Genomic DNA, 72,089 nt, shown 5'->3' with positions numbered 1-72,089 from the left:
AACAAGGCAATCTGACAGATAAATGGATTTTGGAGCTGGAATTAATTCAAAATTTATATTTATTTTGTTAGTGTGATTAACAAAACAGAGCTGCCAGGCTTATTTATATCAATAATTATTCAAGTTTATTGATTTGTTAATCAATTGCTATTGTCAATGTATCTTCAAAACCCTGTTTGACTGAAGAAATTTACCAAAATTTGGAATTTCAACACGGCAATCTGCCAGATAAAGGATTTCGGAGCTGGAATTAATACAAAATTTTCATTTATTTTCTTAGTGTGATTAACAAAACAGAGCTGCAAGGCTTATTTATATCAATAATTATTCAAGTTTATTGATTTGTTAATCAATTGCTATTGTCAATATTTCTTCAAAACCAAGTTTGACTGAAGAAATTTACCAAAATTTGGCATTTCAACACGGCAATCTGCCAGATAAATGGATTTTGGAGCTGGAAATATTCATAATTCTTAAAAATTAATTCTAAATTTATATTTATTTTCTTAGTGTGGTTAACAAAACAGAGCTGTCAAGCTTATTTATATCAATAATTAATCAAGTTTATTGATTTGTTAATCAATTGCTAGTTTCAATGTATCTTCAAAACCCTGTTTGATTGAAGAAATTTACCAAAATTTGGCATTTCAACACGGCAATCTGCCAGATAAATGGATTTTGGAGCTGGAATTAATTCAAAATTTATATTTATTTTCTTAGTGTGGTTAACAAAACAGAGCTGCCAGGCTTATTTATATCAATAAGTATTCAAGTTTATTGATTTGTTAATCATTTGCTAGTGTCAATGTATTTTCAAAACCCTGTTTGACTGAAGAAATTTACCAAAATTTGGCATTTCAACACGGCAATCTGCCAGATAAATGGATTTTGGAGCTGGAATTAATTCAAAATTTATATTTATTTTCTTAGTGTGGGTAACAAAACAGAGCTGCCAGGCTTATTTATTTCAATAATTATTCAAGTTTATTGATTTGTTAATCAATTGCTAGTTTCAATGTATCTTCAAAACCCTGTTTGACTGAAGAAATTTACCAAAATTTGGCATTTCAACACGGCAATCTGCCAGATAAATGAATTTTGGAGCTGGAATTAATACAAAATTTATATTTATTTTCTTAGTGTGGTTAACAAAACAGAGCTGCCAGGTTTATTTATATCAATAATTATTCAAGTTTATTGATTTGTTAATCAATTGCTAGTGTCAATGTATCTTCAAAACCCTGTTTGACTGAAGAAATTTACCAAAATTTGGCATTTCAACACGGCAATCTGCAAGATAAATGGATTTTGGAGCTGGAATTAATTCAAAAATTTATATTTATTTTCTTAGTGTAGTTAACAAAACAGAGCTGCCAGACTTATTTATATCAATAATTAATCAAGTTTATTGATTTGTTAATCAATTGCTAGTGTCAATGTATCTTCAAAACCCTGTTTGACTGAAGAAATTTACCAAAATTTGGCATTTCAACACGGCAATCTGCCAGATAAATGGATTTTGGAGCTGGAATTAATTCAAAATTTCTATTTATTTTCTTAGTGTGATTAACAAAACAGAGCTGCCAGGTTTATTTATATCAATAATTATTCAAGTTTATTGATTTGTTAATCAATTGCTTGTGTCAATGTTTCTTCAAAACCCTGTTTGACTGAAGAAATATACCAAAATTTGGCATTTCAACACGGCAATCTGCCAGATAAATGGATTTTGAAGCTGGAAATATTCATAATTCTTAAAAATTAATTCTAAATTTATATTTATTTTCTTATTGTAGTTAACAAAACAGAGCTGTCAAGCTTATTTATAACAATAATTATTCAAGTTTATTGATTTGTTAATCAATTGCTATTGTCAATGTATCTTCAAAACCCTGTTTGACTGAAGAAATTTACCAAAATTTGGAATTTCAACACGGCAATCTGCCAGATAAAGGATTTCGGAGCTGGAATTAATTCAAAATTTATATTTATTTTCTTAGTGTGTGGTTAACAAAACAGAGCTGCAAGGCTTATTTATATCAATAATTATTCAAGTTTATTGATTTGTTAATCAATTGCTATTGTCAATATTTCTTCAAAACCAAGTTTGACTGAAGAAATTTACCAAAATTTGGCATTTCAACACGGCAATCTGCCAGATAAATGGATTTTGGAGCTGGAAATATTCATAATTCTTAAAAATTAATTCTAAATTTATATTTATTTTCTTAGTGTGGTTAACAAAACAGAGCTGTCAAGCTTATTTATATCAATAATTATTCAAGTTTATTGATTTGTTAATCAATTGCTATTGTCAATATTTCTTCAAAACCAAGTTTGACTGAAGAAATTTACCAAAATTTGGCATTTCAACACGGCAATCTGCCAGATAAATGGATTTTGGAGCTGGAATTAATTCAAAATTTATATTTATTTTCTTAGTGTGGTTAACAAAACAGAGCTGCCAGGCTTATTTATATGAATAATTATTCAAGTTTATTGATTTGTTAATCAATTGCTAGTGTCAATGCATCTTCAAAACCCTGTTTGATTGAAGAAATTTACCAAAATTTGGCATTTCAACACGGCAATCTGCCAGATAAATGAATTTTGGAGCTGGAATTAATACAAAATTTTCATTTATTTTCTTAGTGTGATTAACAAAACAGAGCTGCAAGGCTTATTTATATCAATAATTATTCAAGTTTATTGATTTGTTAATCAATTGCTATTGTCAATATTTCTTCAAAACCAAGTTTGACTGAAGAAATTTACCAAAATTTGGCATTTCAACACGGCAATCTGCCAGATAAATGGATTTTGGAGCTGGAAATATTCATAATTCTTAAAAATTAATTCTAAATTTATATTTATTTTCTTAGTGTGGTTAACAAAACAGAGCTGTCAAGCTTATTTATATCAATAATTATTCAAGTTTATTGATTTGTTAATCAATTGCTATTGTCAATATTTCTTCAAAACCAAGTTTGACTGAAGAAATTTACCAAAATTTGGCATTTCAACATGGCAATCTGCCAGATAAATGGATTTTGGAGCTGGAATTAATTCAAAATTTATATTTATTTTCTTAGTGTGGTTAACAAAACAGAGCTGCCAGGCTTATTTATATGAATAATTATTCAAGTTTATTGATTTGTTAATCAATTGCTAGTGTCAATGCATCTTCAAAACCCTGTTTGATTGAAGAAATTTACCAAAATTTGGCATTTCAACACGGCAATCTGCCAGATAAATGAATTTTGGAGCTGGAATTAATACAAAATTTTCATTTATTTTCTTAGTGTGATTAACAAAACAGAGCTGCAAGGCTTATTTATATCAATAATTATTCAAGTTTATTGATTTGTTAATCAATTGCTATTGTCAATATTTCTTCAAAACCAAGTTTGACTGAAGAAATTTACCAAAATTTGGCATTTCAACACGGCAATCTGCCAGATAAATGGATTTTGGAGCTGGAAATATTCATAATTCTTAAAAATTAATTCTAAATTTATATTTATTTTCTTAGTGTGGTTAACAAAACAGAGCTGTCAAGCTTATTTATATCAATAATTATTCAAGTTTATTGATTTGTTAATTAATTGCTAGTGTCAATGTTTCTTCAAAACCCTGTTTGACTGAAGAAATTTACCAAAATTTGGCATTTCAACAAGGCAATCTGACAGATAAATGGATTTTGGAGCTGGAATTAATTCAAAATTTATATTTATTTTGTTAGTGTGATTAACAAAACAGAGCTGCCAGGCTTATTTATATCAATAATTATTCAAGTTTATTGATTTGTTAATCAATTGCTATTGTCAATGTATCTTCAAAACCCTGTTTGACTGAAGAAATTTACCAAAATTTGGAATTTCAACACGGCAATCTGCCAGATAAAGGATTTCGGAGCTGGAATTAATTCAAAATTTATATTTATTTTCTTAGTGTGTGGTTAACAAAACAGAGCTGCCAGGTTTATTTATATCAATAATTATTCAAGTTTATTGATTTGTTAATCAATTGCTTGTGTCAATGTTTCTTCAAAACCCTGTTTGACTGAAGAAATTTACCAAAATTTGGCATTTCAACAAGGCAATCTGACAGATAAATGGATTTTGGAGCTGGAATTAATTCAAAATTTATATTTATTTTCTTAGTGTGGTTAACAAAACAGAGCTGCCAGGCTTAGTTATATCAATAATTATTCAAGTTTATTGATTTGTTAATCAATTGCAAGTGTCAATGCATCTTCAAAACCCTGTTTGATTGAAGAAATTTACCAAAATTTGGCATTTCAACAAGGCAATCTGCCAGATAAATGGATTTTGGAGCTGGAATTAATTCAAAATTTATATTTATTTTCTTAGTGTGGTTAACAAAACAGAGCTGCCAGGCTTATTTATATCAATAATTATTCAAGTTTATTGATTTGTTAATCAATTGCTATTGTCAATATTTCTTCAAAACCAAGTTTGACTGAAGAAATTTACAAAAATTTGGCATTTCAACACGGCAATCTGCCAGATAAATGGATTTTGGAGCTGGAATTAATTCAAAATTTATATTTATTTTCTTAGTGTGGTTAACAAAACAGAGCTGCCAGGCTTATTTATATGAATAATTATTCAAGTTTATTGATTTGTTAATCAATTGCTAGTGTCAATGCATCTTCAAAACCCTGTTTGATTGAAGAAATTTACCAAAATTTGGCATTTCAACACGGCAATCTGCCAGATAAATGAATTTTGGAGCTGGAATTAATACAAAATTTTCATTTATTTTCTTAGTGTGATTAACAAAACAGAGCTGCAAGGCTTATTTATATCAATAATTATTCAAGTTTATTGATTTGTTAATCAATTGCTATTGTCAATATTTCTTCAAAACCAAGTTTGACTGAAGAAATTTACCAAAATTTGGCATTTCAACACGGCAATCTGCCAGATAAATGGATTTTGGAGCTGGAAATATTCATAATTCTTAAAAATTAATTCTAAATTTATATTTATTTTCTTAGTGTGGTTAACAAAACAGAGCTGTCAAGCTTATTTATATCAATAATTATTCAAGTTTATTGATTTGTTAATCAATTGCTATTGTCAATATTTCTTCAAAACCAGTTTGACTGAAGAAATTTACCAAAATTTGGCATTTCAACACGGCAATCTGCCAGATAAATGGATTTTGGAGCTGGAATTAATTCAAAATTTATATTTATTTTCTTAGTGTGGTTAACAAAACAGAGCTGCCAGGCTTATTTATATGAATAATTATTCAAGTTTATTGATTTGTTAATCAATTGCTAGTGTCAATGCATCTTCAAAACCCTGTTTGATTGAAGAAATTTACCAAAATTTGGCATTTCAACACGGCAATCTGCCAGATAAATGAATTTTGGAGCTGGAATTAATACAAAATTTTCATTTATTTTCTTAGTGTGATTAACAAAACAGAGCTGCAAGGCTTATTTATATCAATAATTATTCAAGTTTATTGATTTGTTAATCAATTGCTATTGTCAATATTTCTTCAAAACCAAGTTTGACTGAAGAAATTTACCAAAATTTGGCATTTCAACACGGCAATCTGCCAGATAAATGGATTTTGGAGCTGGAAATATTCATAATTCTTAAGAATTAATTCTAAATTTATATTTATTTTCTTAATGTGGTTAACAAAACAGAGCTGTCAAGCTTATTTATATCAATAATTATTCAAGTTTATTGATTTGTTAATTAATTGCTAGTGTCAATGTTTCTTCAAAACCCTGTTTGACTGAAGAAATTTACCAAAATTTGGCATTTCAACACGGCAATCTGCCAGATAAATGAATTTTGGAGCTGGAATTAATACAAAATTTTCATTTATTTTCTTAGTGTGGTTAACAAAACAGAGCTGCCAGGCTTAGTTATATCAATAATTATTCAAGTTTATTGATTTGTTAATCAATTGCAAGTGTCAATGCATCTTCAAAACCCTGTTTGATTGAAGAAATTTACCAAAATTTGGCATTTCAACAAGGCAATCTGCCAGATAAATGGATTTTGGAGCTGGAATTAATTCAAAATTTATATTTATTTTCTTAGTGTGGTTAACAAAACAGAGCTGCCAGGCTTATTTATATCAATAATTATTCAAGTTTATTGATTTGTTAATCAATTGCTAGTGTCAATGTATCTTCAAAACCCTGTTTGACTGAAGAAATTTACCAAAATTTGGCATTTCAACACGGCAATCTGCCAGATAAAGGATTTTGGAGCTGGAATTAATTCAAAATTTATATTTATTTTCTTAGTGTGTGGTTAACAAAACAGAGCTGCCAGGCTTATTTATTTCCATAATTATTCAAGTTTATTGATTTGTTAATCAATTGCTAGTGTCAGTGTATCTTCAAAACCCTGTTTGACTGAAGAAATTTACCAAAATTTGGCATTTCAACACGGCAATCTGCCAGATAAATGAATTTTGGAGCTGGAATTAATACAAAATTTTCATTTATTTTCTTAGTGTGATTAACAAAACAGAGCTGCAAGGCTTATTTATATCAATAATTATTCAAGTTTATTGATTTGTTAATCAATTGCTATTGTCAATATTTCTTCAAAACCAAGTTTGACTGAAGAAATTTACCAAAATTTGGCATTTCAACACGGCAATCTGCCAGATAAATGGATTTTGGAGCTGGAAATATTCATAATTCTTAAGAATTAATTCTAAATTTATATTTATTTTCTTAGTGTGGTTAACGAAACAGAGCTGTCAAGCTTATTTATATCAATAATTATTCAAGTTTATTGATTTGTTAATTAATTGCTAGTGTCAATGTTTCTTCAAAACCCTGTTTGACTGAAGAAATTTACCAAAATTTGGCATTTCAACAAGGCAATCTGACAGATAAATGGATTTTGGAGCTGGAATTAATTCAAAATTTATATTTATTTTCTTAGTGTGATTAACAAAACAGAGCTGCCAGGCTTATTTATATCAATAATTATTCAAGTTTATTGATTTGTTAATCAATTGCTATTGTCAATGTATCTTCAAAACCCTGTTTGACTGAAGAAATTTACCAAAATTTGGAATTTCAACACGGCAATCTGCCAGATAAAGGATTTCGGAGCTGGAATTAATTCAAAATTTATATTTATTATCTTAGTGTGTGGTTAACAAAACAGAGCTGCCAGGTTTATTTATATCAATAATTATTCAAGTTTATTGATTTGTTAATCAATTGCTTGTGTCAATGTTTCTTCAAAACCCTGTTTGACTGAAGAAATTTACCAAAATTTGGCATTTCAACACGGCAATCTGACAGATAAATGGATTTTGGAGCTGGAATTAATTCAAAATTTATATTTATTTTCTTAGTGTGGTTAACAAAACAGAGCTGCCAGGCTTAGTTATATCAATAATTATTCAAGTTTATTGATTTGTTAATCAATTGCAAGTGTCAATGCATCTTCAAAACCCTGTTTGATTGAAGAAATTTACCAAAATTTGGCATTTCAACACGGCAATCTGCCAGATAAATGGATTTTGGAGCTGGAATTAATTCAAAATTTATATTTATTTTCTTAGTGTGGTTAACAAAACAGAGCTGCCAGGCTTATTTATATCAATAATTATTCAAGTTTATTGATTTGTTAATCAATTGCTAGTGTCAATGTATCTTCAAAACCCTGTTTGACTGAAGAAATTTACCAAAATTTGGCATTTCAACACGGCAATCTGCCAGATAAATGGATTTTGGAGCTGGAATTAATTCAAAATTTATATTTATTTTCTTAGTGTGGTTAACAAAACAGAGCTGCCAGGCTTATTTATATCAATAATTATTCAAGTTTATTGATTTGTTAATCAATTGCTATTGTCAATGTTTCTTCAAAACCCTGTTTGACTGAAGAAATTTACCAAAATTTGGAATTTCAACACGGCAATCTGAAAGATAAATGGATTTTGGAGCTGGAATTAATTCAAAATTTATATTTATTTTCTTAGTGTGATTAACAAAACAGAGCTGCCAGGCTTATTTATATCAATAATTATTCAAGTTTATTGATTTGTTAATCAATTGCTATTGTCAATGTATCTTCAAAACCCTGTTTGACTGAAGAAATTTACCAAAATTTGGAATTTCAACACGGCAATCTGCCAGATAAAGGATTTCGGAGCTGGAATTAATTCAAAATTTATATTTATTTTCTTAGTGTGTGGTTAACAAAACAGAGCTGCCAGGTTTATTTATATCAATAATTATTCAAGTTTATTGATTTGTTAATCAATTGCTTGTGTCAATGTTTCTTCAAAACCCTGTTTGACTGAAGAAATTTACCAAAATTTGGCATTTCAACAAGGCAATCTGACAGATAAATGGATTTTGGAGCTGGAATTAATTCAAAATTTATATTTATTTTCTTAGTGTGGTTAACAAAACAGAGCTGCCAGGCTTAGTTATATCAATAATTATTCAAGTTTATTGATTTGTTAATCAATTGCAAGTGTCAATGCATCTTCAAAACCCTTTTTGATTGAAGAAATTTACCAAAATTTGGCATTTCAACAAGGCAATCTGCCAGATAAATGGATTTTGGAGCTGGAATTAATTCAAAATTTATATTTATTTTCTTAGTGTGGTTAACAAAACAGAGCTGCCAGGCTTATTTATATCAATAATTATTCAAGTTTATTGATTTGTTAATCAATTGCTAGTGTCAATGTATCTTCAAAACCCTGTTTGACTGAAGAAATTTACCAAAATTTGGCATTTCAACACGGCAATCTGCCAGATAAAGGATTTTGGAGCTGGAATTAATTCAAAATTTATATTTATTTTCTTAGTGTGTGGTTAACAAAACAGAGCTGCCAGGCTTATTTATTTCAATAATTATTCAAGTTTATTGATTTGTTAATCAATTGCTAGTGTCAATGTATCTTCAAAACCCTGTTTGACTGAAGAAATTTACCAAAATTTGGCATATCAACACGGCAATCTGCCAGATAAATGAATTTTGGAGCTGGAATTAATACAAAATTTTCATTTATTTTCTTAGTGTGATTAACAAAACAGAGCTGCAAGGCTTATTTATATCAATAATTATTCAAGTTTATTGATTTGTTAATCAATTGCTATTGTCAATATTTCTTCAAAACCAAGTTTGACTGAAGAAATTTACCAAAATTTGGCATTTCAACACGGCAATCTGCCAGATAAATGGATTTTGGAGCTGGAAATATTCATAATTCTTAAGAATTAATTCTAAATTTATATTTATTTTCTTAGTGTGGTTAACAAAACAGAGCTGTCAAGCTTATTTATATCAATAATTATTCAAGTTTATTGATTTGTTAATTAATTGCTAGTGTCAATGTTTCTTCAAAACCCTGTTTGACTGAAGAAATTTACCAAAATTTGGCATTTCAACAAGGCAATCTGACAGATAAATGGATTTTGGAGCTGGAATTAATTCAAAATTTATATTTATTTCTTAGTGTGATTAACAAAACAGAGCTGCCAGGCTTATTTATATCAATAATTATTCAAGTTTATTGATTTGTTAATCAATTGCTATTGTCAATGTATCTTCAAAACCCTGTTTGACTGAAGAAATTTACCAAAATTTGGCATTTCAACACGGCAATCTGCCAGATAAATGGATTTTGGAGCTGGAATTAATTCAAAATTTATATTTATTTTCTTAGTGTGGTTAACAAAACAGAGCTGCCAGGCTTATTTATATCAATAAGTATTCAAGTTTATTGATTTGTTAATCATTTGCTAGTGTCAATGTATTTTCAAAACCCTGTTTGACTGAAGAAATTTACCAAAATTTGGCATTTCAACACGGCAATCTGCCAGATAAATGGATTTTGGAGCTGGAATTAATTCAAAATTTATATTTATTTTCTTAGTGTGGTTAACAAAACAGAGCTGCCAGGCTTATTTATTTCAATAATTATTCAAGTTTATTGATTTGTTAATCAATTGCTAGTGTCAATGTATCTTCAAAACCCTGTTTGACTGAAGAAATTTACCAAAATTTGGCATTTCAACACGGCAATCTGCCAGATAAATGAATTTTGGAGCTGGAATTAATACAAAATTTTCATTTATTTTCTTAGTGTGATTAACAAAACAGAGCTGCAAGGCTTATTTATATCAATAATTATTCAAGTTTATTGATTTGTTAATCAATTGCTATTGTCAATATTTCTTCAAAACCAAGTTTGACTGAAGAAATTTACCAAAATTTGGCATTTCAACACGGCAATCTGCCAGATAAATGGATTTTGGAGCTGGAAATATTCATAATTCTTAAGAATTAATTCTAAATTTATATTTATTTTCTTAGTGTGGTTAACAAAACAGAGCTGTCAAGCTTATTTATATCAATAATTATTCAAATTTATTGATTTGTTAATTAATTGCTAGTGTCAATGTTTCTTCAAAACCCTGTTTGACTGAAGAAATTTACCAAAATTTGGCATTTCAACAAGGCAATCTGACAGATAAATGGATTTTGGAGCTGGAATTAATTCAAAATTTATATTTATTTTCTTAGTGTGGTTAACAAAACAGAGCTGCCAGGCTTATTTATATCAATAATTATTCAAGTTTATTGATTTGTTAATCAATTGCTAGTGTCAATGTATCTTCAAAACCCTGTTTGACTGAAGAAATTTACCAAAATTTGGCATTTCAACAAGGCAATCTGACAGATAAATGGATTTTGGAGCTGGAATTAATTCAAAATTTATATTTATTTTCTTAGTGTGATTAACAAAACAGAGCTGCCAGGCTTATTTATATCAATAATTATTCAAGTTTATTGATTTGTTAATCAATTGCTATTGTCAATGTATCTTCAAAACCCTGTTTGACTGAAGAAATTTACCAAAATTTGGAATTTCAACACGGCAATCTGCCAGATAAAGGATTTCGGAGCTGGAATTAATTCAAAATTTATATTTATTATCTTAGTGTGTGGTTAACAAAACAGAGCTGCCAGGTTTATTTATATCAATAATTATTCAAGTTTATTGATTTGTTAATCAATTGCTTGTGTCAATGTTTCTTCAAAACCCTGTTTGACTGAAGAAATTTACCAAAATTTGGCATTTCAACACGGCAATCTGACAGATAAATGGATTTTGGAGCTGGAATTAATTCAAAATTTATATTTATTTTCTTAGTGTGGTTAACAAAACAGAGCTGCCAGGCTTAGTTATATCAATAATTATTCAAGTTTATTGATTTGTTAATCAATTGCAAGTGTCAATGCATCTTCAAAACCCTGTTTGATTGAAGAAATTTACCAAAATTTGGCATTTCAACACGGCAATCTGCCAGATAAATGGATTTTGGAGCTGGAATTAATTCAAAATTTATATTTATTTTCTTAGTGTGGTTAACAAAACAGAGCTGCCAGGCTTATTTATATCAATAATTATTCAAGTTTATTGATTTGTTAATCAATTGCTAGTGTCAATGTATCTTCAAAACCCTGTTTGACTGAAGAAATTTACCAAAATTTGGAATTTCAACACGGCAATCTGCCAGATAAAGGATTTCGGAGCTGGAATTAATTCAAAATTTATATTTATTTTCTTAGTGTGTGGTTAACAAAACAGAGCTGCCAGGTTTATTTATATCAATAATTATTCAAGTTTATTGATTTGTTAATCAATTGCTTGTGTCAATGTTTCTTCAAAACCCTGTTTGACTGAAGAAATTTACCAAAATTTGGCATTTCAACAAGGCAATCTGACAGATAAATGGATTTTGGAGCTGGAATTAATTCAAAATTTATATTTATTTTCTTAGTGTGGTTAACAAAACAGAGCTGCCAGGCTTAGTTATATCAATAATTATTCAAGTTTATTGATTTGTTAATCAATTGCAAGTGTCATTGCATCTTCAAAACCCTGTTTGATTGAAGAAATTTACCAAAATTTGGCATTTCAACAAGGCAATCTGCCAGATAAATGGATTTTGGAGCTGGAATTAATTCAAAATTTATATTTATTTTCTTAGTGTGGTTAACAAAACAGAGCTGCCAGGCTTATTTATATCAATAATTATTCAAGTTTATTGATTTGTTAATCAATTGCTAAAGTCAATGTATCTTCAAAACCCTGTTTGACTGAAGAAATTTACCAAAATTTGGCATTTCAACACGGCAATCTGCCAGATAAAGGATTTTGGAGCTGGAATTAATTCAAAATTTATATTTATTTTCTTAGTGTGTGGTTAACAAAACAGAGCTGCCAGGCTTATTTATTTCAATAATTATTCAAGTTTATTGATTTGTTAATTAATTGCTAGTGTCAATGTATCTTCAAAACCCTGTTTGACTGAAGAAATTTACCAAAATTTGGCATATCAACACGGCAATCTGCCAGATAAATGAATTTTGGAGCTGGAATTAATACAAAATTTTCATTTATTTTCTTAGTGTGATTAACAAAACAGAGCTGCAAGGCTTATTTATATCAATAATTATTCAAGTTTATTGATTTGTTAATCAATTGCTATTGTCAATATTTCTTCAAAACCAAGTTTGACTGAAGAAATTTACCAAAATTTGGCATTTCAACACGGCAATCTGCCAGATAAATGGATTTTGGAGCTGGAAATATTCATAATTCTTAAGAATTAATTCTAAATTTATATTTATTTTCTTAGTGTGGTTAACAAAACAGAGCTGTCAAGCTTATTTATATCAATAATTATTCAAATTTATTGATTTGTTAATTAATTGCTAGTGTCAATGTTTCTTCAAAACCCTGTTTGACTGAAGAAATTTACCAAAATTTGGCATTTCAACAAGGCAATCTGACAGATAAATGGATTTTGGAGCTGGAATTAATTCAAAATTTATATTTATTTTCTTAGTGTGGTTAACAAAACAGAGCTGCCAGGCTTATTTATATCAATAATTATTCAAGTTTATTGATTTGTTAATCAATTGCTAGTGTCAATGTATCTTCAAAACCCTGTTTGACTGAAGAAATTTACCAAAATTTGGCATTTCAACAAGGCAATCTGACAGATAAATGGATTTTGGAGCTGGAATTAATTCAAAATTTATATTTATTTTCTTAGTGTGATTAACAAAACAGAGCTGCCAGGCTTATTTATATCAATAATTATTCAAGTTTATTGATTTGTTAATCAATTGCTATTGTCAATGTATCTTCAAAACCCTGTTTGACTGAAGAAATTTACCAAAATTTGGAATTTCAACACGGCAATCTGCCAGATAAAGGATTTCGGAGCTGGAATTAATTCAAAATTTATATTTATTATCTTAGTGTGTGGTTAACAAAACAGAGCTGCCAGGTTTATTTATATCAATAATTATTCAAGTTTATTGATTTGTTAATCAATTGCTTGTGTCAATGTTTCTTCAAAACCCTGTTTGACTGAAGAAATTTACCAAAATTTGGCATTTCAACACGGCAATCTGACAGATAAATGGATTTTGGAGCTGGAATTAATTCAAAATTTATATTTATTTTCTTAGTGTGGTTAACAAAACAGAGCTGCCAGGCTTAGTTATATCAATAATTATTCAAGTTTATTGATTTGTTAATCAATTGCAAGTGTCAATGCATCTTCAAAACCCTGTTTGATTGAAGAAATTTACCAAAATTTGGCATTTCAACACGGCAATCTGCCAGATAAATGGATTTTGGAGCTGGAATTAATTCAAAATTTATATTTATTTTCTTAGTGTGGTTAACAAAACAGAGCTGCCAGGCTTATTTATATCAATAATTATTCAAGTTTATTGATTTGTTAATCAATTGCTAGTGTCAATGTATCTTCAAAACCCTGTTTGACTGAAGAAATTTACCAAAATTTGGAATTTCAACACGGCAATCTGCCAGATAAAGGATTTCGGAGCTGGAATTAATTCAAAATTTATATTTATTTTCTTAGTGTGTGGTTAACAAAACAGAGCTGCCAGGTTTATTTATATCAATAATTATTCAAGTTTATTGATTTGTTAATCAATTGCTTGTGTCAATGTTTCTTCAAAACCCTGTTTGACTGAAGAAATTTACCAAAATTTGGCATTTCAACAAGGCAATCTGACAGATAAATGGATTTTGGAGCTGGAATTAATTCAAAATTTATATTTATTTTCTTAGTGTGGTTAACAAAACAGAGCTGCCAGGCTTAGTTATATCAATAATTATTCAAGTTTATTGATTTGTTAATCAATTGCAAGTGTCATTGCATCTTCAAAACCCTGTTTGATTGAAGAAATTTACCAAAATTTGGCATTTCAACAAGGCAATCTGCCAGATAAATGGATTTTGGAGCTGGAATTAATTCAAAATTTATATTTATTTTCTTAGTGTGGTTAACAAAACAGAGCTGCCAGGCTTATTTATATCAATAATTATTCAAGTTTATTGATTTGTTAATCAATTGCTAAAGTCAATGTATCTTCAAAACCCTGTTTGACTGAAGAAATTTACCAAAATTTGGCATTTCAACACGGCAATCTGCCAGATAAAGGATTTTGGAGCTGGAATTAATTCAAAATTTATATTTATTTTCTTAGTGTGTGGTTAACAAAACAGAGCTGCCAGGCTTATTTATTTCAATAATTATTCAAGTTTATTGATTTGTTAATTAATTGCTAGTGTCAATGTATCTTCAAAACCCTGTTTGACTGAAGAAATTTACCAAAATTTGGCATATCAACACGGCAATCTGCCAGATAAATGAATTTTGGAGCTGGAATTAATACAAAATTTTCATTTATTTTCTTAGTGTGATTAACAAAACAGAGCTGCAAGGCTTATTTATATCAATAATTATTCAAGTTTATTGATTTGTTAATCAATTGCTATTGTCAATATTTCTTCAAAACCAAGTTTGACTGAAGAAATTTACCAAAATTTGGCATTTCAACACGGCAATCTGCCAGATAAATGGATTTTGGAGCTGGAAATATTCATAATTCTTAAGAATTAATTCTAAATTTATATTTATTTTCTTAGTGTGGTTAACAAAACAGAGCTGTCAAGCTTATTTATATCAATAATTATTCAAGTTTATTGATTTGTTAATTAATTGCTAGTGTCAATGTTTCTTCAAAACCCTGTTTGACTGAAGAAATTTACCAAAATTTGGCATTTCAACAAGGCAATCTGACAGATAAATGGATTTTGGAGCTGGAATTAATTCAAAATTTATATTTATTATCTTAGTGTGTGGTTAACAAAACAGAGCTGCCAGGTTTATTTATATCAATAATTATTCAAGTTTATTGATTTGTTAATCAATTGCTTGTGTCAATGTTTCTTCAAAACCCTGTTTGACTGAAGAAATTTACCAAAATTTGGCATTTCAACACGGCAATCTGACAGATAAATGGATTTTGGAGCTGGAATTAATTCAAAATTTATATTTATTTTCTTAGTGTGATTAACAAAACAGAGCTGCCAGGCTTATTTATATCAATAATTATTCAAGTTTATTGATTTGTTAATCAATTGCTATTGTCAATGTATCTTCAAAACCCTGTTTGACTGAAGAAATTTACCAAAATTTGGAATTTCAACACGGCAATCTGCCAGATAAAGGATTTCGGAGCTGGAATTAATTCAAAATTTATATTTATTATCTTAGTGTGTGGTTAACAAAACAGAGCTGCCAGGTTTATTTATATCAATAATTATTCAAGTTTATTGATTTGTTAATCAATTGCTTGTGTCAATGTTTCTTCAAAACCCTGTTTGACTGAAGAAATTTACCAAAATTTGGCATTTCAACAAGGCAATCTGACAGATAAATGGATTTTGGAGCTGGAATTAATTCAAAATTTATATTTATTTGCTTAGTGTGGTTAACAAAACAGAGCTGCCAGGCTTATTTATATCAATAAGTATTCAAGTTTATTGATTTGTTAATCATTTGCTAGTGTCAATGTATTTTCAAAACCCTGTTTGACTGAAGAAATTTACCAAAATTTGGCATTTCAACACGGCAATCTGCCAGATAAATGGATTTTGGAGCTGGAATTAATTCAAAATTTATATTTATTTTCTTAGTGTGGTTAACAAAACAGAGCTGCCAGGCTTATTTATTTCAATAATTATTCAAGTTTATTGATTTGTTAATCAATTGCTAGTGTCAATGTATCTTCAAAACCCTGTTTGACTGAAGAAATTTACCAAAATTTGGCATTTCAACACGGCAATCTGCCAGATAAATGAATTTTGGAGCTGGAATTAATACAAAATTTTCATTTATTTTCTTAGTGTGATTAACAAAACAGAGCTGCAAGGCTTATTTATATCAATAATTATTCAAGTTTATTGATTTGTTAATCAATTGCTATTGTCAATATTTCTTCAAAACCAAGTTTGACTGAAGAAATTTACCAAAATTTGGCATTTCAACACGGCAATCTGCCAGATAAATGGATTTTGGAGCTGGAAATATTCATAATTCTTAAGAATTAATTCTAAATTTATATTTATTTTCTTAGTGTGGTTAACAAAACAGAGCTGTCAAGCTTATTTATATCAATAATTATTCAAATTTATTGATTTGTTAATTAATTGCTAGTGTCAATGTTTCTTCAAAACCCTGTTTGACTGAAGAAATTTACCAAAATTTGGCATTTCAACAAGGCAATCTGACAGATAAATGGATTTTGGAGCTGGAATTAATTCAAAATTTATATTTATTTTCTTAGTGTGGTTAACAAAACAGAGCTGCCAGGCTTATTTATATCAATAATTATTCAAGTTTATTGATTTGTTAATCAATTGCTAGTGTCAATGTATCTTTAAAACCCTGTTTGACTGAAGAAATTTACCAAAATTTGGCATTTCAACACGGCAATCTGCCAGATAAATGGATTTTGGAGCTGGAATTAATTCAAAATTCTTAAGAATTAATTCTAAATTTATATTTATTTTCTTAGTGTGGTTAACAAAACAGAGCTTCCAAGCTTATTTATATCAATAATTATTCAAGTTTATTGATTTGTTAATTAATTGCTAGTGTCAATGTTTCTTCAAAACCCTGTTTGACTGAAGAAATTTACCAAAATTTGGCATTTCAACAAGGCAATCTGACAGATAAATGGATTTTGGAGCTGGAATTAATTCAAAATTTATATTTATTTTCTTAGTGTGATTAACAAAACAGAGCTGCCAGGCTTATTTATATCAATAATTATTCAAGTTTATTGATTTGTTAATCAATTGCTAGTGTCAATGTATCTTCAAAACCCTGTTTGACTGAAGAAATTTACCAAAATTTGGTATTTCAACACGGCAATCTGCCAGATAAAGGATTTTGGAGCTGGAATTAATTCAAAATTTATATTTATTTGCTTAGTGTGGTTAACAAAACAGAGCTGCCAGGCTTATTTATATCAATAAGTATTCAAGTTTATTGATTTGTTAATCATTTGCTAGTGTCAATGTATTTTCAAAACCCTGTTTGACTGAAGAAATTTACCAAAATTTGGCATTTCAACACGGCAATCTGCCAGATAAATGGATTTTGGAGCTGGAATTAATTCAAAATTTATATTTATTTTCTTAGTGTGGTTAACAAAACAGAGCTGCCAGGCTTATTTATTTCAATAATTATTCAAGTTTATTGATTTGTTAATTAATTGCTATTGTCAATATTTCTTCAAAACCAAGTTTGACTGAAGAAATTTACCAAAATTTGGCATTTCAACACGGCAATCTGCCAGATAAATGGATTTTGGAGCTGGAAATATTCATAATTCTTAAGAATTAATTCAAAATTTATATTTATTTTCTTAGTGTGGTTAACAAAACAGAGCTGCCAGGCTTATTTATATCAATAATTATTCAAGTTTATTGATTTGTTAATCAATTGCTAGTGTCAATGTATCTTCAAAACCCTGTTTGACTGAAGAAATTTACCAAAATTTGGCATTTCAACACGGCAATCTGCCAGATAAATGAATTTTGGAGCTGGAATTAATACAAAATTTTCATTTATTTTCTTAGTGTGATTAACAAAACAGAGCTGCAAGGCTTATTTATATCAATAATTATTCAAGTTTATTGATTTGTTAATCAATTGCTATTGTCAATATTTCTTCAAAACCAAGTTTGACTGAAGAAATTTACCAAAATTTGGCATTTCAACACGGCAATCTGCCAGATAAATGGATTTTGGAGCTGGAAATATTCATAATTCTTAAGAATTAATTCTAAATTTATATTTATTTTCTTAGTGTGGTTAACAAAACAGAGCTGTCAAGCTTATTTATATCAATAATTATTCAAATTTATTGATTTGTTAATTAATTGCTAGTGTCAATGTTTCTTCAAAACCCTGTTTGACTGAAGAAATTTACCAAAATTTGGCATTTCAACAAGGCAATCTGACAGATAAATGGATTTTGGAGCTGGAATTAATTCAAAATTTATATTTATTTTCTTAGTGTGGTTAACAAAACAGAGCTGCCAGGCTTATTTATATCAATAATTATTCAAGTTTATTGATTTGTTAATCAATTGCTAGTGTCAATGTATCTTTAAAACCCTGTTTGACTGAAGAAATTTACCAAAATTTGGCATTTCAACACGGCAATCTGCCAGATAAATGGATTTTGGAGCTGGAATTAATTCAAAATTCTTAAGAATTAATTCTAAATTTATATTTATTTTCTTAGTGTGGTTAACAAAACAGAGCTTCCAAGCTTATTTATATCAATAATTATTCAAGTTTATTGATTTGTTAATTAATTGCTAGTGTCAATGTTTCTTCAAAACCCTGTTTGACTGAAGAAATTTACCAAAATTTGGCATTTCAACAAGGCAATCTGACAGATAAATGGATTTTGGAGCTGGAATTAATTCAAAATTTATATTTATTTTCTTAGTGTGATTAACAAAACAGAGCTGCCAGGCTTATTTATATCAATAATTATTCAAGTTTATTGATTTGTTAATCAATTGCTAGTGTCAATGTATCTTCAAAACCCTGTTTGACTGAAGAAATTTACCAAAATTTGGAATTTCAACACGGCAATCTGCCAGATAAAGGATTTTGGAGCTGCAATTAATTCAAAATTTATATTTATTTTCTTAGTGTGGTTAACAAAACAGAGCTGCCAGGTTTATTTATATCAATAATTATTCAAGTTTATTGATTTGTTAATCAATTGCTAGTGTCAATGTATCTTCAAAACCCTGTTTGACTGAAGAAATTTACCAAAATTGGCATTTCAACACGGCAATCTGCCAGATAAATGAATTTTGGAGCTGGAATTAATAAAAAATTTTCATTTATTTTCTTAGTGTGATTAACAAAACAGAGCTGCAAGGCTTATTTATATCAATAATTATTCAAGTTTATTGATTTGTTAATCAATTGCTATTGTCAATATTTCTTCAAAACCAAGTTTGACTGAAGAAATTTACCAAAATTTGGAATTTCAACACGGCAATCTGCCAGATAAAGGATTTCGGAGCTGGAATTAATTCAAAATTTATATTTATTTTCTTAGTGTGTGGTTAACAAAACAGAGCTGCCAGGTTTATTTATATCAATAATTATTCAAGTTTATTGATTTGTTAATCAATTGCTTGTGTCAATGTTTCTTCAAAACCCTGTTTGACTGAAGAAATTTACCAAAATTTGGCATTTCAACACGGCAATCTGACAGATAAATGGATTTTGGAGCTGGAATTAATTCAAAATTTATATTTATTTTCTTAGTGTGGTTAACAAAACAGAGCTGCCAGGCTTAGTTATATCAATAATTATTCAAGTTTATTGATTTGTTAATCAATTGCAAGTGTCAATGCATCTTCAAAACCCTGTTTGATTGAAGAAATTTACCAAAATTTGGCATTTCAACACGGCAATCTGCCAGATAAATGGATTTTGGAGCTGGAATTAATTCAAAATTTATATTTATTTTCTTAGTGTGGTTAACAAAACAGAGCTGCCAGGCTTATTTATATCAATAATTATTCAAGTTTATTGATTTGTTAATCAATTGCGATTGTCAATATTTCTTCAAAACCAAGTTTGACTGAAGAAATTTACCAAAATTTGGCATTTCAACACGGCAATCTGCCAGATAAATTGATTTTGGAGCTGGAAATATTCATAATTCTTAAGAATTAATTCTAAATTTATATTTATTTTCTTAGTGTGGTTAACAAAACAGAGCTGCCAAGCTTATTTATATCAATAATTATTCAAGTTTATTGATTTGTTAATCAATTGCTATTGTCAATATTTCTTCAAAACCAAGTTTGACTGAAGAAATTTACCAAAATTTGGCATTTCAACACGGCAATCTGCCAGATAAATGGATTTTGGAGCTGGAAATATTCATAATTCTTAAGAATTAATTCTAAATTTATATTTTATTTCTTAGTGTGGTTAACAAAACAGAGCTTCCAAGCTTATTTATATCAATAATTATTCAAGTTTATTGATTTGTTAATCAATTGCTAGTGTCAATGTATCTTCAAAACCCTGTTTGATTGAAGAAATTTACCAAAATTTGGCATTTCAACACGGCAATCTGCCAGATAAATGGATTTTGGAGCTGGAATTAATTCAAAATTTATATTTATTTTCTTAGTGTGGTTAACAAAACAGAGCTGCCAGGCTTATTTATATCAATAATTATTCAAGTTTATTGATTTGTTAATCAATTGCTAGTGTCAATGTATCTTCAAAACCCTGTTTGACTGAAGAAATTTACCAAAATTTGGCATTTCAACACGGCAATCTGCCAGATAAATGAGAGAGGGGGATGTCCATCCGGTGATTGAGAATTTCATTCTCAATCACCGGAAGGACACAAAGAGCTTGGCTCCCGCCGTTCACCCGCGCCTCTCCCGCTCCTCCCCCACCCGCGCCCCCATCTCAATCACCAGAATTTCTAATCACCAGAATTTCTAATCACCAGATTCTCCCGTTCATGGGTTGCTTTCCCCCCCAACCCCCATTCACTGGATACTTTATCTCTCGTTCACCAGCTCCTTTCCCCCATTGCTTTCACCCCTTCTAATCACCAGTTGCTTTCCCCCATCCCCATTCTCCAAAATTAGTTTTCCTCGCGCAGATATCTGGAGATTAGATTTTTTCCCCATTCGCTATAAATCGCAGCAGTTTGCCAGAATTAGTTTTATCTCTCCGAAATAATTAATGTACCCAAAATTGGACCGCCAGTTTATTATTCTTTTTAGGGGAATCTCTATGGGAGTTTAACATTACAATAAAGCTAAAAGGTCCAGTTTGGGGTACATTTGGTCCGAAATGGGGTGCATAGGGCCGAAAATGGTGACTTTGGTCGTTTTTGGGGTACATTTGGTCCATTTTGGTCCATTTTTGGGTACATCCCTGCTTTCCCCCATCCCCATTCTCCAAAATTAGTTTTCCTCGCGCAGATATCTGGAGATTAGATTTTTACCCGTTTGCTTATCGCTTTCGAACCCCTTAATTTCTAATCTCTAGGCAATAAAAACAAGTTATTTACATTTAATTTTTTATTTTAGAACTTTGTTTTACATGTTAGTAGGTACTATCAGATATTCCATTAGATGGTTATCTTGTACATTACACAATTAAAACAAATTAAAGTAGTTAAGTTTACAGGCATTTAAATGGGGTGAAACGATCTCCTGTAACTTAATTTAATTAAAAGTTCTAACTCACGTATTTGTAGTGTTTAGCAACAGTATCGTCTGACATCCGAGGGACAGTCACAAACGTCTTCTTCTGGTACAGGTGAGAAGCTTTTGTCAGAGACCGTAGTTGCTTTTGGCGTCGGGGGAATGTCCCATTCTAGCGAAAGGTACTTTTTTTCCGATGGTGAATTATCCCTAGCCGGACAGTTTGGAAAGAATCTAGCATGTTCAAGTTCTGGTACGTCTCCTGATTTCCATCCTTCTAATACGCCATGGCATTTGTAACATCGTACTTCATCGCCCTGCTGAATATAGTAGAATCCAGCCTTTGCTAGTTGCTCCTTAGTGACGTGCGGATTTTTCCAGTGACGAAACGTTTCAAGTCGATACACTTCAATGTCCATAGCTGATCTAGACCAAATACGTTCTATAGTTTCAAATGATACATTCTCTAAGCCTACATTTACCCCTAAGTCTACTAAACCTAATTTTATCAATATGGTTAAATTTCTACGCTAAAATTATCAATATAAATGCTTTTTTCAATATGCAAATTGTTTTAAATATGTCTAAAAATATAGTCTATTACCAAGAAAAAATAGTTACTTACTTTACGGGTAGAAATCCTTTGTCAAGCTGTAGAAAAGACTGAGCGATCCGTCAGCAGGTCTTTACTCGTCAATGCGCCGTAGAGAAATGACGCACGGAAGATTAATTTATTCCTATCTTGTTGAGAATAATTCATCACGTGATCTAAACTTCAAATAACCCTCAAATTCTATTGGCTGTCTCTCTCTGACAGTTTAAACTGCCTCTAATGATTGACGGCACATATTAACCCACTTGAGTATTTGGAAAAAACCCTTTGCTACTCGAAGGATAGTTTTGGAAATACCACGTTGATGATATCAAAATCGAGCTCTCACTTGAAAATGTTTACGGAAAACAATCCTCTTGGAAAATTGAGTTACGTAGAAGATTGCTAAAAAATGGCTAAGTGTTAAGTTTTTTACATTTTAAAGTATTTATTAAGAGTGAAAAATCCTATGACTACACTGACGGCATATCTTAAGTACCGGTGGAAAAAATCCAGTGCTCAAAGTTCAGTTATCTTATTAAACGTGCGCGTGCACAGAAAAATGAACGAGTCACGTGATAGTAACTTAATTTCTACGCTAATCTTACCCCTACTAGACCTAATTTCTGTCTAATAGATTTTCAATATATATATATAAAAGAATGCCTAAAAATTTCATTTTAAATATAATAAAATAGCCTAGCTGATTATTATTATTATAACTTACTTTTCAGCGTGACCTTCAATGACTATTCCCAATGCTAAGACTCTTTATTGAGATAACTAAGAATTGATTCCCATGACTACCCTGACGGCATATCTTAAGTACCAGTGGAAAAAAAAATCCATTGCTCAAAGTTCAGTTATCTTATTAATCGGGTGCGCGCGCACAGAAAATGAAAGTCACGTGAGAATCGGTACGTCACTGAAAATAGTGGAAGTGTCATCACTAGAGTTCTTTTATCAATATATTTAATTAAGGATTATTTCAAAGTTTAGATGGCGCCATGGTTCTCAAAGCAGTGATATTAAAAGATCTCAACGGGTGGAATTGGAGAAACGCTAAAAATATTATCGACATATTCATTCTCCCTGAGTATAAATAAATAAATAAATAAATAAATAAATACATTCTTGGCATAGTAGTAGGATTTTAAGAAAAAAATTAAATACGGAAAATCAATTATTTTATTTTAAAGGTTTTGTGATTTCTCACCAAACAATTTCAACATCTTCAATGTAGGCTATCACATCAGGGGCATCTCAAAAATCTTTTTCCTCTGATCTCCTAGTTTCTGCCTCTGTCTTTAGTATTTATAAATATTTTCCTATCCATAAACCATTTCCTAACTGGTGGACATTGATAACACTAAAAGTTTACTTATAATAATATGCTGAAATACATTTTCCAATACGCAAAAAATTAAAGCTAGACCTAAAAACCTGTAAAGTGTAAATAGTTAAGACTAAATTTCTAAGCCTAGCCCATGAAAGTACATTTTCCGTAAATCATATCCTAACATGAATGCATTTGTTTTTTTTAAAAAATATGCTAATTAATTTCGTAAACAAGCATAAATTTTAGTTCGCCCTTCCTCCAAAATATCTAATAGAGCTAGTACATTCTCGATAAATATACATGTTCTTGGGGAATAAGAGACGTTTTTTATCAAAGTAAGCCAAGTTTAAAGCTTATTGTCATTGGTTCCATAACAAAAACCACATTCGGATCAAAATAAATTTATTTATTTTATTTTTATACAGATTTTTTTTCATTTTTTTTGCCTTAATTTCAATTTTGGGAGTCGGTACCCGTTTCACCGAAGATGAAGATGCTTCGTTTTATTCAGCGTTGGGTAAATCGCCGTGTAAAAAAAACATCTAGCATTGCATTAACTTTTTCCTCGTCCTCGTCCTCGTCCCCTACAATACGTCTCTCGATCTATAAAGTAAAGAAATCAAAATAATAAGCTAAACGATAATCCATACCTTCTATTCACTAGTTCAATTTATCACTGTCTCATATATCCACTATCGTACATACATACATACATACACTAACTTACTAACGCTTTAGTCTCCGCAAGTTTTTATGTTGTATAATCAAAGTTTTGAATCGAATAATAATAATAATAATAATAATTAGATCAAAACAAATTTCAAGCTTACGTTAATGTATTCCCTTGAGTGAGGGCCCAATCTTTGAAAAATCTTCTCAATGACGACATGGGTAGCTAGATGGACGTCGATGTAACCTTCGTCCTCTTGCAGGTTCAATTCACGTAAATACCAGTTTTTATATTTTCTTAACATTATTTCTAACGTTCTAAACGAAAATTGTTTTTCGTTTGGCATATCAGGCTTAAAAGAAAACCTAAGAACTGCTTTAGTTACACGCATATCCACGTTATTTTCCATAGCTAATATTTAGCCCTTAAACTTGCTCGTAATTACGAAGAATGTAAAAATGTAGAATGCTCGCTCCTATATTTATGCCAAATCAGAAATCACTTGAAATAATAACTTCATTTGGTACTTAAAAACGGTGAGAGGTGGGAGGAGGGGTTTGGTAATTTATAAATTTTTATAATCAAATGTACCATATCAAAAGTATATAAATAAATAATACAAGAAGTGCACTAATTATTATTTTCGCTCGCCAGGTAATTTCGTTTGATTTCCGTTTCGCACGGACGCAGATAACATGGTAACGCGACTACAGCGAACCGATAAAGCTAATTAATAAAATATTGTCAACCATTTGATATTAGAAATGTTAAAATAAAACTTTTACAGATAAATCTAATTTATAAAATATTGCCAATTGAGGGTTTGCAAGTTAGTTTGATTATAGGTTTTGAGTGTTAGAATAGAAATAACGCTAAATACAGGGTTAAATTCAATTCAAAATAAAAGACCATGACAATAAAAAATAACCTTTAAAATATAAATCGCGAAGAAAATGAAGTAACGCGACTTTTAAAATTAGTATAAAATGTTTAATCCCTCTGAAAACGTGAAAATTCATATAGGACAAAACCCAAATACATGTTTACTGAGCTTAGCACTCTACTTTTTCAATCCTCTATTCTCAATGATGGCCTCTATTTTTACCATCGTCTGCTTCGTAAACTTTATGGATGCATTGGAAGGGCTCAAATTAAGCTAAGTGGGTACACTTCTTGTTTAATTTATATACTTCTAACCATATTAAAGTATCAATTTTAATAAAAGGAATTCAACTTAAGTGTTGTTTTGCTATCTGAAATTCGAAAACAAAGAAGGTAGTACAGGGGTACTTAAGTTGATTTTAATATTTTTTTTAGAAATAACTTAAGTATACAGCGAAATAATCATTAGTAGTATCTAATTTTTTAAGTGCCCACATACTTCTCATCTCGTATAAAAGAGGGTCATTTTTGTACTATAAAACCATTCCATTCCTGAAATCCGCTACAGGAAAAAAGTTGATTAAGCTAAGCAATTTACGAGCGACGTCCTAGCGTACTTGTTATTAAGAAAGTAAGTACTTAGTTTTACGATTTTGCTTAAAACTATGATTTTAAATCGATAAAGTGAAACACGTAAAGTGTCCCTGACCAAAATTGTTTCACAAACATCTGTACCGTTTAATAAGATACGAGTATGATAACGATTTCTAGAGCCCTATGTTCGATAATGATTCATTAGGAAAATTTGAATATAGTTTAAATTTTTAATTACTTATTTTTTGGTTTGACTACCAATTTGGAGGACTACTGTTTTGATTTTGATATAACTAAATTTGATTGGTTTTCGAAAAGTTTTCTCTTCTACCCCCGCCCCCCAGTTTATAATTATGATGTCAGTTGTAAATTGTTTTTTTCGAGTATAAAAAGGGTAAACAGAAAAATTGAGAGATAGTATTAAGAAAACAGCCAATTCGAATTGTTTCGGAATCGGCTCGAGGGACTAAGTACGTAGATATACGTCAATTGTAAATTCTAAACTTTGTATATATATTATATTCAATCATTCATTCTTACTAATTTTATAGTAATGGATCCTATTTCCATAACTTTGGCCTCGGGAAATGAGTACGTCGGTACGACAACCGAATCTATGATTTGCTTTCACTGCGGCGAATGTACGGAAGAATTGGCAGTAAGAGGCGGAGGACTCTTCTTTTGCTGGGGTCGAGAGTGCGCGCATTATCAAATGGGAGTAATTTTTCGACATGGTAATGTCTATACCAAACACATCCCAGGGCATCTTATAAAGGAGTTCCCGCCCCATCTCCGCTGTACGTACTGTGGAAGAAGAGGGTCGAAGAGAAGCCGTCGACGGGAGGAGTGCTCAGCGTTCGATTTCATGGGATGCTGTCATTACCCTAAGCCTCCCAGAGACCGAACTGTAGTTCGTTTTATAAATAGATAAATAAATAAATAAAATTGCGAATAATTTACAAATAAATGTCTATTGACTTTTCTTCATCCTATAATATAAGTTTATTCCTAAATTTTTAAGCTTATTACAATAAGATTTCTTTAAGAGAGAGAGAGAGAGAGAAAAGAATTGCTTAAATTATTAAGTTAGGGTTATAAGTCAACATGATAACTTATATCCTGGGTATAATTTACTAAACTTTGACTTGATAAAGTAGGTAATATATGATTCCATCTAAGTATACAAAAAAAAATGCTTCAATCTTTCAATAACTTTATTTAAATTACATTGATTGTGGAAAGGCATAATTTAAGTATGCGAAGGATATAATTTACTAAACTTCAATAACTTTTCGAAAACCAATCAAATTTAGTTATATCAAAATCAAAACAGTAGTCCTCCAAATTGGTAGTCAAACCAAAAAATAAGTAATTAAAAATTTAAACTATATTCAAATTTTCCTAATGAATCATTATCGAACATAGGGCTCTAGAAATCGTTATCATACTCGTATCTTATTAAACGGTACAGATGTTTGCGAAACAATTTTGGTCAGGGACACTTTACGTGTTTCACTTTATCGATTTAAAATCATAGTTTTAAGCAAAATCGTAAAACTAAGTACTTACTTTCTTAATTACAAGTACGCTAGGGCGTCGCTCATAAATTGCTTAGCTTAATCAACTAATCTTCACTATAACAAGATCTGTTTACAAGAATACTTCATAGATTATCTTAAGTAGCGTATCTAAAGAATTTTAAATCGAGTTAAACGCTATAAAAGGAATTTTTTCGTAAAACTTGTCATTTGTGTTTGAAACTTCTTTACTCGTTATAATATTTTTTTAATATTTGTCTTTAATATTTATCCATAATGGAAATTCCTCAGCAAATTCTGAAATTCGTAAGATTAACGAAATATGCATGCGCGCCTACTCGAGAAACACCTGGCTCTGCAGGTCTTGATTTATGTAGTGCATATAACTATGTTGTAGCCCCCATGGCAAGAGAGCTAATAAATACTGATTTAAGTGTAGTTATACCTGATTTCTGCTACGGCCGTATTGGTAATATTATATATATATATTTATTTATTTAACGAATACCATGTTTTATTTTTATTTATTTCTAGCCCCTCGTTCGGGTCTTTCCGTAAAACATGGTATTGATGTTTTAGCAGGTGTGATAGATAAAGATTACACTGGTACAATAGGGGTTGACTTGATTAATCACGGGAAAAACGCATTTAAATTCTTCAGAGGCGATCGAATAGCTCAACTTATCTGCGAATGTATTTCGATGCCAGTTCCTATGGAATGCCTTGTGAGTTAAATTGATATGTTCCACCCTCCAAAATTATTATTATTATTTCAATTTTCCTGTTTTGGTTTGTATTAGCAAATTGAAGAAGATACAGAAAGAGGTTCGAGAGGTTTCGGTTCTACAGATATTTGAAATAAATATTTAATGTGTGTTTTTTTTTTCATCCATATTCCTAATAATAATAAAACATGAAAATGGTTCGTATTTTTGTTTATTGTTTAGAAAATTACAGTATGTCTCCCAACAGTAATTGTAAATGTTTTATATCGTTCAAACAATAATTCATTAGAGAATATATTTCAAAGGGGGAATTCCCACAGAATTTTTCTAAAAAGAGGTTTTCCAAAGGCTTAGAATAGTCGTTTGAGAGACGGAATCCACGGGAGGCTTAGGGTAATGACAGCATCCCATGAAATCGAACGCTGAGCACTACTCCCGTCGACGGCTTCTCTTCGACCCTCTTCTTCCACAGTACGTACAACGGAGATGGGGGCTGGAACTCCTTTATAAGATGCCCGGGGAACTTTAAGTATTTTTTTTTAATCCGTTCGGTCTAATAGTAGATTACGCACCTATAATCCATGATGTTTTCATTTAAATTCAAATTATAACGAATTGAAAGTTTGAAGAAAATATGAATTTAGTTTGTAAATAAAAGGGACAAAGAGAGCAGCCAGTTCGTCATTGCGAAGTAACTGGTGGATGTTGTGTATTTCCAAAAATTAAAAAAAATAATAGTATGCGTGTTTTTCTAGTATTTTTTCACCTATATTTACGTATTGTAATCTATTTTAACGTATTGAACGTAGAGTCAGAGGTTTTTGCAGCATTTTACTACCTATATTTATTATAAAATAAATTAGTTTCATTTTGTAATAACAATCGTACAATCTCTGGATACTATCGAAGCTATGTAAAAATATTATTAAAATGTTTAATTAATTGATAGTTTTTTTAAATCAATATACCTACTTTCTAATGTTGTCCTACAACCATATGTATCAACGCTATTCTAAAATAAATCATTTAACATATAGTTATTCTAAAATAAACCATTAACTTAATATTTAAACTTCTAAATAAAACAATACTTTACCTGGACGTATACTATTTTGCTATTAGATCCACCTATAATCTATAATATAAATTAATCATTTATAAAACCTTTAATTATTTTCATATAAAATATATTATAAGTAAATTACCGCATTGTTGATGTTTAATGATTCACCTTTTTTCGAAGATATACAAATATTATATCTTGATGCACCGTAATCAGTCGGTTTTTGTTTATGATTTTTAATTAACTGAATACTGCTTACTGGTGAATCATCTTTTGGATTTTCCAAGTTAATATCTTGATGCATTTTCTTTACATTGGATTCAATAGATTCATTATTACTTCCTAATTTAAGCAATTCTTTTCTCTCTCTCTCTCTTAAAGAAATCTTATTGTAATACGAACGAACTACAGTTCGGTCTCTGGGAGGCTTAGGGTAATGACAGCATCCCATGAAATCGAACGCTGAGCACTCCTCCCGTCGACGGCTTCTCTTCGACCCTCTTCTTCCACAGTACGTACAGCGGATATGGGGCGGGAACTCCTTTATAAGATGCCCTGGGATGTGTTTGGTATAGACATTACCATGTCGAAAAATTACTCCCATTTGATAATGCGCGCACTCTCGACCCCAGCAAAAGAAGAGTCCTCAGCCTCTTACTGCCAATTCTTCCGTACATTCGCCGCAGTGAAAGCAAATCATAGATTCGGTTGTCGTACCGACGTACTCATTTCCCGAAGCCAAAGTTATGGAAATAGGATCCATTACTATAAAATTAGTAAGAATGAATGATTGAATATAATATATATACAAAGTTTAGAATTTACAATTGACGTATATCTACGTACTTAGTCCCTCGAGCCGATTCCGAAACAATTCGAATTGGCTGTTTTCTTAATACTATCTCTCAATTTTTCTGTTTACCCTTTTTATACTCGAAAAAAACAATTTACAACTGACATCATAATTATAAACTGGGGGGGCGGGGGTAGAAGAGAAAACTTTTCGAAAACCAATCAAATTTAGTTATATCAAAATCAAAACAGTAGTCCTCCAAATTGGTAGTCAAACCAAAAAATAAGTAATTAAAAATTTAAACTATATTCAAATTTTCCTAATGAATCATTATCGAACATAGGGCTCTAGAAATCGTTATCATACTCGTATCTTATTAAACGGTACAGATGTTTGTGAAACAATTTTGGTCAGGGACACTTTACGTGCTTCACTTTATCGATTTAAAATCATACTTTTAAGCAAAATCGTAAAACTAAGTACTTACTTTCTTAATTACAAGTACGCTAGGACGTCGCTCGTAAATTGCTTAGCTTAATCAACTTTTTTCCTGTAGCGGATTTCAGGAATGGAATGGTTTTATAGTACAAAAATGACCCTCTTTTATACGAGATGAGAAGTATGTGGGCACTTAAAAAATTAGATACTACTAATGATTATTTCGCTGTATACTTAAGTTATTTCTAAAAAATATATTAAAATCAACTTAAGTACCCCTGTACTACCTTCTTTGTTTTCGAATTTCAGATAGCAAAACAACACTTAAGTTGAATTCCTTTTATTAAAATTGATACTTTAATATGGTTAGAAGTATATAAATTAAACAAGAAGTGTACCCACTTAGCTTAATTTGAGCCCTTCCAATGCATCCATAAAGTTTACGAAGCAGACGATGGTAGAAATAGAGGCCACCATTGAGAATAGAGGATTGAAAAAGTAGAGTGCTAAGCTCAGTAAACATGTATTTGGGTTTTGTCCTATATGAATTTTCCCGTTTTCAGAGGGATTAAACATTTTATACTAATTTTAAAAGTCGCGTTACTTCATTTTCTTCGCGATTTATATTTTAAGGGTTATTTTTTATTGTCATGGTCTTTTATTTTGAATTGAATTTAACCCTGTATTTAGCGTTATTTCTATTCTAACACTCAAAACCTATAATCAAACTAACTTGCAAACCCTCAATTGGCAATATTTTATAAATTAGATTTATCTGTAAAAGTTTTATTTTAACATTTCTAATATCAAATGGTTGACAATATTTTATTAATTAGCTTTATCGGTTCGCTGTAGTCGCGTTACCATGTTATCTGCGTCCGTGCGAAACGGAAATCAAACGAAATTACCTGGCGAGCGAAAATAATAATTAGTGCACTTCTTGTATTATTTATTTATATACTTTTGATATGGTACATTTGATTATAAAAATTTATAAATTACCAAACCCCTCCTCCTACCTCTCACCGTTTTTAAGTACCAAATGAAGTTATTATTTCAAGTGATTTCTGATTTGGCATAAATATAGGAGCGAGCATTCTACATTTTTACATTCTTCGTAATTACGAGCAAGTTTAAGGGCTAAATATTAGCTATGGAAAATAACGTGGATATGCGTGTAACTAAAGCAGTTCTTAGGTTTTCTTTTAAGCCTGATATGCCAAACGAAAAACAATTTTCGTTTAGAACGTTAGAAATAATGTTAAGAAAATATAAAAACTGGTATTTACGTGAATTGAACCTGCAAGAGGACGAAGGTTACATCGACGTCCATCTAGATTTTTCAAAGATTGGGCCCTCACTCAAGGGAATACATTAACGTAAGCTTGAAATTTGTTTTGATCTAATTATTATTATTATTATTATTATTCGATTCAAAACTTTGATTATACAACATAAAAACTTGCGGAGACTAAAGCGTTAGTAAGTTAGTGTATGTATGTATGTATGTACGATAGTGGATATATGAGACAGTGATAAATTGAACTAGTGAATAGAAGGTATGGATTATCGTTTAGCTTATTATTTTGATTTCTTTACTTTATAGATCGAGAGACGTATTGTAGGGGACGAGGACGAGGACGAGGAAAAAGTTAATGCAATGCTAGATGTTTTTTTTACACGGCGATTTACCCAACGCTGAATAAAACGAAGCATCTTCATCTTCGGTGAAACGGGTACCGACTCCCAAAATTGAAATTAAGGCAAAAAAAATGAAAAAAAATCTGTATAAAAATAAAATAAATAAATTTATTTTGATCCGAATGTGGTTTTTGTTATGGAACCAATGACAATAAGCTTTAAACTTGGCTTACTTTGATAAAAAACGTCTCTTATTCCCCAAGAACATGTATATTTATCGAGAATGTACTAGCTCTATTAGATATTTTGGAGGAAGGGCGAACTAAAATTTATGCTTGTTTACGAAATTAATTAGCATATTTTTTAAAAAAAACAAATGCATTCATGTTAGGATATGATTTACGGAAAATGTACTTTCATGGGCTAGGCTTAGAAATTTAGTCTTAACTATTTACACTTTACAGGTTTTTAGGTCTAGCTTTAATTTTTTGCGTATTGGAAAATGTATTTCAGCATATTATTATAAGTAAACTTTTAGTGTTATCAATGTCCACCAGTTAGGAAATGGTTTATGGATAGGAAAATATTTATAAATACTAAAGACAGAGGCAGAAACTAGGAGATCAGAGGAAAAAGATTTTTGAGATGCCCCTGATGTGATAGCCTACATTGAAGATGTTGAAATTGTTTGGTGAGAAATCACAAAACCTTTAAAATAAAATAATTGATTTTCCGTATTTAATTTTTTTCTTAAAATCCTACTACTATGCCAAGAATGTATTTATTTATTTATTTATTTATTTATTTATACTCAGGGAGAATGAATATGTCGATAATATTTTTAGCGTTTCTCCAATTCCACCCGTTGAGATCTTTTAATATCACTGCTTTGAGAACCATGGCGCCATCTAAACTTTGAAATAATCCTTAATTAAATATATTGATAAAAGAACTCTAGTGATGACACTTCCACTATTTTCAGTGACGTACCGATTCTCACGTGACTTTCATTTTCTGTGCGCGCGCACCCGATTAATAAGATAACTGAACTTTGAGCAATGGATTTTTTTTTCCACTGGTACTTAAGATATGCCGTCAGGGTAGTCATGGGAATCAATTCTTAGTTATCTCAATAAAGAGTCTTAGCATTGGGAATAGTCATTGAAGGTCACGCTGAAAAGTAAGTTATAATAATAATAATCAGCTAGGCTATTTTATTATATTTAAAATGAAATTTTTAGGCATTCTTTTATATATATATATTGAAAATCTATTAGACAGAAATTAGGTCTAGTAGGGGTAAGATTAGCGTAGAAATTAAGTTACTATCACGTGACTCGTTCATTTTTCTGTGCACGCGCACGTTTAATAAGATAACTGAACTTTGAGCACTGGATTTTTTCCACCGGTACTTAAGATATGCCGTCAGTGTAGTCATAGGATTTTTCACTCTTAATAAATACTTTAAAATGTAAAAAACTTAACACTTAGCCATTTTTTAGCAATCTTCTACGTAACTCAATTTTCCAAGAGGATTGTTTTCCGTAAACATTTTCAAGTGAGAGCTCGATTTTGATATCATCAACGTGGTATTTCCAAAACTATCCTTCGAGTAGCAAAGGGTTTTTTCCAAATACTCAAGTGGGTTAATATGTGCCGTCAATCATTAGAGGCAGTTTAAACTGTCAGAGAGAGGCAGCCAATAGAATTTGAGGGTTATTTGAAGTTTAGATCACGTGATGAATTATTCTCAACAAGATAGGAATAAATTAATCTTCCGTGCGTCATTTCTCTACGGCGCATTGACGAGTAAAGACCTGCTGACGGATCGCTCAGTCTTTTCTACAGCTTGACAAAGGATTTCTACCCGTAAAGTAAGTAACTATTTTTTCTTGGTAATAGACTATATTTTTAGACATATTTAAAACAATTTGCATATTGAAAAAAGCATTTATATTGATAATTTTAGCGTAGAAATTTAACCATATTGATAAAATTAGGTTTAGTAGACTTAGGGGTAAATGTAGGCTTAGAGAATGTATCATTTGAAACTATAGAACGTATTTGGTCTAGATCAGCTATGGACATTGAAGTGTATCGACTTGAAACGTTTCGTCACTGGAAAAATCCGCACGTCACTAAGGAGCAACTAGCAAAGGCTGGATTCTACTATATTCAGCAGGGCGATGAAGTACGATGTTACAAATGCCATGGCGTATTAGAAGGATGGAAATCAGGAGACGTACCAGAACTTGAACATGCTAGATTCTTTCCAAACTGTCCGGCTAGGGATAATTCACCATCGGAAAAAAAGTACCTTTCGCTAGAATGGGACATTCCCCCGACGCCAAAAGCAACTACGGTCTCTGACAAAAGCTTCTCACCTGTACCAGAAGAAGACGTTTGTGACTGTCCCTCGGATGTCAGACGATACTGTTGCTAAACACTACAAATACGTGAGTTAGAACTTTTAATTAAATTAAGTTACAGGAGATCGTTTCACCCCATTTAAATGCCTGTAAACTTAACTACTTTAATTTGTTTTAATTGTGTAATGTACAAGATAACCATCTAATGGAATATCTGATAGTACCTACTAACATGTAAAACAAAGTTCTAAAATAAAAAATTAAATGTAAATAACTTGTTTTTATTGCCTAGAGATTAGAAATTAAGGGGTTCGAAAGCGATAAGCAAACGGGTAAAAATCTAATCTCCAGATATCTGCGCGAGGAAAACTAATTTTGGAGAATGGGGATGGGGGAAAGCAGGGATGTACCCAAAAATGGACCAAAATGGACCAAATGTACCCCAAAAACGACCAAAGTCACCATTTTCGGCCCTATGCACCCCATTTCGGACCAAATGTACCCCAAACTGGACCTTTTAGCTTTATTGTAATGTTAAACTCCCATAGAGATTCCCCTAAAAAGAATAATAAACTGGCGGTCCAATTTTGGGTACATTAATTATTTCGGAGAGATAAAACTAATTCTGGCAAACTGCTGCGATTTATAGCGAATGGGGAAAAAATCTAATCTCCAGATATCTGCGCGAGGAAAACTAATTTTGGAGAATGGGGATGGGGGAAAGCAACTGGTGATTAGAAGGGGTGAAAGCAATGGGGGAAAGGAGCTGGTGAACGAGAGATAAAGTATCCAGTGAATGGGGGTTGGGGGGGGAAAGCAACCCGTGAACGGGAGAATCTGGTGATTAGAAATTCTGGTGATTAGAAATTCTGGTGATTGAGATGGGGGCGCGGGTGGGGGAGGAGCGGGAGAGGCGCGGGTGAACGGCGGGAGCCAAGCTCTTTGTGTCCTTCCGGTGATTGAGAATGAAATTCTCAATCACCGGATGGACATCCCCCTCTCTCATTTATCTGGCAGATTGCCGTGTTGAAATGCCAAATTTTGGTAAATTTCTTCAGTCAAACAGGGTTTTGAAGATACATTGACACTAGCAATTGATTAACAAATCAATAAACTTGAATAATTATTGATATAAATAAGCCTGGCAGCTCTGTTTTGTTAACCACACTAAGAAAATAAATATAAATTTTGAATTAATTCCAGCTCCAAAATCCATTTATCTGGCAGATTGCCGTGTTGAAATGCCAAATTTTGGTAAATTTCTTCAATCAAACAGGGTTTTGAAGATACATTGACACTAGCAATTGATTAACAAATCAATAAACTTGAATAATTATTGATATAAATAAGCTTGGAAGCTCTGTTTTGTTAACCACACTAAGAAATAAAATATAAATTTAGAATTAATTCTTAAGAATTATGAATCTTTCCAGCTCCAAAATCCATTTATCTGGCAGATTGCCGTGTTGAAATGCCAAATTTTGGTAAATTTCTTCAGTCAAACTTGGTTTTGAAGAAATATTGACAATAGCAATTGATTAACAAATCAATAAACTTGAATAATTATTGATATAAATAAGCTTGGCAGCTCTGTTTTGTTAACCACACTAAGAAAATAAATATAAATTTAGAATTAATTCTTAAGAATTATGAATATTTCCAGCTCCAAAATCAATTTATCTGGCAGATTGCCGTGTTGAAATGCCAAATTTTGGTAAATTTCTTCAGTCAAACTTGGTTTTGAAGAAATATTGACAATCGCAATTGATTAACAAATCAATAAACTTGAATAATTATTGATATAAATAAGCCTGGCAGCTCTGTTTTGTTAACCACACTAAGAAAATAAATATAAATTTTGAATTAATTCCAGCTCCAAAATCCATTTATCTGGCAGATTGCCGTGTTGAAATGCCAAATTTTGGTAAATTTCTTCAATCAAACAGGGTTTTGAAGATGCATTGACACTTGCAATTGATTAACAAATCAATAAACTTGAATAATTATTGATATAACTAAGCCTGGCAGCTCTGTTTTGTTAACCACACTAAGAAAATAAATATAAATTTTGAATTAATTCCAGCTCCAAAATCCATTTATCTGTCAGATTGCCGTGTTGAAATGCCAAATTTTGGTAAATTTCTTCAGTCAAACAGGGTTTTGAAGAAACATTGACACAAGCAATTGATTAACAAATCAATAAACTTGAATAATTATTGATATAAATAAACCTGGCAGCTCTGTTTTGTTAACCACACACTAAGAAAATAAATATAAATTTTGAATTAATTCCAGCTCCGAAATCCTTTATCTGGCAGATTGCCGTGTTGAAATTCCAAATTTTGGTAAATTTCTTCAGTCAAACTTGGTTTTGAAGAAATATTGACAATAGCAATTGATTAACAAATCAATAAACTTGAATAATTATTGATATAAATAAGCCTGGCAGCTCTGTTTTGTTAACCACACTAAGAAAATAAATATAAATTTTGAATTAATTCCAGCTCCAAAATCCATTTATCTGGCAGATTGCCGTGTTGAAATGCCAAATTTTGGTAAATTTCTTCAATCAAACAGGGTTTTGAAGATACATTGACACTATCAATTGATTAACAAATCAATAAACTTGAATAATTATTGATATAAATAAGCTTGGAAGCTCTGTTTTGTTAACCACACTAAGAAATAAAATATAAATTTAGAATTAATTCTTAAGAATTATGAATATTTCCAGCTCCAAAATCCATTTATCTGGCAGATTGCCGTGTTGAAATGCCAAATTTTGGTAAATTTCTTCAGTCAAACTTGGTTTTGAAGAAATATTGACAATAGCAATTGATTAACAAATCAATAAACTTGAATAATTATTGATATAAATAAGCTTGGCAGCTCTGTTTTGTTAACCACACTAAGAAAATAAATATAAATTTAGAATTAATTCTTAAGAATTATGAATATTTCCAGCTCCAAAATCAATTTATCTGGCAGATTGCCGTGTTGAAATGCCAAATTTTGGTAAATTTCTTCAGTCAAACTTGGTTTTGAAGAAATATTGACAATCGCAATTGATTAACAAATCAATAAACTTGAATAATTATTGATATAAATAAGCCTGGCAGCTCTGTTTTGTTAACCACACTAAGAAAATAAATATAAATTTTGAATTAATTCCAGCTCCAAAATCCATTTATCTGGCAGATTGCCGTGTTGAAATGCCAAATTTTGGTAAATTTCTTCAATCAAACAGGGTTTTGAAGATGCATTGACACTTGCAATTGATTAACAAATCAATAAACTTGAATAATTATTGATATAACTAAGCCTGGCAGCTCTGTTTTGTTAACCACACTAAGAAAATAAATATAAATTTTGAATTAATTCCAGCTCCAAAATCCATTTATCTGTCAGATTGCCGTGTTGAAATGCCAAATTTTGGTAAATTTCTTCAGTCAAACAGGGTTTTGAAGAAACATTGACACAAGCAATTGATTAACAAATCAATAAACTTGAATAATTATTGATATAAATAAACCTGGCAGCTCTGTTTTGTTAACCACACACTAAGAAAATAAATATAAATTTTGAATTAATTCCAGCTCCGAAATCCTTTATCTGGCAGATTGCCGTGTTGAAATTCCAAATTTTGGTAAATTTCTTCAGTCAAACTTGGTTTTGAAGAAATATTGACAATAGCAATTGATTAACAAATCAATAAACTTGAATAATTATTGATATAAATAAGCCTGGCAGCTCTGTTTTGTTAACCACACTAAGAAAATAAATATAAATTTTGAATTAATTCCAGCTCCAAAATCCATTTATCTGGCAGATTGCCGTGTTGAAATGCCAAATTTTGGTAAATTTCTTCAATCAAACAGGGTTTTGAAGATACATTGACACTATCAATTGATTAACAAATCAATAAACTTGAATAATTATTGATATAAATAAGCTTGGAAGCTCTGTTTTGTTAACCACACTAAGAAATAAAATATAAATTTAGAATTAATTCTTAAGAATTATGAATATTTCCAGCTCCAAAATCCATTTATCTGGCAGATTGCCGTGTTGAAATGCCAAATTTTGGTAAATTTCTTCAGTCAAACTTGGTTTTGAAGAAATATTGACAATAGCAATTGATTAACAAATCAATAAACTTGAATAATTATTGATATAAATAAGCTTGGCAGCTCTGTTTTGTTAACCACACTAAGAAAATAAATATAAATTTAGAATTAATTCTTAAGAATTATGAATATTTCCAGCTCCAAAATCAATTTATCTGGCAGATTGCCGTGTTGAAATGCCAAATTTTGGTAAATTTCTTCAGTCAAACTTGGTTTTGAAGAAATATTGACAATCGCAATTGATTAACAAATCAATAAACTTGAATAATTATTGATATAAATAAGCCTGGCAGCTCTGTTTTGTTAACCACACTAAGAAAATAAATATAAATTTTGAATTAATTCCAGCTCCAAAATCCATTTATCTGGCAGATTGCCGTGTTGAAATGCCAAATTTTGGTAAATTTTTTCAATCAAACAGGGTTTTGAAGATGCATTGACACTTGCAATTGATTAACAAATCAATAAACTTGAATAATTATTGATATAACTAAGCCTTGCAGCTCTGTTTTGTTAACCACACTAAGAAAATAAATATAAATTTTGAATTAATTCCAGCTCCAAAATCCATTTATCTGTCAGATTGCCGTGTTGAAATGCCAAATTTTGGTAAATTTCTTCAGTCAAACAGGGTTTTGAAGAAACATTGACACAAGCAATTGATTAACAAATCTATAAACTTGAATAATTATTGATATAAATAAACCTGGCAGCTCTGTTTTGTTCACCACACACTAAGAAAATAAATATAAATTTTGAATTAATTCCAGCTCCGAAATCCTTTATCTGGCAGATTGCCGTGTTGAAATTCCAAATTTTGGTAAATTTCTTCAGTCAAACAGGGTTTTGAAGATACATTGACAATAGCAATTGATTAACAAATCAATAAACTTGAATAATTATTGATATAAATAAGCCTGGCAGCTCTGTTTTGTTAATCACACTAAGAAAATAAATATAAATTTTGAATTAATTCCAGCTCCAAAATCCATTTATCTGTCAGATTGCCTTGTTGAAATGCCAAATTTTGGTAAATTTCTTCAGTCAAACAGGGTTTTGAAGAAACATTGACACTAGCAATTAATTAACAAATCAATAAACTTGAATAATTATTGATATAAATAAGCTTGACAGCTCTGTTTTGTTAACCACACTAAGAAAATAAATATAAATTTAGAATTAATTCTTAAGAATTATGAATATTTCCAGCTCCAAAATCCATTTATCTGGCAGATTGCCGTGTTGAAATGCCAAATTTTGGTAAATTTCTTCAGTCAAACTTGGTTTTGAAGAAATATTGACAATAGCAATTGATTAACAAATCAATAAACTTGAATAATTATTGATATAAATAAGCCTTGCAGCTCTGTTTTGTTAATCACACTAAGAAAATAAATGAAAATTTTTTATTAATTCCAGCTCCAAAATTCATTTATCTGGCAGATTGCCGTGTTGAAATGCCAATTTTGGTAAATTTCTTCAGTCAAACAGGGTTTTGAAGATACATTGACACTAGCAATTGATTAACAAATCAATAAACTTGAATAATTATTGATATAAATAAACCTGGCAGCTCTGTTTTGTTAACCACACTAAGAAAATAAATATAAATTTTGAATTAATTGCAGCTCCAAAATCCTTTATCTGGCAGATTGCCGTGTTGAAATACCAAATTTTGGTAAATTTCTTCAGTCAAACAGGGTTTTGAAGATACATTGACACTAGCAATTGATTAACAAATCAATAAACTTGAATAATTATTGATATAAATAAGCCTGGCAGCTCTGTTTTGTTAATCACACTAAGAAAATAAATATAAATTTTGAATTTATTCCAGCTCCAAAATCCATTTATCTGTCAGATTGCCTTGTTGAAATGCCAAATTTTGGTAAATTTCTTCAGTCAAACAGGGTTTTGAAGAAACATTGACACTAGCAATTAATTAACAAATCAATAAACTTGAATAATTATTGATATAAATAAGCTTGGAAGCTCTGTTTTGTTAACCACACTAAGAAAATAAATATAAATTTAGAATTAATTCTTAAGAATTTTGAATTAATTCCAGCTCCAAAATCCATTTATCTGGCAGATTGCCGTGTTGAAATGCCAAATTTTGGTAAATTTCTTCAGTCAAACAGGGTTTTAAAGATACATTGACACTAGCAATTGATTAACAAATCAATAAACTTGAATAATTATTGATATAAATAAGCCTGGCAGCTCTGTTTTGTTAACCACACTAAGAAAATAAATATAAATTTTGAATTAATTCCAGCTCCAAAATCCATTTATCTGTCAGATTGCCTTGTTGAAATGCCAAATTTTGGTAAATTTCTTCAGTCAAACAGGGTTTTGAAGAAACATTGACACTAGCAATTAATTAACAAATCAATAAATTTGAATAATTATTGATATAAATAAGCTTGACAGCTCTGTTTTGTTAACCACACTAAGAAAATAAATATAAATTTAGAATTAATTCTTAAGAATTATGAATATTTCCAGCTCCAAAATCCATTTATCTGGCAGATTGCCGTGTTGAAATGCCAAATTTTGGTAAATTTCTTCAGTCAAACTTGGTTTTGAAGAAATATTGACAATAGCAATTGATTAACAAATCAATAAACTTGAATAATTATTGATATAAATAAGCCTTGCAGCTCTGTTTTGTTAATCACACTAAGAAAATAAATGAAAATTTTGTATTAATTCCAGCTCCAAAATCCATTTATCTGGCAGATTGCCGTGTTGAAATGCCAAATTTTGGTAAATTTCTTCAGTCAAACAGGGTTTTGAAAATACATTGACACTAGCAAATGATTAACAAATCAATAAACTTGAATACTTATTGATATAAATAAGCCTGGCAGCTCTGTTTTGTTAACCACACTAAGAAAATAAATATAAATTTTGAATTAATTCCAGCTCCAAAATCCATTTATCTGGCAGATTGCCGTGTTGAAATGCCAAATTTTGGTAAATTTCTTCAGTCAAACAGGGTTTTGAAGAAATATTGACACAAGCAATTGATTAACAAATCAATAAACTTGAATAATTATTGATATAAATAATACTGGCAGCTCAGTTTTGTTAACCACACACTAAGATAATAAATATAAATTTTGAATTAATTCCAGCTCCGAAATCCTTTATCTGGCAGATTGCCGTGTTGAAATTCCAAATTTTGGTAAATTTCTTCAGTCAAACAGGGTTTTGAAGATACATTGACAATAGAAATTAAGGGGTTCGAAAGCGATAAGCAAACGGGTAAAAATCTAATCTCCAGATATCTGCGCGAGGAAAACTAATTTTGGAGAATGGGGATGGGGGAAAGCAGGGATGTACCCAAAAATGGACCAAAATGGACCAAATGTACCCCAAAAACGACCAAAGTCACCATTTTCGGCCCTATGCACCCCATTTCGGACCAAATGTACCCCAAACTGGACCTTTTAGCTTTATTGTAATGTTAAACTCCCATAGAGATTCCCCTAAAAAGAATAATAAACTGGCGGTCCAATTTTGGGTACATTAATTATTTCGGAGAGATAAAACTAATTCTGGCAAACTGCTGCGATTTATAGCGAATGGGGAAAAAATCTAATCTCCAGATATCTGCGCGAGGAAAACTAATTTTGGAGAATGGGGATGGGGGAAAGCAACTGGTGATTAGAAGGGGTGAAAGCAATGGGGGAAAGGAGCTGGTGAACGAGAGATAAAGTATCCAGTGAATGGGGGTTGGGGGGGAAAGCAACCCGTGAACGGGAGAATCTGGTGATTAGAAATTCTGGTGATTAGAAATTCTGGTGATTGAGATGGGGGAGAGGCGCGGGTGGGGGAGGAGCGGGAGAGGCGCGGGTGAACGGCGGGAGCCAAGCTCTTTGTGTCCTTCCGGTGATTGAGAATGAAATTCTCAATCACCGGGTGGGCATCCCCCTCTCTTAAATGGATTTTGGAGCTGGAATTAATTCAAAATTCTTAAGAATTAATTCTAAATTTATATTTATTTTCTTAGTGTGGTTAACAAAACAGAGCTTCCAAGCTTATTTATGTCAATAATTATTCAAGTTTATTGATTTGTTAATTAATTGCTAGTGTCAATGTTTCTTCAAAACCCTGTTTGACTGAAGAAATTTACCAAAATTTGGCATTTCAACAAGGCAATCTGACAGATAAATGGATTTTGGAGCTGGAATTAATTCAAAATTTATATTTATTTTCTTAGTGTGATTAACAAAACCGAGCTGCCAGGCTAATTTATATCAATAATTATTCAAACTTATTGATTTGTTAATCAATTGCTAGTGTCAATGTATCTTCAAAACCCTGTTTGACTGAAGAAATTTACCAAAATTTGGAATTTCAACAGGGCAATCTGCCAGTTAAAGGATTTTGGAGCTGCAATTAATTCAAAATTTATATTTATTTTCTTAGTGTGGTTAACAAAACAAAGCTGCCAGGTTTATTTATATCAATAATTATTCAAGTTTATTGATTTGTTAATCAATTGCTTGTGTCAATGTTTCTTCAAAACCCTGTTTGACTGAAGAAATTTACCAAAATTTGGCATTTCAACACGGCAATCTGCAAGATAAATGGATTTTGGAGCTGGAATTAATTCAAAATTTATATTTATTTTCTTAGTGTAGTTAACAAAACAGAGCTGCCAGGTTTATTTATATAAATAATTATTCAAGTTTATTGATTTGTTAATCAATTGCTTGTGTCAATGTTTCTTCAAAACCCTGTTTGACTGAAGAAATTTACCAAAATTTGGCATTTCAACACGGCAATCTGCCAGATAAATGGATTTTGGAGCTGGAATTAATTCAAAATTTATATTTATTTTCTTAGTGTGGTTAACAAAACAAAGCTGCCAGGTTTATTTATATAAATAATTAATCAAGTTTATTGATTTGTTAATCAATTGCTAGTGTCAATGTATCTTCAAAACCCTGTTTGATTGAAGAAATTTACCAAAATTTGGCATTTCAACACGGCAATCTGCCAGATAAATGGATTTTGGAGCTGGAATTAATTCAAAATTTATATTTATTTTCTTAGTGTGGTTAACAAAACAGAGCTGCCAGGCTTATTTATATCAATAAGTATTCAAGTTTATTGATTTGTTAATCAACTGCTAGTGTCAATGTATCTTCAAAACCCTGTTTGACTGAAGAAATTTACCAAAATTTGGCATTTCAACACGGCAATCTGCCAGATAAATGGATTTTGGAGCAGGAATTAATTCAAAATTCTTAAGAATTAATTCTAAATTTATATTTATTTTCTTAGTGTGGTTAACAAAACAGAGCTTCCAAGCTTATTTATATCAATAATTATTCAAGTTTATTGATTTGTTAATTAATTGCTAGTGTCAATGTTTCTTCAAAACCCTGTTTGACTGAAGAAATTTACCAAAATTTGGCATTTCAACAAGGCAATCTGACAGATAAATGGATTTTGGAGCTGGAATTAATTCAAAATTTATATTTATTTTCTTAGTGTGATTAACAAAACCGAGCTGCCAGGCTTATTTATATCAATAATTATTCAAGTTTATTGATTTGTTAATCAATTGCTAGTGTCAATGTATCTTCAAAACCCTGTTTGACTGAAGAAATTTACCAAAATTTGGAATTTCAACACGGCAATCTGCCAGATAAAGGATTTTGGAGCTGCAATTAATTCAAAATTTATATTTATTTTCTTAGTGTGGTTAACAAAACAGAGCTGCCAGGTTTATTTATATCAATAATTATTCAAGTTTATTGATTTGTTAAACAATTGCTTGTGTCAATGTTTCTTCAAAACCCTGTTTGACTGAAGAAATTTACCAAAATTTGGCATTTCAACACGGCAATCTGCAAGATAAATGGATTTTGGAGCTGGAATTAATTCAAAATTTATATTTATTTTCTTAGTGTAGTTAACAAAACAGAGCTGCCAGACTTATTTATATCAATAATTAATCAAGTTTATTGATTTGTTAATCAATTGCTAGTGTCAATGTATCTTCAAAACCCTGTTTGATTGAAGAAATTTACCAAAATTTGGCATTTCAACACGGCAATCTGCCAGATAAATGGATTTTGGAGCTGGAATTAATTCAAAATTTATATTTATTTTCTTAGTGTGGTTAACAAAACAGAGCTGCAAGGCTTATTTATATCAATAATTATTCAAGTTTATTGATTTGTTAATCAATTGCTATTGTCAATATTTCTTCAAAACCAAGTTTGACTGAAGAAATTTACCAAAATTTGGCATTTCAACACGGCAATCTGCCAGATAAATGGATTTTGGAGCTGGAAATATTCATAATTCTTATGAATTAATTCTAAATTCATATTTATTTTCTTAGTGTGGTTAACAAAACAGAGCTGTCAAGCTTATTTATATCAATAATTATTCAAGTTTATTGATTTGTTAATCAATTGCTATTGTCAATATTTCTTCAAAACCAAGTTTGACTGAAGAAATTTACCAAAATTTGGCATTTCAACAAGGCAATCTGACAGATAAATAGATTTTGGAGCTGGAATTAATTCAAAATTTATATTTATTTTCTTAGTGTGATTAACAAAACAGAGCTGCCAGGTTTATTTATATCAATAATTATTCAAGTTTATTAATTTGTTAATCAATTGCTTGTGTCAATGTTTCTTCAAAACCCTGTTTGACTGAAGAAATTTACCAAAATTTGGCATTTCAACACGGCAATCTGCCAGATAAAGGATTTCGGAGCTGGAATTAATTCAAAATTTATATTTATTTTCTTAGTGTGTGGTTAACAAAACAGAGCTGCCAGGTTTATTTATATCAATAATTATTCAAGTTTATTGATTTGTTAATCAATTGCTTGTGTCAATGTTTCTTCAAAACCCTGTTTGACTGAAGAAATTTACCAAAATTTGGCATTTCAACACGGCAATCTGACAGATAAATGGATTTTGGAGCTGGAATTAATTCAAAATTTATATTTATTTTCTTAGTGTGGTTAACAAAACAGAGCTGCCAGGCTTAGTTATATCAATAATTATTCAAGTTTATTGATTTGTTAATCAATTGCAAGTGTCAATGCATCTTCAAAACCCTGTTTGATTGAAGAAATTTACCAAAATTTGGCATTTCAACACGGCAATCTGCCAGATAAATGGATTTTGGAGCTGGAATTAATTCAAAATTTATATTTATTTTCTTAGTGTGGTTAACAAAACAGAGCTGCCAAGCTTATTTATATCAATAATTATTCAAGTTTATTGATTTGTTAATCAATTGCAAGTGTCAATGTATCTTCAAAACCCTGTTTGACTGAAGAAAATTTATCAAAATTTGGCATTTCAACACGGCAATCTGCCTGATAAATGGATTTTGGAGCTGGAAATATTCATAATTCTTAAGAATTAATTCTAAATTTATATTTATTTTCTTAGTGTGGTTAACAAAACAGAGCTGTCAAGCTTATTTATATCAATAATTATTCAAGTTTATTGATTTGTTAATCAATTGCAAGTGTCAATGTATCTTCAAAACCCTGTTTGACTGAAGAAAATTTATCAAAATTTGGCATTTCAACACGGCATTCTGCCTGATAAATGGATTTTGGAGCTGGAAATATTCATAATTCTTAAGAATTAATTCTAAATTTATATTTATTTTCTTAGTGTGGTTAACAAAACAGAGCTGTCAAGCTTATTTATATCAATAATTATTCAAGTTTATTGATTTGTTAATTAATTGCTAGTGTCAATGTTTCTTCAAAACCCTGTTTGACTGAAGAAATTTACCAAAATTTGGCATTTCAACAAGGCAATCTGACAGATAAATAGATTTTGGAGCTGGAATTAATTCAAAATTTATATTTATTTTCTTAGTGTGATTAACAAAACAGAGCTGCCAGACTTATTTATATCAATAATTATTCAAGTTTATTGATTTGTTAATCAATTGCTATTGTCAATGTATCTTCAAAACCCTGTTTGACTGAAGAAATTTACCAAAATTTGGAATTTCAACACGGCAATCTGCCTGATAAAGGATTTCGGAGCTGGAATTAATTCAAAATTTATATTTATTTTCTTAGTGTGTGGTTAACAAAACAGAGCTGCCAGGTTTATTTATATCAATAATTATTCAAGTTTATTGATTTGTTAATCAATTGCTTGTGTCAATGTTTCTTCAAAACCCTGTTTGACTGAAGAAATTTACCAAAATTTGGCATTTCAACACGGCAATCTGACAGATAAATGGATTTTGGAGCTGGAATTAATTCAAAATTTATATTTATTTTCTTAGTGTGGTTAACAAAACAAAGCTGCCAGGCTTAGTTATATCAATAATTATTCAAGTTTATTGATTTGTTAATCAATTGCAAGTGTCAATGCATCTTCAAAACCCAGTTTGATTGAAGAAATTTACCAAAATTTGGCATTTCAACACGGCAATCTGCCAGATAAATGGATTTTGGAGCTGGAATTAATTCAAAATTTATATTTATTTTCTTAGTGTGGTTAACAAAACAGAGCTGCCAGGCTTATTTATATCAATAATTATTCAAGTTTATTGATTTGTTAATCAATTGCTATTGTCAATATTTCTTCAAAACCAAGTTTGACTGAAGAAATTTACCAAAATTTGGCATTTCAACACGGCAATCTGCCAGATAAATGGATTTTGGAGCTGGAAATATTCATAATTCTTAAGAATTAATTCTAAATTTTTATTTATTTTCTTAGTGTGGTTAACAAAACAGAGCTGTCAAGCTTATTTATATCAATAATTATTCAAGTTTATTGATTTGTTAATCAATTGCAAGTGTCAATGTATCTTCAAAACCCTGTTTGACTGAAGAAAATTTATCAAAATTTGGCATTTCAACACGGCAATCTGCCTGATAAATGGATTTTGGAGCTGGAAATATTCATAATTCTTAAGAATTAATTCAAAATTTATATTTATTTTCTTAGTGTGGTTAACAAAACAGAGCTGCCAAGCTTATTTATATCAATAATTATTCAAGTTTATTGATTTGTTTATCAATTGCTATTGTCAATATTTCTTCAAAACCAAGTTTGACTGAAGAAATTTACCAAAATTTGGCATTTCAACACGGCAATCTGCCAGATAAATGGATTTTGGAGCTGAAATATTCATAATTCTTAAGAATTAATTCAAAATTTATATTTATTTTCTTAGTGTGGTTAACAAAACAGAGCTGCCAGGCTTATTTATATGAATAATTATTCAAGTTTATTGATTTGTTAATCAATTGCTAGTGTCAATGCATCTTCAAAACCCTGTTTGATTGAAGAAATTTAGCAAAATTTGGCATTTCAACACGGCAATCTGCCAGATAAATGGATTTTGGAGCTGGAATTAATTCAAAATTTATATTTATTTTCTTAGTGTGGTTAACAAAACAGAGCTGCCAGATTTATTTATATCAATAATTATTCAAGTTTATTGATTTGTTAATCAATTGCTATTGTCAATATTTCTTCAAAACCAAGTTTGACTGAAGAAATTTACCAAAATTTGGCATTTCAACACGGCAATCTGCCAAATAAATGGATTTTGGACCTGGAAATATTCATAATTCTTAAGAATTAATTCTAAATTTATATTTTATTTCTTAGTGTGGTTAACAAAACAGAGCTTCCAAGCTTATTTATATCAATAATTATTCAAGTTTATTGATTTGTTAATTAATTGCTAGTGTCAATGTTTCTTCAAATCCCTGTTTGACTGAAGAAATTTACCAAAATTTGGCATTTCAACACGGCAATCTGCCAGATAAATGGATTTTGGAGCTGGAAATATTCATAATTCTTAAGAATTAATTCTAAATTTATATTTTATTTCTTAGTGTGGTTAACAAAACAGAGCTTTCAAGCTTATTTATATCAATAATTATTCAAGTTTATTGATTTGTTAATTAATTGCTAGTGTCAATTTTTCTTCAAAACCCTGTTTGACTGAAGAAATTTACCAAAATTTGGCATTTCAACTAGGCAATCTGACAGATAAATGGATTTTGGAGCTGCAATTAATTCAAAATTTATATTTATTTTCTTAGTGTGGTTAACAAAACAGAGCTGCCAGGCTTATTTATATCAATAATTATTCAAGTTTATTGATTTGTTAATCAATTGCTATTGTCAATATTTCTTCAAAACCAAGTTTGACTGAAGAAATTTACCAAAATTTGGCATTTCAACACGGCAATCTGCCAGATAAATGGATTTTGGAGCTGGAAATATTCATAATTCTTAAGAATTAATTCTAAATTTATATTTATTTTCTTAGTGTGGTTAACAAAACAGAGCTGCCAGGCTTATTTATATGAATAATTATTCAAGTTTATTGATTTGTTAATCAATTGCTAGTGTCAATGCATCTTCAAAACCCTGTTTGATTGAAGAAATTTAGCAAAATTTGGCATTTCAACACGGCAATCTGCCAGATAAATGGATTTTGGAGCTGGAATTAATTCAAAATTTATATTTATTTTCTTAGTGTGGTTAACAAAACAGAGCTGCCAGGCTTATTTATATCAATAATTATTCAAGTTTATTGATTTGTTAATCAATTGCTATTGTCAATATTTCTTCAAAACCAAGTTTGACTGAAGAAATTTACCAAAATTTGGCATTTCAACACGGCAATCTGCCAAATAAATGGATTTTGGACCTGGAAATATTCATAATTCTTAAGAATTAATTCTAAATTTATATTTTATTTCTTAGTGTGGTTAACAAAACAGAGCTTCCAAGCTTATTTATATCAATAATTATTCAAGTTTATTGATTTGTTAATTAATTGCTAGTGTCAATGTTTCTTCAAATCCCTGTTTGACTGAAGAAATTTACCAAAATTTGGCATTTCAACACGGCAATCTGCCAGATAAATGGATTTTGGAGCTGGAAATATTCATAATTCTTAAGAATTAATTCTAAATTTATATTTTATTTCTTAGTGTGGTTAACAAAACAGAGCTTTCAAGCTTATTTATATCAATAATTATTCAAGTTTATTGATTTGTTAATTAATTGCTAGTGTCAATTTTTCTTCAAAACCCTGTTTGACTGAAGAAATTTACCAAAATTTGGCATTTCAACTAGGCAATCTGACAGATAAATGGATTTTGGAGCTGCAATTAATTCAAAATTTATATTTATTTTCTTAGTGTGGTTAACAAAACAGAGCTGCCAGGCTTATTTATATCAATAATTATTCAAGTTTATTGATTTGTTAATCAATTGCTATTGTCAATATTTCTTCAAAACCAAGTTTGACTGAAGAAATTTACCAAAATTTGGCATTTCAACACGGCAATCTGCCAGATAAATGGATTTTGGAGCTGGAAATATTCATAATTCTTAAGAATTAATTCTAAATTTATATTTATTTTCTTAGTGTGGTTAACAAAACAGAGCTGCCAGGCTTATTTATATCAATAATTATTCAAGTTTATTGATTTGTTAATCAATTGCTAGTGTCAATGCATCTTCAAAACCCTGTTTGATTGAAGAAATTTACCAAAATTTGGCATTTCAACACGGCAATCTGCCAGATAAATGGATTTTGGAGCTGGAAATATTCATAATTCTTAAGAATTAATTCTAAATTTATATTTATTTTCTTAGTGTGGTTAACAAAACAGAGCTGTCAAGCTTATTTATATCAATAATTATTCAAGTTTATTGATTTGTTAATCAATTGCAAGTGTCAATGTATCTTCAAAACCCTGTTTGACTGAAGAAAATTTATCAAAATTTGGCATTTCAACACGGCAATCTGCCTGATAAATGGGTTTTGGAGCTGGAAATATTCATAATTCTTAAGAATTAATTCAAAATTTATATTTATTTTCTTAGTGTGGTTAACAAAACAGAGCTGCCAAGCTTATTTATATCAATAATTATTCAAGTTTATTGATTTGTTAATCAATTGCTAGTGTCAATGCATCTTCAAAACCCTGTTTGATTGAAGAAATTTACCAAAATTTGGCATTTCAACACGGCAATCTGCCAGATAAATGAATTTTGGAGCTGGAATTAATACAAAATTTTCATTTATTTTCTTAGTGTGATTAACAAAACAGAGCTGCCAGGCTTATTTATATCAATAATTATTCAAGTTTATTGATTTGTTAATCAATTGCTATTGTCAATATTTCTTCAAATCCAAGTTTGACTGAAGAAATTTACCAAAATTTGGCATTTCAACACGGCAATCTGCCAGATAAATGGATTTTGGAGCTGGAAATATTCATAATTCTTAAGAATTAATTCTAAATTTATATTTATTTTCTTAGTGTGGTTAACAAAACAGAGCTGCCAGGCTTATTTATATCAATAATTATTCAAGTTTATTGATTTGTTAATCAATTGCTAGTGTCAATGCATCTTCAAAACCCTGTTTGATTGAAGAAATTTAAAAAAATTTGGCATTTCAACACGGCAATCTGCCAGATAAATGGATTTTGGAGCTGGAAATATTCATAATTCTTAAGAATTAATTCTAAATTTATATTTATTTTCTTAGTGTGGTTAACAAAACAGAGCTGTCAAGCTTATTTATATCAATAATTATTCAAGTTTATTGATTTGTTAATCAATTGCAAGTGTCAATGTATCTTCAAAACCCTGTTTGACTGAAGAAAATTTATCAAAATTTGGCATTTCAACACGGCAATCTGCCTGATAAATGGGTTTTGGAGCTGGAAATATTCATAATTCTTAAGAATTAATTCAAAATTTATATTTATTTTCTTAGTGTGGTTAACAAAACAGAGCTGCCAAGCTTATTTATATCAATAATTATTCAAGTTTATTGATTTGTTAATCAATTGCTAGTGTCAATGCATCTTCAAAACCCTGTTTGATTGAAGAAATTTACCAAAATTTGGCATTTCAACACGGCAATCTGCCAGATAAATGAATTTTGGAGCTGGAATTAATACAAAATTTTCATTTATTTTCTTAGTGTGATTAACAAAACAGAGCTGCCAGGCTTATTTATATCAATAATTATTCAAGTTTATTGATTTGTTAATCAATTGCTATGGTCAATATTTCTTCAAAACCAAGTTTGACTGAAGAAATTTACCAAAATTTGGCATTTCAACACGGCAATCTGCCAGATAAATGGATTTTGGAGCTGGAAATATTCATAATTCTTAAGAATTAATTCTAAATTTATATTTTTTTCTTAGTGTGGTTAACAAAACAGAGCTGTCAAGCTTATTTATATCAATAATTATTCAAGTTTATTGATTTGTTAATCAATTGCTATTGTCAATATTTCTTCAAAACCAAGTTTGACTGAAGAAATTTACCAAAATTTGGCATTTCAACACGGCAATCTGCCAGATAAATGGATTTTGGAGCTGGAAATATTCATAATTCTTAAGAATTAATTCAAAATTTATATTTATTTTCTTAGTGTGGTTAACAAAACAGAGCTGTCAAGCTTATTTATATCAATAATTATTTAAGTTTATTGATTTGTTAATCAATTGCTATTGTCAATATTTCTTCAAAACCAAGTTTGACTGAAGAAATTTACCAAAATTTGGAATTTCAACACGGCAATCTGCCAGATAAAGGATTTTGGAGCTGCAATTAATTCAAATTTTATATTTATTTTCTTAGTGTGGTTAACAAAACAGAGCTGCCAGGCTTATTTATATAAATAATTATTCAAGTTTATTGATTTGTTAATCAATTGCTATTGTCAATATTTCTTCAAAACCAAGTTTGACTGAAGAAATTTACCAAAATTTGGCATTTCAACACGGCAATCTGCCAGATAAATGGATTTTGGAGCTGGAAATATTCATAATTCTTAAGAATTAATTCTAAATTTATATTTATTTTCTTAGTGTGGTTAACAAAACAGAGCTGTCAAGCTTATTTATATCAATAATTATTTAAGTTTATTGATTTGTTAATCAATTGCTATTGTCAATATTTCTTCAAAACCAAGTTTGACTGAAGAAATTTACCAAAATTTGGAATTTCAACACGGCAATCTGCCAGATAAAGGATTTTGGAGCTGCAATTAATTCAAAATTTATATTTATTTTCTTAGTGTGGTTAACAAAACAGAGCTGCCAGGTTTATTTATATCAATAATTATTCAAGTTTATTGATTTGTTAAACAATTGCTTGTGTCAATGTTTCTTCAAAACCCTGTTTGACTGAAGAAATTTACCAAAATTTGGCATTTCAACACGGCAATCTGCAAGATAAATGGATTTTGGAGCTGGAATTAATTCAAAATTTATATTTATTTTCTTAGTGTAGTTAACAAAACAGAGCTGCCAGACTTATTTATATCAATAATTAATCAAGTTTATTGATTTGTTAATCAATTGCTAGTGTCAATGTATCTTCAAAACCCTGTTTGATTGAAGAAATTTACCAAAATTTGGCATTTCAACACGGCAATCTGCCAGATAAATGGATTTTGGAGCTGGAATTAATTCAAAATTTATATTTATTTTCTTAGTGTGGTTAACAAAACAGAGCTGCCAGGCTTATTTATATCAATAAGTATTCAAGTTTATTGATTTGTTAATCATTTGCTAGTGTCAATGTATTTTCAAAACCCTGTTTGACTGAAGAAATTTACCAAAATTTGGCATTTCAACACGGCAATCTGCCAGATAAATGGATTTTGGAGCTGGAATTAATTCAAAATTTATATTTATTTTCTTAGTGTGGTTAACAAAACAGAGCTGCCAGGCTTATTTATTTCAATAATTATTCAAGTTTATTGATTTGTTAATCAATTGCTAGTGTCAATGTATATTCAAAACCCTGTTTGACTGAAGAAATTTACCAAAATTTGGCATTTCAACACGGCAATCTGCCAGATAAATGAATTTTGGAGCTGGAATTAATACAAAATTTTCATTTATTTTCTTAGTGTGATTAACAAAACAGAGCTGCAAGGCTTATTTATATCAATAATTATTCAAGTTTATTGATTTGTTAATCAATTGCTATTGTCAATATTTCTTCAAAACCAAGTTTGACTGAAGAAATTTACCAAAATTTGGCATTTCAACACGGCAATCTGCCAGATAAATGGATTTTGGAGCTGGAAATATTCATAATTCTTATGAATTAATTCTAAATTTATATTTATTTTCTTAGTGTGGTTAACAAAACAGAGCTGTCAAGCTTATTTATATCAATAATTATTCAAGTTTATTGATTTGTTAATCAATTGCTATTGTCAATATTTCTTCAAAACCCAGTTTGACTGAAGAAATTTACCAAAATTTGGCATTTCAACACGGCAATCTGCCAGATAAATGGATTTTGGAGCTGGAAATATTCATAATTCTTAAGAATTAATTCTAAATTTATATTTATTTTCTTAGTGTGGTTAACAAAACAGAGCTGTCAAGCTTATTTATATCAATAATTATTCAAGTTTATTGATTTGTTAATTAATTGCTAGTGTCAATGTTTCTTCAAAACCCTGTTTGACTGAAGAAATTTACCAAAATTTGGCATTTCAACAAGGCAATCTGACAGATAAATGGATTTTGGAGCTGGAATTAATTCAAAATTTATATTTATTTTCTTAGTGTGATTAACAAAACAGAGCTGCCAGGCTTATTTATATCAATAATTATTCAAGTTTATTGATTTGTTAATCAATTGCTATTGTCAATGTATCTTCAAAACCCTGTTTGACTGAAGAAATTTACCAAAATTTGGAATTTCAACACGGCAATCTGCCTGATAAATGGATTTTGGAGCTGGAAATATTCATAATTCTTAAGAATTAATTCAAAATTTTTATTTATTTTCTTAGTGTGGTTAACAAAACAGAGCTGCCAAGCTTATTTATATCAATAATTATTCAAGTTTATTGATTTGTTAATTAATTGCTAGTGTCAATGTTTCTTCAAATCCCTGTTTGACTGAAGAAATTTACCAAAATTTGGCATTTCAACACGGCAATCTGCCAGATAAATGGATTTTGGAGCTGGAAATATTCATAATTCTTAAGAATTAATTCTAAATTTATATTTTATTTCTTAGTGTGGTTAACAAAACAGAGCTTCCAAGCTTATTTATATCAATAATTATTCAAGTTTATTGATTTGTTAATTAATTGCTAGTGTCAATTTTTCTTCAAAACCCTGTTTGACTGAAGAAATTTACCAAAATTTGGCATTTCAACTAGGCAATCTGACAGATAAATGGATTTTGGAGCTGCAATTAATTCAAATTTTATATTTATTTTCTTAGTGTGGTTAACAAAACAGAGCTGCCAGGCTTATTTATATAAATAATTATTCAAGTTTATTGATTTGTTAATTAATTGCTAGTGTCAATTTTTCTTCAAAACCCTGTTTGACTGAAGAAATTTACCAAAATTTGGCATTTCAACTAGGCAATCTGACAGATAAATGGATTTTGGAGCTGCAATTAATTCAAATTTTATATTTATTTTCTTAGTGTGGTTAACAAAACAGCGCTGTCAAGCTTATTTATATCAATAATTATTCAAGTTTATTGATTTGTTAATCAATTGCTATTGTCAATATTTCTTCAAATCCAAGTTTGACTGAAGAAATTTACCAAAATTTGGAATTTCAACACGGCAATCTGCCAGATAAAGGATTTCGGAGCTGGAATTAATTCAAAATTTATATTTATTTTCTTAGTGTGTGGTTAACAAAACAGAGCTGCCAGGTTTATTTATATCAATAATTATTCAAGTTTATTGATTTGTTAATCAATTCCTATTGTCAATGTATCTTCAAAACCCTGTTTGACTGAAGAAATTTACCAAAATTTGGAATTTCAACACGGCAATCTGCGAGATAAAGGATTTCGGAGCTGGAATTAATTCAAAATTTATATTTATTTTCTTAGTGTGTGGTTAACAAAACAGAGCTGCCAGGTTTATTTATATCAATAATTATTCAAGTTTATTGATTTGTTAATCAATTGCTTGTGTCAATGTTTCTTCAAAACCCTGTTTGACTGAAGAAATTTACCAAAATTTGGCATTTCAACACGGCAATCTGACAGATAAATGGATTTTGGAGCTGGAATTAATTCAAAATTTATATTTATTTTCTTAGTGTGGTTAACAAAACAGAGCTGCCAGGCTTTGTTATATCAATAATTATTCAAGTTTATTGATTTGTTAATCAATTGCAAGTGTCAATGCATCTTCAAAACCCTGTTTGATTGAAGAAATTTACCAAAATTTGGCATTTCAACACGGCAATCTGCCAGATAAATGGATTTTGGAGCTGGAATTAATTCAAAATTTATATTTATTTTCTTAGTGTGGTTAACAAAACAGAGCTGCCAGGCTTATTTATATCAATAATTATTCAAGTTTATTGATTTGTTAATCAATTGCTATTGTCAATATTTCTTCAAAACCACGTTTGACTGAAGAAATTTACCAAAATTTGGCATTTCAACACGGCAATCTGCCAGATAAATGGATTTTGGAGCTGGAAATATTCATAATTCTTAAGAATTAATTCTAAATTTATATTTTATTTCTTAGTGTGGTTAACAAAACAGAGCTTCCAAGCTTATTTATATCAATAATTATTCAAGTTTATTGATTTGTTAATTAATTGCTAGTGTCAATTTTTCTTCAAAACCCTGTTTGACTGAAGAAATTTACCAAAATTTGGCATTTCAACTAGGCAATCTGACAGATAAATGGATTTTGGAGCTGCAATTAATTCAAATTTTATATTTATTTTCTTAGTGTGGTTAACAAAACAGAGCTGCCAGGCTTATTTATATAAATAATTATTCAAGTTTATTGATTTGTTAATCAATTGCTATTGTCAATATTTCTTCAAAACCAAGTTTGACTGAAGAAATTTACCAAAATTTGGCATTTCAACACGGCAATCTGCCAGATAAATGGATTTTGGAGCTGGAAATATTCATAATTCTTAAGAATTAATTCTAAATTTATATTTATTTTCTTAGTGTGGTTAACAAAACAGAGCTGTCAAGCTTATTTATATCAATAATTATTCAAGTTTATTGATTTGTTAATCAACTGCTAGTGTCAATGTATCTTCAAAACCCTGTTTGACTGAAGAAATTTACCAAAATTTGGCATTTCAACACGGCAATCTGCCAGATAAATGGATTTTGGAGCAGGAATTAATTCAAAATTCTTAAGAATTAATTCTAAATTTATATTTATTTTCTTAGTGTGGTTAACAAAACAGAGCTTCCAAGCTTATTTATATCAATAATTATTCAAGTTTATTGATTTGTTAATCAATTGCTATTGTCAATATTTCTTCAAAACCAAGTTTGACTGAAGAAATTTACCAAAATTTGGCATTTCAACACGGCAATCTGCCAGATAAATGGATTTTGGAGCTGGAAATATTCATAATTCTTAAGAATTAATTCTAAATTTATATTTATTTTCTTAGTGTGGTTAACAAAACAGAGCTGTCAAGCTTATTTATATCAATAATTATTCAAGTTTATTGATTTGTTAATCAACTGCTAGTGTCAATGTATCTTCAAAACCCTGTTTGACTGAAGAAATTTACCAAAATTTGGCATTTCAACACGGCAATCTGCCAGATAAATGGATTTTGGAGCAGGAATTAATTCAAAATTCTTAAGAATTAATTCTAAATTTATATTTATTTTCTTAGTGTGGTTAACAAAACAGAGCTTCCAAGCTTATTTATATCAATAATTATTCAAGTTTATTGATTTGTTAATTAATTGCTAGTGTCAATGTTTCTTCAAAACCCTGTTTGACTGAAGAAATTTACCAAAATTTGGCATTTCAACAAGGCAATCTGACAGATAAATGGATTTTGGAGCTGGAATTAATTCAAAATTTATATTTATTTTCTTAGTGTGATTAACAAAACCGAGCTGCCAGGCTTATTTATATCAATAATTATTCAAGTTTATTGATTTGTTAATCAATTGCTAGTGTCAATGTATCTTCAAAACCCTGTTTGACTGAAGAAATTTACCAAAATTTGGAATTTCAACACGGCAATCTGCCAGATAAAGGATTTTGGAGCTGCAATTAATTCAAAATTTATATTTATTTTCTTAGTGTGGTTAACAAAACAGAGCTGCCAGGTTTATTTATATCAATAATTATTCAAGTTTATTGATTTGTTAAACAATTGCATGTGTCAATGTTTCTTCAAAACCCTGTTTGACTGAAGAAATTTACCAAAATTTGGCATTTCAACACGGCAATCTGCAAGATAAATGGATTTTGGAGCTGGAATTAATTCAAAATTTATATTTATTTTCTTAGTGTAGTTAACAAAACAGAGCTGCCAGACTTATTTATATCAATAATTAATCAAGTTTATTGATTTGTTAATCAATTGCTAGTGTCAATGTATCTTCAAAACCCTGTTTGATTGAAGAAATTTACCAAAATTTGGCATTTCAACACGGCAATCTGCCAGATAAATGGATTTTGGAGCTGGAATTAATTCAAAATTTATATTTATTTTCTTAGTGTGGTTAACAAAACAGAGCTGCAAGGCTTATTTATATCAATAATTATTCAAGTTTATTGATTTGTTAATCAATTGCTATTGTCAATATTTCTTCAAAACCAAGTTTGACTGAAGAAATTTACCAAAATTTGGCATTTCAACACGGCAATCTGCCAGATAAATGGATTTTGGAGCTGGAAATATTCATAATTCTTATGAATTAATTCTAAATTCATATTTATTTTCTTAGTGTGGTTAACAAAACAGAGCTGTCAAGCTTATTTATATCAATAATTATTCAAGTTTATTGATTTGTTAATCAATTGCTATTGTCAATATTTCTTCAAAACCAAGTTTGACTGAAGAAATTTACCAAAATTTGGCATTTCAACAAGGCAATCTGACAGATAAATAGATTTTGGAGCTGGAATTAATTCAAAATTTATATTTATTTTCTTAGTGTGATTAACAAAACAGAGCTGCCAGGTTTATTTATATCAATAATTATTCAAGTTTATTAATTTGTTAATCAATTGCTTGTGTCAATGTTTCTTCAAAACCCTGTTTGACTGAAGAAATTTACCAAAATTTGGCATTTCAACACGGCAATCTGCCAGATAAAGGATTTCGGAGCTGGAATTAATTCAAAATTTATATTTATTTTCTTAGTGTGTGGTTAACAAAACAGAGCTGCCAGGTTTATTTATATCAATAATTATTCAAGTTTATTGATTTGTTAATCAATTGCTATTGTCAATATTTCTTCAAAACCAAGTTTGACTGAAGAAATTTACCAAAATTTGGCATTTCAACACGGCAATCTGCAAGATAAATGGATTTTGGAGCTGGAATTAATTCAAAATTTATATTTATTTTCTTAGTGTAGTTAACAAAACAGAGCTGCCAGACTTATTTATATCAATAATTAATCAAGTTTATTGATTTGTTAATCAATTGCTAGTGTCAATGTATCTTCAAAACCCTGTTTGATTGAAGAAATTTACCAAAATTTGGCATTTCAACACGGCAATCTGCCAGATAAATGGATTTTGGAGCTGGAATTAATTCAAAATTTATATTTATTTTCTTAGTGTGGTTAACAAAACAGAGCTGCAAGGCTTATTTATATCAATAATTATTCAAGTTTATTGATTTGTTAATCAATTGCTATTGTCAATATTTCTTCAAAACCAAGTTTGACTGAAGAAATTTACCAAAATTTGGCATTTCAACACGGCAATCTGCCAGATAAATGGATTTTGGAGCTGGAAATATTCATAATTCTTATGAATTAATTCTAAATTCATATTTATTTTCTTAGTGTGGTTAACAAAACAGAGCTGCAAGGTTTATTTATATCAATAATTATTCAAGTTTATTGATTTGTTAATCAATTGCTATTGTCAATATTTCTTCAAAACCAAGTTTGACTGAAGAAATTTACCAAAATTTGGCATTTCAACAAGGCAATCTGACAGATAAATAGATTTTGGAGCTGGAATTAATTCAAAATTTATATTTATTTTCTTAGTGTGATTAACAAAACAGAGCTGCCAGGTTTATTTATATCAATAATTATTCAAGTTTATTAATTTGTTAATCAATTGCTTGTGTCAATGTTTCTTCAAAACCCTGTTTGACTGAAGAAATTTACCAAAATTTGGCATTTCAACACGGCAATCTGCCAGATAAAGGATTTCGGAGCTGGAATTAATTCAAAATTTATATTTATTTTCTTAGTGTGTGGTTAACAAAACAGAGCTGCCAGGTTTATTTATATCAATAATTATTCAAGTTTATTGATTTGTTAATCAATTGCTTGTGTCAATGTTTCTTCAAAACCCTGTTTGACTGAAGAAATTTACCAAAATTTGGCATTTCAACACGGCAATCTGACAGATAAATGGATTTTGGAGCTGGAATTAATTCAAAATTTATATTTATTTTCTTAGTGTGGTTAACAAAACAGAGCTGCCAGGCTTAGTTATATCAATAATTATTCAAGTTTATTGATTTGTTAATCAATTGCAAGTGTCAATGCATCTTCAAAACCCTGTTTGATTGAAGAAATTTACCAAAATTTGGCATTTCAACACGGCAATCTGCCAGATAAATGGATTTTGGAGCTGGAATTAATTCAAAATTTATATTTATTTTCTTAGTGTGGTTAACAAAACAGAGCTGCCAAGCTTATTTATATCAATAATTATTCAAGTTTATTGATTTGTTAATCAATTGCAAGTGTCAATGTATCTTCAAAACCCTGTTTGACTGAAGAAAATTTATCAAAATTTGGCATTTCAACACGGCAATCTGCCTGATAAATGGATTTTGGAGCTGGAAATATTCATAATTCTTAAGAATTAATTCTAAATTTATATTTATTTTCTTAGTGTGGTTAACAAAACAGAGATGTCAAGCTTATTTATATCAATAATTATTCAAGTTTATTGATTTGTTAATTAATTGCTAGTGTCAATGTTTCTTCAAAACCCTGTTTGACTGAAGAAATTTACCAAAATTTGGCATTTCAACAAGGCAATCTGACAGATAAATAGATTTTGGAGCTGGAATTAATTCAAAATTTATATTTATTTTCTTAGTGTGATTAACAAAACAGAGCTGCCAGGCTTATTTATATCAATAATTATTCAAGTTTATTGATTTGTTAATCAATTGCTATTGTCAATGTATCTTCAAAACCCTGTTTGACTGAAGAAATTTACCAAAATTTGGAATTTCAACACGGCAATCTGCCTGATAAAGGATTTCGGAGCTGGAATTAATTCAAAATTTATATTTATTTTCTTAGTGTGTGGTTAACAAAACAGAGCTGCCAGGTTTATTTATATCAATAATTATTCAAGTTTATTGATTTGTTAATCAATTGCTTGTGTCAATGTTTCTTCAAAACCCTGTTTGACTGAAGAAATTTACCAAAATTTGGCATTTCAACACGGCAATCTGACAGATAAATGGATTTTGGAGCTGGAATTAATTCAAAATTTATATTTATTTTCTTAGTGTGGTTAACAAAACAAAGCTGCCAGGCTTAGTTATATCAATAATTATTCAAGTTTATTGATTTGTTAATCAATTGCAAGTGTCAATGCATCTTCAAAACCCTGTTTGATTGAAGAAATTTACCAAAATTTGGCATTTCAACACGGCAATCTGCCAGATAAATGGATTTTGGAGCTGGAATTAATTCAAAATTTATATTTATTTTCTTAGTGTGGTTAACAAAACAGAGCTGCCAGGCTTATTTATATCAATAATTATTCAAGTTTATTGATTTGTTAATCAATTGCTATTGTCAATATTTCTTCAAAACCAAGTTTGACTGAAGAAATTTACCAAAATTTGGCATTTCAACACGGCAATCTGCCAGATAAATGGATTTTGGAGCTGGAAATATTCATAATTCTTAAGAATTAATTCTAAATTTTTATTTATTTTCTTAGTGTGGTTAACAAAACAGAGCTGTCAAGCTTATTTATATCAATAATTATTCAAGTTTATTGATTTGTTAATCAATTGCAAGTGTCAATGTATCTTCAAAACCCTGTTTGACTGAAGAAAATTTATCAAAATTTGGCATTTCAACACGGCAATCTGCCTGATAAATGGATTTTGGAGCTGGAAATATTCATAATTCTTAAGAATTAATTCAAAATTTATATTTATTTTCTTAGTGTGGTTAACAAAACAGAGCTGCCAAGCTTATTTATATCAATAATTATTCAAGTTTATTGATTTGTTTATCAATTGCTATTGTCAATATTTCTTCAAAACCAAGTTTGACTGAAGAAATTTACCAAAATTTGGCATTTCAACACGGCAATCTGCCAGATAAATGGATTTTGGAGCTTAAATATTCATAATTCTTAAGAATTAATTCAAAATTTATATTTATTTTCTTAGTGTGGTTAACAAAACAGAGCTGCCAGGCTTATTTATATGAATAATTATTCAAGTTTATTGATTTGTTAATCAATTGCTAGTGTCAATGCATCTTCAAAACCCTGTTTGATTGAAGAAATTTAGCAAAATTTGGCATTTCAACACGGCAATCTGCCAGATAAATGGATTTTGGAGCTGGAATTAATTCAAAATTTATATTTATTTTCTTAGTGTGGTTAACAAAACAGAGCTGCCAGGCTTATTTATATCAATAATTATTCAAGTTTATTGATTTGTTAATCAATTGCTATTGTCAATATTTCTTCAAAACCAAGTTTGACTGAAGAAATTTACCAAAATTTGGCATTTCAACACGGCAATCTGCCAAATAAATGGATTTTGGACCTGGAAATATTCATAATTCTTAAGAATTAATTCTAAATTTATATTTTATTTCTTAGTGTGGTTAACAAAACAGAGCTTCCAAGCTTATTTATATCAATAATTATTCAAGTTTATTGATTTGTTAATTAATTGCTAGTGTCAATGTTTCTTCAAATCCCTGTTTGACTGAAGAAATTTACCAAAATTTGGCATTTCAACACGGCAATCTGCCAGATAAATGGATTTTGGAGCTGGAAATATTCATAATTCTTAAGAATTAATTCTAAATTTATATTTTATTTCTTAGTGTGGTTAACAAAACAGAGCTGCCAGGCTTATTTATATGAATAATTATTCAAGTTTATTGATTTGTTAATCAATTGCTAGTGTCAATGCATCTTCAAAACCCTGTTTGATTGAAGAAATTTAGCAAAATTTGGCATTTCAACACGGCAATCTGCCAGATAAATGGATTTTGGAGCTGGAATTAATTCAAAATTTATATTTATTTTCTTAGTGTGGTTAACAAAACAGAGCTGCCAGGCTTATTTATATCAATAATTATTCAAGTTTATTGATTTGTTAATCAATTGCTATTGTCAATATTTCTTCAAAACCAAGTTTGACTGAAGAAATTTACCAAAATTTGGCATTTCAACACGGCAATCTGCCAAATAAATGGATTTTGGACCTGGAAATATTCATAATTCTTAAGAATTAATTCTAAATTTATATTTTATTTCTTAGTGTGGTTAACAAAACAGAGCTTCCAAGCTTATTTATATCAATAATTATTCAAGTTTATTGATTTGTTAATTAATTGCTAGTGTCAATGTATCTTCAAAACCCTGTTTGACTGAAGAAAATTTATCAAAATTTGGCATTTCAACACGGCAATCTGCCTGATAAATGGATTTTGGAGCTGGAAATATTCATAATTCTTAAGAATTAATTCTAAATTTATATTTATTTTCTTAGTGTGGTTAACAAAACAGAGCTGTCAAGCTTATTTATATCAATAATTATTCAAGTTTATTGATTTGTTAATTAATTGCTAGTGTCAATGTTTCTTCAAAACCCTGTTTGACTGAAGAAATTTACCAAAATTTGGCATTTCAACAAGGCAATCTGACAGATAAATAGATTTTGGAGCTGGAATTAATTCAAAATTTATATTTATTTTCTTAGTGTGATTAACAAAACAGAGCTGCCAGGCTTATTTATATCAATAATTATTCAAGTTTATTGATTTGTTAATCAATTGCTATTGTCAATGTATCTTCAAAACCCTGTTTGACTGAAGAAATTTACCAAAATTTGGAATTTCAACACGGCAATCTGCCTGATAAAGGATTTCGGAGCTGGAATTAATTCAAAATTTATATTTATTTTCTTAGTGTGTGGTTAACAAAACAGAGCTGCCAGGTTTATTTATATCAATAATTATTCAAGTTTATTGATTTGTTAATCAATTGCTTGTGTCAATGTTTCTTCAAAACCCTGTTTGACTGAAGAAATTTACCAAAATTTGGCATTTCAACACGGCAATCTGACAGATAAATGGATTTTGGAGCTGGAATTGATTCAAAATTTATATTTATTTTCTTAGTGTGGTTAACAAAACAAAGCTGCCAGGCTTAGTTATATCAATAATTATTCAAGTTTATTGATTTGTTAATCAATTGCAAGTGTCAATGCATCTTCAAAACCCTGTTTGATTGAAGAAATTTACCAAAATTTGGCATTTCAACACGGCAATCTGCCAGATAAATGGATTTTGGAGCTGGAATTAATTCAAAATTTATATTTATTTTCTTAGTGTGGTTAACAAAACAGAGCTGCCAGGCTTATTTATATCAATAATTATTCAAGTTTATTGATTTGTTAATCAATTGCTATTGTCAATATTTCTTCAAAACCAAGTTTGACTGAAGAAATTTACCAAAATTTGGCATTTCAACACGGCAATCTGCCAGATAAATGGATTTTGGAGCTGGAAATATTCATAATTCTTAAGAATTAATTCTAAATTTTTATTTATTTTCTTAGTGTGGTTAACAAAACAGAGCTGTCAAGCTTATTTATATCAATAATTATTCAAGTTTATTGATTTGTTAATCAATTGCAAGTGTCAATGTATCTTCAAAACCCTGTTTGACTGAAGAAAATTTATCAAAATTTGGCATTTCAACACGGCAATCTGCCTGATAAATGGATTTTGGAGCTGGAAATATTCATAATTCTTAAGAATTAATTCAAAATTTATATTTATTTTCTTAGTGTGGTTAACAAAACAGAGCTGCCAAGCTTATTTTTATCAATAATTATTCAAGTTTATTGATTTGTTTATCAATTGCTATTGTCAATATTTCTTCAAAACCAAGTTTGACTGAAGAAATTTACCAAAATTTGGCATTTCAACACGGCAATCTGCCAGATAAATGGATTTTGGAGCTTAAATATTCATAATTCTTAAGAATTAATTCAAAATTTATATTTATTTTCTTAGTGTGGTTAACAAAACAGAGCTGCCAGGCTTATTTATATGAATAATTATTCAAGTTTATTGATTTGTTAATCAATTGCTAGTGTCAATGTTTCTTCAAATCCCTGTTTGACTAATGAAATTTACCAAAATTTGGCATTTCAACACGGCAATCTGCCAAATAAATGGATTTTGGACCTGGAAATATTCATAATTCTTAAGAATTAATTCTAAATTTATATTTTATTTCTTAGTGTGGTTAACAAAACAGAGCTTCCAAGCTTATTTATATCAATAATTATTCAAGTTTATTGATTTGAAAATTAATTGCTAGTGTCAATGTTTCTTCAAATCCCTGTTTGACTAATGAAATTTACCAAAATTTGGCATTTCAACACGGCAATCTGCCAGATAAATGGATTTTGGAGCTGGAAATATTCATAATTCTTAAGAATTAATTCTAAATTTATATTTTATTTCTTAGTGTGGTTAACAAAACAGAGCTTTCAAGCTTATTTATATCAATAATTATTCAAGTTTATTGATTTGTTAATTAATTGCTAGTGTCAATTTTTCTTCAAAACCCTGTTTGACTGAAGAAATTTACCAAAATTTGGCATTTCAACTAGGCAATCTGACAGATAAATGGATTTTGGAGCTGCAATTAATTCAAAATTTATATTTATTTTCTTAGTGTGGTTAACAAAACAGAGCTGCCAGGCTTATTTATATCAATAATTATTCAAGTTTATTGATTTGTTAATCAATTGCTATTGTCAATATTTCTTCAAAACCAAGTTTGACTGAAGAAATTTACCAAAATTTGGCATTTCAACACGGCAATCTGCCAGATAAATGGATTTTGGAGCTGGAAATATTCATAATTCTTAAGAATTAATTCTAAATTTATATTTATTTTCTTAGTGTGGTTAACAAAACAGAGCTGCCAGGCTTATTTATATCAATAATTATTCAAGTTTATTGATTTGTTAATCAATTGCTAGTGTCAATGCATCTTCAAAACCCTGTTTGATTGAAGAAATTTACCAAAATTTGGCATTTCAACACGGCAATCTGCCAGATAAATGGATTTTGGAGCTGGAAATATTCATAATTCTTAAGAATTAATTCTAAATTTATATTTATTTTCTTAGTGTGGTTAACAAAACAGAGCTGTCAAGCTCATTTATATCAATAATTATTCAAGTTTATTGATTTGTTAATCAATTGCTAGTGTCAATGCATCTTCAAAACCCTGTTTGATTGAAGAAATTTACCAAAATTTGGCATTTCAACACGGCAATCTGCCAGATAAATGAATTTTGGAGCTGGAATTAATACAAAATTTTCATTTATTTTCTTAGTGTGATTAACAAAACAGAGCTGCCAGGCTTATTTATATCAATAATTATTCAAGTTTATTGATTTGTTAATCAATTGCTATTGTCAATATTTCTTCAAATCCAAGTTTGACTGAAGAAATTTACCAAAATTTGGCATTTCAACACGGCAATCTGCCAGATAAATGGATTTTGGAGCTGGAAATATTCATAATTCTTAAGAATTAATTCTAAATTTATATTTATTTTCTTAGTGTGGTTAACAAAACAGAGCTGCCAGGCTTATTTATATCAATAATTATTCAAGTTTATTGATTTGTTAATCAATTGCTAGTGTCAATGCATCTTCAAAACCCTGTTTGATTGAAGAAATTTAAAAAAATTTGGCATTTCAACACGGCAATCTGCCAGATAAATGGATTTTGGAGCTGGAAATATTCATAATTCTTAAGAATTAATTCTAAATTTATATTTATTTTCTTAGTGTGGTTAACAAAACAGAGCTGTCAAGCTTATTTATATCAATAATTATTCAAGTTTATTGATTTGTTAATCAATTGCAAGTGTCAATGTATCTTCAAAACCCTGTTTGACTGAAGAAAATTTATCAAAATTTGGCATTTCAACACGGCAATCTGCCTGATAAATGGGTTTTGGAGCTGGAAATATTCATAATTCTTAAGAATTAATTCAAAATTTATATTTATTTTCTTAGTGTGGTTAACAAAACAGAGCTGCCAAGCTTATTTATATCAATAATTATTCAAGTTTATTGATTTGTTAATCAATTGCTAGTGTCAATGCATCTTCAAAACCCTGTTTGATTGAAGAAATTTACCAAAATTTGGCATTTCAACACGGCAATCTGTTAGATAAATGAATTTTGGAGCTGGAATTAATACAAAATTTTCATTTATTTTCTTAGTGTGATTAACAAAACAGAGCTGCCAGGCTTATTTATATCAATAATTATTCAAGTTTATTGATTTGTTAATCAATTGCTATTGTCAATATTTCTTCAAATCCAAGTTTGACTGAAGAAATTTACCAAAATTTGGCATTTCAACACGGCAATCTGCCAGATAAATGGATTTTGGAGCTGGAAATATTCATAATTCTTAAGAATTAATTCTAAATTTATATTTATTTTCTTAGTGTGGTTAACAAAACAGAGCTGTCAAGCTTATTTATATCAATAATTATTCAAGTTTATTGATTTGTTAATCAATTGCTATTGTCAATATTTCTTCAAAACCAAGTTTGACTGAAGAAATTTACCAAAATTTGGCATTTCAACACGGCAATCTGCCAAATAAATGGATTTTGGAGCTGGAAATATTCATAATTCTTAAGAATTAATTCTAAATTTATATTTATTTTCTTAGTGTGGTTAACAAAACAGAGCTGTCAAGCTTATTTATATCAATAATTATTCAAGTTTATTGATTTGTTAATCAATTGCTATTGTCAATATTTCTTCAAAACCAAGTTTGACTGAAGAAATTTACCAAAATTTGGCATTTCAACACGGCAATCTGCCAGATAAATGGATTTTGGAGCTGGAAATTTTCATAATTCTTAAGAATTAATTCAAAATTTATATTTATTTTCTTAGTGTGGTTAACAAAACAGAGCTGCCAGGCTTATTTATATCAATAATTATTCAAGTTTATTGATTTGTTAATCAATTGCAAGTGTCAATGCATCTTCAAAACCCTGTTTGATTGAAGAAATTTACCAAAATTTGGCATTTCAACACGGCAATCTGCCAGATAAATGAATTTTGGAGCTGGAATTAATACAAAATTTTCATTTATTTTCTAAGTGTGATTAACAAAACAGAGCTGCCAGGCTTATTTATATCAATAATTATTTAAGTTTATTGATTTGTTAATCAATTGCTATTGTCAATATTTCTTCAAAACCAAGTTTGACTGAAGAAATTTACCAAAATTTGGCATTTCAACACGGCAATCTGCCAGATAAATGGATTTTGGAGCTGGAAATATTCATAATTCTTAAGAATTAATTCTAAATTTATATTTTTTTCTTAGTGTGGTTAACAAAACAGAGCTGTCAAGCTTATTTATATCAATAATTATTCAAGTTTATTGATTTTTTAATCAATTGCTATTGTCAATATTTCTTCAAAACCAAGTTTGACTGAAGAAATTTACCAAAATTTGGCATTTCAACACGGCAATCTGCCAGATAAATGGATTTTGGAGCTGGAAATATTCATAATTCTTAAGAATTAATTCAAAATTTATATTTATTTTCTTAGTGTGGTTAACAAAACAGAGCTGCCAGGCTTATTTATATGAATAATTATTCAAGTTTATTGATTTGTTAATCAATTGCTAGTGTCAATGCATCTTCAAAACCCTGTTTGATTGAAGAAATTTACCAAAATTTGGCATTTCAACACGGCAATCTGCCAGATAAATGGATTTTGGAGCTGGAATTAATTCAAAATTTATTTTTATTTTCTTAGTGTGATTAACAAAACAGAGCTGCCAGGCTTATTTATATCAATAATTATTCAAGTTTATTGATTTGTTAATCAATTGCTAGTGTCAATGTATCTTCAAAACCCTGTTTGACTGAAGAAATTTACCAAAATTTGGAATTTCAACACGGCAATGTGCCAGATAAAGGATTTTGGAGCTGCAATTAATTCAATATTTATATTTATTTTCTTAGTGTGGTTAACAAAACAGAGCTGCCAGGTTTATTTATATCAATAATTATTCAAGTTTATTGATTTGTTAATCAATTGCAAGTGTCAATATTTCTTCAAAACCAAGTTTGACTGAAGAAATTTACCAAAATTTGGAATTTCAACACGGCAATCTGCCTGATAAATGGATTTTGGAGCTGGAAATATTCATAATTCTTAAGAATTAATTCAAAATTTTTATTTATTTTCTTAGTGTGGTTAACAAAACAGAGCTGCCAAGCTTATTTATATCAATAATTATTCAAGTTTATTGATTTGTTAATTAATTGCTAGTGTCAATGTTTCTTCAAATCCCTGTTTGACTGAAGAAATTTACCAAAATTTGGCATTTCAACACGGCAATCTGCCAGATAAATGGATTTTGGAGCTGGAAATATTCATAATTCTTAAGAATTAATTCTAAATTTATATTTTATTTCTTAGTGTGGTTAACAAAACAGAGCTTCCAAGCTTATTTATATCAATAATTATTCAAGTTTATTGATTTGTTAATTAATTGCTAGTGTCAATTTTTCTTCAAAACCCTGTTTGACTGAAGAAATTTACCAAAATTTGGCATTTCAACTAGGCAATCTGACAGATAAATGGATTTTGGAGCTGCAATTAATTCAAATTTTATATTTATTTTCTTAGTGTGGTTAACAAAACAGAGCTGCCAGGCTTATTTATATAAATAATTATTCAAGTTTATTGATTTGTTAATCAATTGCTATTGTCAATATTTCTTCAAAACCAAGTTTGACTGAAGAAATTTACCAAAATTTGGCATTTCAACACGGCAATCTGCCAGATAAATGGATTTTGGAGCTGGAAATATTCATAATTCTTAAGAATTAATTCTAAATTTATATTTATTTTGTTAGTGTGGTTAACAAAACAGCGCTGTCAAGCTTATTTATATCAATAATTATTCAAGTTTATTGATTTGTTAATCAATTGCTATTGTCAATATTTCTTCAAAACCAAGTTTGACTGAAGAAATTTACCAAAATTTGGAATTTCAACACGGCAATCTGCCAGATAAAGGATTTCGGAGCTGGAATTAATTCAAAATTTATATTTTTTTTCTTAGTGTGTGGTTAACAAAACAGAGCTGCCAGGTTTATTTATATCAATAATTATTCAAGTTTATTGATTTGTTAATCAATTGCTATTGTCAATGTATCTTCAAAACCCTGTTTGACTGAAGAAATTTACCAAAATTTGGCATTTCAACACGGCAATCTGCCAGATAAATGGATTTTGGAGCTGGAAATATTCATAATTCTTAAGAATTAATTCTAAATTTATATTTATTTTGTTAGTGTGGTTAACAAAACAGCGCTGTCAAGCTTATTTATATCAATAATTATTCAAGTTTATTGATTTGTTAATCAATTGCTATTGTCAATATTTCTTCAAAACCAAGTTTGACTGAAGAAATTTACCAAAATTTGGAATTTCAACACGGCAATCTGCCAGATAAAGGATTTCGGAGCTGGAATTAATTCAAAATTTATATTTATTTTCTTAGTGTGTGGTTAACAAAACAGAGCTGCCAGGTTTATTTATATCAATAATTATTCAAGTTTATTGATTTGTTAATCAATTGCTATTGTCAATGTATCTTCAAAACCCTGTTTGACTGAAGAAATTTACCAAAATTTGGAATTTCAACACGGCAATCTGCAAGATAAATGGATTTTGGAGCTGGAATTAATTCAAAATTTATATTTATTTTCTTAGTGTGTGGTTAACTAAACAGAGCTGCCAGGTTTATTTATATCAATAATTATTCAAGTTTATTGATTTGTTAATCAATTGCTTGTGTCAATGTTTTTCAAAACCCTGTTTGACTGAAGAAATTTACCAAAATTTGGCATTTCAACACGGCAATCTGACAGATAAATGGATTTTGGAGCTGGAATTAATTCAAAATTTATATTTATTTTCTTAGTGTGGTTAACAAAACAGAGCTGCCAGGCTTTGTTATATCAATAATTATTCAAGTTTATTGATTTGTTAATCAATTGCAAGTGTCAATGCATCTTCAAAACCCTGTTTGATTGAAGAAATTTACCAAAATTTGGCATTTCAACACGGCAATCTGCCAGATAAATGGATTTTGGAGCTGGAATTAATTCAAAATTTATTTTTATTTTCTTAGTGTGATTAACAAAACAGAGCTGCCAGGCTTATTTATATCAATAATTATTCAAGTTTATTGATTTGTTAATCAATTGCTAGTGTCAATGTATCTTCAAAACCCTGTTTGCCTGAAGAAATTTACCAAAATTTGGAATTTCAACACGGCAATGTGCCAGATAAAGGATTTTGGAGCTGCAATTAATTCAATATTTATATTTATTTTCTTAGTGTGGTTAACAAAACAGAGCTGCCAGGTTTATTTATATCAATAATTATTCAAGTTTATTGATTTGTTAATCAATTGCAAGTGTCAATGTATCTTCAAAACCCTGTTTGACTAAAGAAAATTTAACAAAATTTGGCATTTCAACACGGCAATCTGCCTGATAAATGGATTTTGGAGCTGGAAATATTCATAATTCTTAAGAATTAATTCAAAATTTATATTTATTTTCTTAGTGTGGTTAACAAAACAGAGCTGCCAAGCTTATTTATATCAATAATTATTCAAGTTTATTGATTTGTTAATCAATTGCTAGTGTCAATATTTCTTCAAAACCAAGTTTGACTGAAGAAATTTACCAAAATTTGGCATTTCAACACGGCAATCTGACAGATAAATGAATTTTGGAGCCGGAAATATTCATAATTCTTAAGAATTAATTCTAAATTTATATTTATTTTCTTAGTGTGGTTAGCAAAACAGAGCTGTCAAGCTTATTTATATCAATAATTATTCAAGTTTATTGATTTGTTAATCAATTGCTATTGTCAATATTTCTTCAAAACCAAGTTTGACTGAAGAAATTTACCAAAATTTGGCATTTCAACACGGCAATCTGCCAGATAAATGGATTTTGGAGCTGGAAATATTCATAATTCTTAAGAATTAATTCTAAATTTATATTTTATTTCTTAGTGTGGTTAACAAAACAGAGCTTCCAAGCTTATTTATATCAATAATTATTCAAGTTTATTGATTTGTTAATTAATTGCTAGTGTCAATTTTTCTTCAAAACCCTGTTTGACTGAAGAAATTTACCAAAATTTGGCATTTCAACTAGGCAATCTGACAGATAAATGGATTTTGGAGCTGCAATTAATTCAAATTTTATATTTATTTTCTTAGTGTGGTTAACAAAACAGAGCTGCCAGGCTTATTTATA

At 29.5% G+C, this 72,089-nt stretch overlaps 2 protein-coding genes across 4 annotated transcripts; one reads left to right on the top strand and one right to left on the bottom strand.

The window, feature by feature from the left end:
* Positions 1-21,709: 21,709 nt before the first annotated feature.
* Positions 21,710-22,358, bottom strand: LOC149940603 (baculoviral IAP repeat-containing protein 7-B-like). 2 transcript variants are annotated; one of them, XM_090179738.1, is made up of 2 exons: positions 22,286-22,358; positions 21,710-22,086 (listed from the first exon to the last, which is right to left on the bottom strand). In XM_090179738.1, exon 2 carries the CDS (start codon positions 22,077-22,079, stop codon positions 21,717-21,719), a length of 363 nt encoding a protein of 120 aa, XP_090035864.1. In that variant the 5' UTR covers positions 22,080-22,086; positions 22,286-22,358; the 3' UTR covers positions 21,710-21,716. The 2 variants fall into 2 exon arrangements, with proteins under 2 accessions (XP_090035864.1, XP_090035865.1); XM_090179739.1 differs by having other exon boundaries at positions 21,710-22,081; positions 22,286-22,346.
* Positions 22,359-33,717: 11,359 nt separating this feature from the next.
* On the top strand, positions 33,718-34,385 carry LOC149940602 (baculoviral IAP repeat-containing protein 7-B-like). Of its 2 annotated transcripts, none has more exons than XM_090179718.1 (2): positions 33,718-33,809; positions 34,009-34,385. In XM_090179718.1, exon 2 carries the CDS (start codon positions 34,016-34,018, stop codon positions 34,376-34,378), a length of 363 nt encoding a protein of 120 aa, XP_090035844.1. In that variant the 5' UTR covers positions 33,718-33,809; positions 34,009-34,015; the 3' UTR covers positions 34,379-34,385. The 2 variants fall into 2 exon arrangements, with proteins under 2 accessions (XP_090035844.1, XP_090035845.1); XM_090179719.1 differs by having other exon boundaries at positions 33,731-33,809; positions 34,014-34,385.
* Positions 34,386-72,089: the final 37,704 nt, after the last annotated feature.

Source organism: Leiobunum rupestre, chromosome 6 (genome assembly GCF_980474605.1).
Source record: "Leiobunum rupestre chromosome 6, qqLeiRupe1.1.hap1, whole genome shotgun sequence".
Taxonomy (NCBI): Eukaryota; Metazoa; Arthropoda; class Arachnida; order Opiliones; family Sclerosomatidae; genus Leiobunum; species Leiobunum rupestre.
Note: the sequence above shows the minus strand (reverse complement) of the source record. Positions and strands in the feature narration are given on the sequence as shown.

Excerpts from the sequence above, each read along its gene's own strand:
- LOC149940603 (XM_090179738.1), bottom strand. The coding sequence starts at position 22,079 with ATGGACATTGAAGTGTATCGACTTGAAACGTTTCGTCACTGGAAAAAT.
- LOC149940602 (XM_090179718.1), top strand. The coding sequence starts at position 34,016 with ATGGACATTGAAGTGTATCGACTTGAAACGTTTCGTCACTGGAAAAAT.